At 50.2% G+C, this 66,285-nt stretch overlaps 2 protein-coding genes across 6 annotated transcripts; one reads left to right on the forward strand and one right to left on the reverse strand.

Moving 5' to 3' along the window:
* The first annotated feature begins 8,005 nt into the window (after positions 1–8,005).
* NME6 (NME/NM23 nucleoside diphosphate kinase 6) lies at positions 8,006–15,521 on the forward strand. Of its 5 annotated transcripts, none has more exons than XM_075547277.1 (6): positions 8,006–8,112; positions 10,480–10,673; positions 12,378–12,480; positions 12,843–12,882; positions 13,269–13,429; positions 13,681–15,520. In XM_075547277.1, exons 2-6 carry the CDS (start codon positions 10,584–10,586, stop codon positions 13,818–13,820), a joined length of 534 nt encoding a protein of 177 aa, XP_075403392.1. In that variant the 5' UTR covers positions 8,006–8,112; positions 10,480–10,583; the 3' UTR covers positions 13,821–15,520. The 5 variants fall into 5 exon arrangements, with proteins under 5 accessions (XP_075403392.1, XP_075403396.1, XP_075403393.1 ...); XM_075547278.1 differs by having other exon boundaries at positions 8,045–8,190; positions 13,681–15,521; XM_075547279.1 differs by having other exon boundaries at positions 8,056–8,255; positions 13,681–15,521.
* A 14,583-nt stretch (positions 15,522–30,104) lies between these two features.
* LOC142446168 (cathelicidin antimicrobial peptide-like) lies at positions 30,105–32,062 on the reverse strand. The gene is made up of 4 exons (XM_075547909.1): positions 31,862–32,062; positions 31,204–31,311; positions 30,798–30,869; positions 30,105–30,200 (listed from the first exon to the last, which is right to left on the reverse strand). The coding sequence occupies exons 1-4, from the start codon at positions 32,060–32,062 to the stop codon at positions 30,105–30,107; spliced, it is 477 nt and encodes a 158-aa protein (XP_075404024.1).
* Positions 32,063–66,285: the final 34,223 nt, after the last annotated feature.

Here is a 66,285-nt window from a genome sequence, read left to right on the forward strand (position 1 = left end):
TGAATTTTTTCAGCATGTGAAGCAAAAAACCCAGGTCGAACCCACTCCAGAACCTAACATTAACTTCCCATGTCCTTTTCCAGAAAACGAGCCAGCAAAATACACGGCCATATCTGACCTCCGGCTAGCCAAAGAAGAAAAACTACCACGAGGCAGAGGTTGAACAAGCATCTTTATGATTTGTTTCTCTAGCCCCCCACTCCCAAGGTACCATAATGTGTGCCAGCTCCAGGGAGGAAGGCAGGCCTTAGTTCTCAGCATCCTCAGGAGAAGGCATGCCCACGCAGAAGGATTACTGGCTATGATCTGACTGACAGGCTAGACTCCACCCCTTTGTAAGTTGACAGGAGAATGTGTAACTGCCACATACTCCCTGTATTATTCACTATTTTTCCCATTGAATCTTTCAATATTGCAATTTGAGGCTTGATTTTTTTCCCCCTGGGTTCTTTCAGTTTAAGATATGCTGAACGTGTTCTTCCTTTTTGGTTTTCAAATTCTAGGTCTTTACACATTTCAATATAATTGTTTACTTTGTCTTCTTGAGCTACCCTTAGAAATTTTATGTTACCCATTGTTCACTTCTCAGTAATTCCTCTCAGATATAGCTTGATTGAGTTACTGAGAACAACTACACCCTCCTCTCCATCAATTTTAGAATACTTACTATTCCCCTGTAGCCATCACCGTTGGCTCCCTGTTCACCTCCTCTCCTTCCCCTCCCATGCCCCAGGAACCACTGGACTCTCTCCTGTCTTTTTAATGACTTTTTATTTCCTTTATGTATGATGTCTTTTATGTGACCCCACAGTTCATCAAGTCTTTTGTCAGTAGTGTTCAAAGTTGCAAATACATTTTTATGTGTTCTTGACATCCAGGTGGGATAGACTCGAGGTTGTATTTTGGCTCCTGTGGACATGTTTCAATTTTCTGCAGCCTCAACCTGACCCTACTTAGGAGTAACTGAGGCTCTCTGCTACATTCCGCCACTGGCATGGTTTTAGCTGCTGATATTGAGCTTCTCTACCGTTTCTTCCCACAGATGTCAATGTGATTACGGCATATTCTAGCTGGAGAAGTCTATGTGGGTAATTGCTGTTTGTTTTGTTTGGAAAAAAAAGTATTTGCCATGAGCAAGTTGTTGGTCTTGCAAAATTCTATAATATGATCTTCCATTTTCTTTCTTTAACCAAGGCCATATTATCCAAGTACTGTTGCTTCCTCTTTATTTCCAACTTTTGCAACTGACTCCCCAATAATTATTAATGCATCTTGATTGTATGTTTGATTAATTTCAGATTAAAGATGTTGGTAAGATTCTTCAATTTCTGTGTCATTAGCTTTAGTGATTGGTGCATAAATTTGAATAACAGTTGGACTGACTGGATTTCCTTGTATGCAGATCAATATTATCCTAGCACAGAGAGAATTGTACTTCAAGATCAGTCTTGTGATGTCCTTTTTGACAATGTATGCAATGCCAGTCCTCTTGAATCTCATTCCCAGCACAGTAAACCACGTTTTCCTGATTTTAAATGGCCAATATCATTTCATGTCAGCTCATTAATGCCTAGAAAGTTGATTTTTATGTGTTTCACTTCATTTTTACAACTTCCAATTTTCCTAGAGTCATACTTGTGTTAGTCTGGGTTGACTAGATAAATAAATCCATAGACACTCATATGTGTAAAAGAAATAGCTTTATAAGGTGGAAGGGTGGGTGAGGGAGGGGAAAAAGAGGATCTGATACCAAGGGCTCAAGTAGAAAAATGTTCTGGAAATGCTGATGGCAACATATGTACAGGTGTGCTTAATACATCTGAATGATATATTGTTATAAAATTTGTAAGATCCCCCCCCAATAAAAGGATTATAAGCAGAAACTAAAGAACAAGGGGGTGGGAAATGATTTAACCACGGAAGTGTATGGAATGTGAACACTAAATCAAGAAAATTATTATATAAACGTTATACTAAAGAAAGAAAGAAATAGCTTTATATAAAAGCGTAATGGTATTTTAAGAAAACATACTAGCCCAGTCAGGATCAAGTCCATAGATCCGATATTAACCAGTAGGTCCATTACCAGTCTATAAATTTTTCTTCAGATTCACACTGCACATGCAATGACGCCGAATGCAGGAAGATCATAGGCCAGTGGATGGAGAGTCTTATGGATCCAGTGGTGGTGGAAGCAACTCAGTGCTGGCGTGGATCTCTACATGGCTCCTCCAGCTCCAGGGCTCTGGTTCCATCAGGGGTCTCCATGTGGCTTGTCAGCAGGAAGACGAAGCAGAGAGTGGAAGTATATATCTGGCCTCCAGTCAGCTATTTATCTCCATTGCACCTCCAAATGAAGTCATCAAGCTGTTACCTGATTGACAGGTTAGACCCCTGTCACAAATTGGCAGATTATGTAACTGCCACAATACTTTCACAAATTGGCAGATTATGTAACTGTCACAATACTTCATATTCCACGTTCCAAGTATTAATTGATGTTTGCAGCTATCACTTCTCATTTTGAGTTGGGCTCCATCATCAAATGATTATCCTGAAGGCTTTACCCCATTTGAATAGTTTATTGTGCCAGCCTGGCTGATAAACACAAGTAGGATTAACTGAAGGGTAGAGGGATAAATGGCTCCGTAAGTCTCGCCTTGCTTGTTCTGTGCCTCAGTTTAAAGGGGTACACTACCTGTGGGATGCCTAGCCTGTGGACTGTGTCGCTGTAAGTTGAGGTCCCTTTAAGCCCACAATTGGAATGTTCATCTCTGGAGCTGGGGACCGACAGTTGATGACAGTTGGGGACCTGCCTCGCTGTTTGCTGTCTGGATATATATAGCCCAGCTCTCTCTACAGAAGGGGACTGGCAACTGGCGGCTCTCAAGCCTTAAAGGACTGCTAGTGTCTCACTGCTTTATAATTTAACTGTTAATTTCTTGTATTATCTATCTATATAATTTAACGGTTCATTTCTTGTATTATATATCTATCTTTATAAATATATTTATATATAATTACTAGCAATCTGGTTTGTCTCTCTAGAGAACCCTGTCCAACACAGGGTGGAATCTATTTTGAGAAGGCAGCTCTTCCTCAGTAATATTTTGAGTGCCCTCTGACCTGAAGGGTTGATCTGGTACTATCTCTGACGATGTTCTGCTGTGTTCATGAGGTTTTCAGCATCTGAAAATACTTTGATGTTGCCCATAAGGTTTTCAGTGGCTAATTCCTCTGAAGTAGACAGTTTATTCTTTCTTTTTCAAAATTTGATTCGATTAAAATAAATTTTTTGAAATACTACATCATTTTATTGGGGGCTCTTATAACAATCCATAATCAATTGTATCAAGCACATTTGTATGTATGTCGCCATCAACTTTATTCCTCCTTCATCTGTCCTTAGTCTGGAAGTTCTGCTGAAGCTTGTTAACTTTGGGTGATCTTGCTGGTAATTGAAGTACCAGTGACAACTTCCAGCATCACAGCAATTCATAAGCCACTACAGAATGACAAACTGACAGATAAGTGGTAGGTGGACAGCTGTATAAGGGCCGGGAAATCATCAATACCAACATCACATGCCTCACTAAAGACAAGCATTTCCAGCCTTCGCATTAGAGGTGAGTTAATTGTCTAACCAAATATAGCAGACTAATATTTTGGAGGGGCATTTAGCTATTTACTTTTAAGTAAAAGATCATTTTATTGGGGGCTCTTACAGCCCCCAATCCATACATCAATTGTATCAAGTATATTTGTACATATGTTGCCATTAAATAGCAGACCAATTTTTAAGTTGATAGTTTTGTATGACTCAAAAGTTATGTTACAGATATTCAAATGGCCTTTGACAGAAAAACAGTACCACACCCTAGCTCTCCGCTCAACTTTGCCCTGGAGGCCCTGCCATCTCCAGGCCTTCGTTTTCCCATCTGTTTGTGGATGTAGGGATTCACCCACATGCTTCAAAGAGCACAGCTGGAGCATAACCTGGGCCTTCAAGGTTCCTGGGGTGCACCAAAAAGGAGCAGCCCCAGAGGAAGGCTGAACTAGCACTCCAGGCCCCACAAGGAGCTTGCTTCTTCCTGATGCACATCCTCAGCGAGTCAAGAGAATTGGCAGCTTGAGTAAACTCTCCCGAAGAAGAGGGGAGAAGATTGGTTCTAAAAATCAATAAAATTGTCCAGAGAATCAAGGGTTATTTTCAGAATCTTGCACCCAGGCAAGAGGAGTCCTAAAGTCTACCTGGTCAGGCTCCGGCCTCCAGACTGGAAAAGAAACTCTAACGAAAGCAACTTCTTCCAGGTTCCCATCACGCTTGTCTTGCCTCCCGTCACAAACAAGTCCTTCACTTTGAGAGGCTGAGCAACGCATGCGTGTATGTGAATGTCTATGTCTGTGCGGTATAGAGGTGCGTGGGGACAATTGTTCCCTCCAGCAGGGAGTGAAGGAGGCCTAGCCTGTATGCAGTGGTGAGGACACCAGGCAGCTGTGGCTGCTCAAATGGTGGTGACAGTGGAGCAGGGTTCAGGGCTTCTGCTACACCCCTCCAGAGACACAGGGCTCCGCTGGGGTCCTAAAGTCAGCCTGCTGGTGGCATTCCCATAAAGCCCCACTTCTGGAAAAATTCAACTCTCGAAAAGCCCACCACTCCTGGCTTTCCTTTTGGCATTGGGACACATCATTGTTGCTTCCGCTGGGCAGCAGATCAAAATGTGGGCCTGTGTTTAGGCTTCAAATGGCACAAAGGTGTGTAGCATGAAAAACAAGGATCCTGTTATTCATGAATAAGTGTCTGGGTTTAAAAAGCTTGTCTCAAAAACAAGCAGCCATCCTAGCGAGGAGTTAGCCAAGTTCACAGGAAGAAGCATGCCAATCTGTGTTATCCAATGATAGCAATTAATAAGATCCCAAACTGGGAAAGGGAACAGGCCCAGTGCCCAGATCCTAAATGCCTAGACTGTGGGAAACTCTAGATGATAGTGGTACCTTAAAAACCCATTTACAGGGTCACTTCATGGGATGAACCTCCGCTGAATCCTCAATGGCCATTGGCTAGAAATAACAAGTAGCCCAAAATTCTGAATCTGAGCTTTGTAATGACCCCATTACAACTGTACTCAGGTCAAATTGTAATGTCTTGTAATTTGATCTCCCTACAGACCCAATGGGAATTTATTCTGATCTGTTCCTATTCTCAGCTATTAGATTGAGGTCTCTGTTGGTTTCACCTAGACATTGCTAATGGACCCTTGCTTGGTGTCTGCCCTCTTCTTGTTTGGCTATCTGTATAGGGAGACTTGGCTGCAAGGAACTACACAGCAACAGGATGGATGATTACCTGGGGACACCTGGGGGGAGGGGAGATGGGGAATCAACATCAATGTGTTAAGGGCAGAAAAGTTCTAAAGCACAGCCCTTCTTGATATGATTGAGCCATTGAATTATATGATGTTAATTATAACTCAATTAACAAAACCAAAGGAAGATCCTGCTCACTAAGGCGAGATGCTCCAGCTAAGAGACAGGTAGAGCAGAGTCCCAGCTGTTTCAGATGCTCTCCCTATGCCTCACCGTTTCGTGACTACAAAGACCTGGCATATCCTGTCTTCTTTGCCTCCCATTTGAGCCAGCTGAGTTGCGTTAGTACCTCCCAGAGCCCCTCAGTGGAATTAAGCCCCTGGTGTCTACAGCAATGGTGTTACCACACCGTCTTCTGACTTCCGTTCCTCTCCTGGATAGCATCTCTACATTCCTGCTGGTACTTTCTGTAATGGCATCCCAAGTAATCCACTTCCGCTAGAATCCTTGTCTCAGGTCTGCTCCTGGGCAACCTAAGACAAAGACAACTGTCTAAGAGAAATGGTAGGCAGGGCTCACTTTAACATTCCTGTGTCATTTGTCATGCTTCCTTCTTCTGGGGAGCATGTGTGCTTGATTTCAGGCAGATCAGAGGATGTAAGATGCTTCTTATGCTACATCTGAAGCTGATTACCATTTTGCAGGTAAATCCAGGGCTTGTGTTGTGACAGTCAGAAGACATCAGCTTGCCAGAGACGGTTGTGAAATCTTCAGGAATGTTCTGTGCTGGTTATCAAAGTGTTGGTAGCTTGAAATCAGCCATAATGGGAAATGGGAGTATTTAGATCATGGAAAGTGGCAAATGCTGTAAGTCACCCTCTTCAGTACTGTTACATTTTTACTAGCACACCACTGTCCAGAGGACTCTGGAACCCTTAGGGTAGAGGAGTGGGCAGGGCAGGTAATCAGGAAGTGCCCTTGGTAGAAGGCTAAAAAACCAAACCCACTGCTACCCACTTGATTATGACTCACAGAAACTCCAAAAGAGAGCTGTTTTTTTCCTATGTTTTCTGAGACTAAATCTTTGCAGAAGCAGCTGGTGGGTTTGAACCGCCAATCTCTGGTTAGTAGTTCAAGGCCTACCCTACTGTACCACTAAGACTCCTTTTGGGTGAAGGTTGTTAGCAAGGGGAGGTAGAGAAGGCAGCCCAGGAGGAAAGGCTTGGGCAGGGACTGGAGACACGATGGTGGGCTCTCCTCTGCAGGAGTCCCAGGTAGGTTCATTAGAGGGTGCCTTTGTCGGTCCTGCACACGTCCTTCTTTGCATTTGGCGAGGCTGCAGCATCAGAAGCAGCCAGGGTTCAAGCAGCTCCGGGAGAAGCCCGTTTGGTGTTTGCCCAGCCTGGTCCCACACGTGGTCCAGGTGGCTGCAGTGGGCTGGCCTAAGCTAGAGCCCAGAGAGGGATCACTTACAAGGCTGAGGCGGGCCTGTGCTGACCACCAGCGTCCTCCAGGTGCTCCCTGGTCTGTCAGCCAAGGCCAATGGAGGGTGTGGGTCTGGGGTGTGAGTGTGTGCTGCGTGGTGGCTGGATGAGGATAGGTAGTGGAGTTATGAAAGTGGGGTGTGTATGGGTGTGTGAGAGATTGTAAACTGGTGTGTCTGGCAGTGTTTTAGCAAGTAGGTTAGAGGAAGACACTTTATGTATTCCCTTTATTCTATGAAATTATATTTACATGCATAAAAATATACTTAATGAGAGTAAACCAAAATGTTATTGGCACCATTATTCCAGCAGGAAGCGTTTGGATGACCCCAGGGGCAAGGATATTTTTTTAATGTTGTGATATTTGGGTTTTTATTTATTATTTTAATAAATCATCTTGTTGGGAGCTCTTATAACAATCCATACATCAATTTTCATTAAGCACATCCAGGAATTTGATATGAACAAAATACCAGAGGTACAAATGACAGGAATACAGTGCTTACTCCGTGTCCATCCAACCGACGGTTGATCTTTTAATTGAAAAACAAATCAAGCCACTTTGTATTTGGCAGTCATTGCAAACACCAAAAAGTTGCAAGTACCGTTACATAGTGCCATACAAGTATCCTCTAGTCAGCTATTTTAAGGTTACCCTGTATTTTTTACCCCCATTTTGAAATGTTCAAATTCCTGAGGGATATTAGAGACAGCAGCAGATGTATGTCATGCGTTATGCACACCCGGGCTCCCGCCAACGATCCTCACTCACATACTCCCACAGCAGCGACCCCCCTTTCGTGTCTGTATTGCTCCCAGCAAATACCTGCACCAGGCACTGGCCTATGCGGGACGGGCCACGTTCTCTTCGCCGGCTCCCCGGCGGGCATCGCTGCCCTCTCCCCGCCAAGCTGGCCCCCAGAACCCACACCCGGTCCCGTCGCCCAGCCACGCGGCGCGGTTGAGCGCCCGTCCTCCCGCCTCCGGGGCCAGACTCGGGGGCACGCTTCCCCCTCGCCTAAGGTCCCGGGCAAAAACGGGCTGTAAAAAGACCATGGCCGCCGGCCGAGCAGCCTCCGGACAAACCAGCCCCGCCTCGGGCCGCAGCCGCGCCGCCAGTCGGCAGACCACCGGGCTTCTCACACGGCCCGGCCCCGCCCGGCCCCGCCCCGAGTACAGCGCCCCGCGCGCGAGGACCCTGCCGAGGGCTGCCCGTCGGGGCGCCTGAAGGACCTCGCTTGGGTCTCGCAGGCTGCCCAGCGCGCTGCCTGACGCCCAGGAGCCACGAAGGAAGGACCCCGTGGATCCTGTTCCGGATCAGGTTGGGCGCGGGCTCCGGAGAGCTCGGGACTTGGCTTGGACTTGCACCCTTAGCTTGAAAGGCGACCTGGTGGCAAGAGTGGGTGCCAGTGGAGTGCGGAGGCCGGGAGGTCCCTGGTGTGGGGAGTTGAGGCGGGGCTACGGGTCGGTACCTTCGCGTGGCCGCCAGTCTCGGAGGGGTGGACGCCGTAGTCGAGGGAGACAAAAGTTCGGGCAACTTCTAAAATGTGTCGTTCCCTGAGTTGAGTACGTTTCTTGACTTGCCAACGTTGTTCCAAGCCAAGAACCAATACAACCCTAATTTCTGAAGCGCGAGCAAGGAAAGGGAAGGGGCTTTACATTCTCTCTACCGGCAGCGTGCCCTCCCGTGGAGAGTCCCCTGGCAGACTGGCTTTGGAATGGCTGCATCAGGACCACTGGCTCAATTAGCAAATACTTACTAATTAGGAGGCTTAAGAGCGCTGACGGCGAGATAGTTAAGCGTCGGGCCCCCAATCGTGAGGTCAGCAGTTCGAATCCACCAGTAGCGCCGCGGGGGTGAACAATAAGCCTTTCTACTCCTGTCAAGAATTTCAGCCTCCGAAACACACCAGTGCAGTTCTACCCTCCCGTGAGTTTGGCTTGAGTTGATTGAGAAGCAGCTGTGTAGTGTGGCGCTGAGCCAAACAGCCCCTGGTGGAAGTGCAGTGGAGACCTACAGACATTAGTTAGTCACCTGTGCCAGGAGCAGTGAGAAGGTGTCAGGAAGTGAGTGAGATGGAGGTCATCAGGAACAGCATTTTCTAGACTGCAGACAGCCCCACCACACACACACACACACACACACGCACGCACGCACGCACGCACGCCAATAACGTTAGAAAGCTTTTCAGTTCCGAAAATAAAGCTGGAGCAAAAGACAGCTAAGAGGAGAGGCCCATTTTGGGGGCCAGATCCCACACAGGGCAGTGGGCCACGGCAAGGATTTTGACTTTGATCCTCAACGCAGAGCCCACTTTAGGGTTAAGGAGAGGGATGGTAAGGATCTCAGCGTGGGCCTTTCCTGCAGGCTCCTCTGTGGAGAACAGGTCAGAGAGAGTGGCCGGAGTGAAAACTGGGAGACCAGTGAGGAGTCTGTGCAGAGCTCAGGGAGGGACAATGGTGTCCCGGATGAAGTTAGTGGCCTTTGAGAAAGAAAGAACTCTATGGATTTGAGATTTGGGGCAGGGAAAATGGCTGGGACTGAGCTGGCATCAACTACATGGTGGTGATGGTGATGGAGATAGCCTGGGTATGGGGTGTGGGAAGGCAGATGAAAGAGAGATTACACTTGCTCTGAGTGCTCAGCACCTGAGCTATTAGGGGAGCAGCGTGGCTTGGTTTGTAGTGGTTGCACGGGATTGGCTTTGTCTTTAGGGTGGAGGGTCCAAGGGAAAGATACGGGCAAGACACAAGTAGAGAGATGTTGGCATCGCTTCATCATTTGGGCCAGACCCTAGCATCACCTTCAATGTGATTGGTCGGCTCCCTGCAGGATAAGACAAAGGAGAGTGTTGCCCAGGTTCTGCCGCTGCTTGTGCTCCTAGATGGCTGATCTGTTTGTTGGGAGATTGAGGGTTCTAGCAATTCACCTGTGAAGCCTAGTCTCTGCTCCTGCAACGTGACGAGTCTCTCACGAGTAAATCGAGCCTGCAGTGGGAAGAGGCCTTAGTCTCAGGTTCCAGCTTAGAAGACACTGTTGTGTCCTTCAGTTCATTTTCACATCTATTGATTGAACTTTGACCTCCTGCTAGACACGAAGCATATGGAGAGGGGTGGAATGGAACTGCATAGGTTAATTTGGTCAGCAGAACTGATAGAGCACACCTTTACCTCAGCAGCACACATGCTAATGTCGAGTGAGTATCTTTGCCAGGCACTGTTCTAACTAGTTCAAGTATAAACTCACCTGAAAGTTGCATGTTGAGAAGCCTGCTATGTTGAGTCCCTGAGTGTTTTAAAGGACTTGATATAATCTGAGGTGATTCTGACCAGTCTTAAAAGAATCCAATGACTTTTTGGCATGCCAGTATCATCCCAATTCCTGCCCATCAATTTTCCAATTGATGAGCATTGATGAGAGGAACACTCAGATTGGGGGCAGGTGGTTCAGCAGTGGAATCTGTGATTGTACCCTGTGGTCAGCTGGCTTGGGACTGTACCTTGTACATCCTCTATAAAAACACGAAAGTGGAATTGAGTAGTGTTTAAACTTGAGTGTACCCCTCCTAGGCTTGCAGTTCAGAGCAACGTGAATGCCCTTTCCACACTCCGAGGGGCCCAAACGAGCCAGGAAAGAACAGAAAGGACCCTGTGGTATAACTGTCCAGTGCTTTGTTTTACGTGTCAGGAGTGAGGAGATGGCCGACTCACCAGAAGACCTAGCTCCAGAGTAGGCAGTGGGAGCGCAGCCCCAGCGGTTCCCGAAGGCAGCTCTCTGGTGGCAGAAGGGACATGGCCTTGCTGGGACGGAGCCCTCAGGCTCTTCAGCTCACGCTAGCCCTGATCAAGCCTGATGCAGTTGCTCACCCGCTGATCCTGGAGGTAAGAACGAATCCCATGCCTCTGATGTCTGTCCCGGAAACTGCTAGCATTTCAGGTCCACTGGTGGCTACAGACTGCAACATCCTACCCAGATCATGTGGAGGCCATGCTGGGAGCCATGGACCCTGAGCCTAAGGAGACTCAAACTCCATTGGAGAATTGGGACAAGTATGAAATAGCAAGAAGGGAACCAGTACCATGATCAAAAGAGCCAGCTCTCAAGACAGAATATGTGTATCCATTCTCTGTTGCTATTAAACATATTAGCACGAACCGTGTGTGAAACAAAATCCATATGTTCTCTAGATTTGCAGTCTCAGCAGGCTCAGGTGGGTTCTCTTTTTAGGGTCTCACAAGGCCCAAACCCAAGGTGTCGGCTGATTGCATCCATCTCCGGGGGTGCTGGGAAAGCACACACTTTCGGGTTATTAGAGGAAGTCGATTCCTTGTGGTTACAGGCCTGAGATCCATGTTCCTTTGCTGGCCACCGGACAGGGACTGTTGAGCTTCTAGAGGGCACCCACATTCTTCATTCCACGGCCCCTCCATCTCCAGCGCAGCAACATCCATCCAATCCTTATGCTTACAGTGCTCCGATCTCTTCAGTTCCCAGCTGTAGAAATTGTTTTTTGAAAGGCCCCATGTGATTCGTTAATTGCCCTGGTGATGTAGGGGGTTCCGCAAGGTCAGAGTTCAAAGGCAGTTCGAAGCCACCAGCTGCTCCAAGGGAGAAAGACTGGGGCTTTCTACTCCTATAAAGACTTGCAGTCTCGGAAACTCATGGGCAGTTCTACTCTGTCTGATAGGGCCACTATGATTCGGCATCGACTTGATGGCAGTGAGTTAGGTTTTATTTGGTGTGATTGATTCGGCGGGCCCACCTGGATCATATCCCTCTGGATCAACCCAGAGGCAACCGGTGAACAACCTGAATTGCATCCGCACAACCCCTGCTGCCATATAATTTCACACGGTTGGGGCTGGGAGCGTACCTGGAGATTGGCGTGGGAAACCTCGGAGGGGAGTTGTCGCTCTCCGATTCTGCCTACCGGAAGTCCTAGGAAGCGGCACTTTTCAGTAAGCAGCATGGATGTCTGCCGCCACCGGTGCAGAGTAACGAGGGCTGGAGGGGCCTCGACGTGCCACACGGCATGGCCACTCAGGAAGGGTGGACTTGGGGCAGGTGCGCTGGAGGAGGGTGGACGTTGCACAAAGGCAGATGCTAAGGCAAGACTGTGTGTGTGTCGGGGGTGGGGTGGGGGTGGCCACACTAGAGAATCGGAAGGGGTGCAGGGGAAGGAGAGTGCTTGAACACTGAGTGGAAGTGATGGCCCTGTACTCCACGAACAGAAGAGACCACCCCAGAGCTCCCGACCAGGGTGTGAGTTCCTCAGTTAGGGTCTTTATGCTATTATGTCCGGAGGGGTGGAGAGAGCAGGAGACACTTGAAGCGAGTCCCCGGACGTCCTCATGTTGTTCTAAGCGATGGGCACGGGCATGGAGGCATAGAGGGGCACAGACAGGCCTTGCTCATGCTTTGACTGTAGCAGGGATGTCTTCACCCCTCCCACCCTTCTGCCCCACCCACAGAACAGACCCTCAATCCTGGTTGGAAGGGATGGTGGGTGTGGGGCAGCCTGGTTCGCCTGTTCCCTCAAAAGCTCCCTTTGCCTGATTTGTATCTTTGGGATGGCTTTTATCCAGGCTGTTCATCAGCAGATTCTGAGCAACAAGTTCCTGATAGTTCGCATGCGAGAGCTCCTGTGGAGGAAGGAAGATTGCCAGAGATTTTACCAAGAGCATGAAGGTAGGGCCCGGAGTCTTCCGAGCGGGTGGCTTCCCTGTCCGTGGAGGCAGTCAAGAGATTGTACCTAGACCCCAATGACACAGGCTCTCTGACCCCCACATTGTGTACAGTGTCATTTAAAGGGCCACCCGTGCGGGGACACAGAGTGAAACCTCCCTGAGTTGGGAAGGTTCACGACTCACCCCACACTGCACAGGCTGTAAGTGGTTGAGCCTGGATTCAGACCCACCTATGTCAGACTCCAAAGGCCTTGGTTCTGTGCTGTTGTTTTTCCTAAAGAGGTTTTGGTATTCCAGAACAGGAGGTTGAAATCAAGAGAGTTTCCCCATGTTTTGACAATGATGCTCTTTCTTGCTTGGCAGGGCGTTTTTTCTATCAGCGACTGGTGGAGTTCATGGCCAGGTACTTCTAATTTTGGTTCCAGAATCTGTAGTCTCCCCAGCCCACCCCTACCTGCCAGTAGACAAGGGGGGTGTAGAGTCACGATCAGTGTCAAGTCTGAGGAAGCCTGTGGGGCTCCGCCTGCTCTTTCACTGAGCTGGTTGCCTCCTGTCCCCTGGTGCCTTCAGAAGAGGATTGTGGAATCCTGCCTACCTGGTGCCTGTGGCCTCTCTCGGACCTCCACAGAGGCCCTCCATGACCTTCTATCTGAACCAGCACTGGTGCTCACCTCGGAAGGCAAGGGCAATCTCCAGGTCGGCTCACAGTGGGCCTGCCTTCATGCCCGGCTCACAGTGGGCTTCCTCAGACCGATGGTCAGATGGCTGACATGCCCCTCACACTCACAGCGGGCCGATCCGAGCCTACGTCCTTGCTCACAAGGATGCCATCCAGCTCTGGAGGACACTGATGGGGCCCACCCGAGTGTTCCGAGCACGCCACGTGGCCCCAGATTCAATCCGCGGCAGTTTCGGCCTCACTGACACCCGAAACACCACTCACGGCTCCGGTAAGTCTGCCTTGACTCCAGTCCCAGGTAAGGGAGGGCAGCGAGCGCCCTGTGTGGCAGGGCTGACAGTCAAAGTTCCATTTGTGCGCCTGGCCTTTGTGGCCATTGGGGGGGGCGCCTATCACCCTGCTCTACACGCCTGGGGCAGGCAAGGGAAGGCCGGTTCAGCATGGCAATGGCTTCTAAAGCTAGTGGCGAACACCTCTTGCCTGCCCCTGCACTGGCGTGAGAGTGCCTTCTCTCTCTTACAGACTCTGTGATTTCAGCCAGCAGAGAGATCGCGGCCTTCTTCCCTGACTTCAGCCAGCAGCGCTGGTACGAAGAGGAGGAGCCCCGGCTGCGCCATGGGCCTGGATGCTGCCACCCAGAGGGAGGCTCGGCACCAGCCTGACGCAGGCTTGTCGGCCAGTGAAGATGCTGCCTCGCTTTTGGCTCTTAGACGTCTGGATAAAAGCACTATCCCTTGACCAAGGGAGGAAGCCCAGGAGCCTGGGCACCTCATCACTGCCACCTCCAGAATCTAGCTCTCTATCTACCTCTTCCCTGAATGGCCGCAGTTGGTTCACAAGAATGGTCGCCGGCTGAAGCTGCTCACCTGTCCGGCTCCTCCCTTCGTTGAGAACAGTCGGAACTTGCCTAATTGATTTGCCTGGGTGGCAGTGACTCTGTAGAAGCAGCATTTACCGTGTCTTCCTCAATAAAAGTCAGTGACCAGCAGAACACGAGTTGGTTGGGAGCTCACCTCTGGTAGTGGCAGCTTTCTCTTTGGCCTCAGGACACTGCCGTCTTCCCTGAGAGCAGGCTCCTGGCAAAAGCTAGAGGATCCCTAGGTGGGAGAGCATTACTCACAGCACAGTGGACGGGTCCCCACAGGGTGCACCACTGTGCATGGGGTCAGTCGGGGTCATAGCTGAAGAACCATTTCTGTAAGCGCTTCTTGAAAACCCAGCCAGTCTCTTCCCTGAGGGAGACATTGCTATACTAGTCAGTAAATAAACCTATCCTCTGATTTGGCTGAGGCACTACCTCTAATCAGGCAATCTGCCGCACGGAAGGAAGTCCTGGTGACGGCAACCGCGCAGCCACTGTCCCTGCTCACAGACGTGCAGGAATGTCAGAGAGCCATGGAGAACTGTCTCCTGGTAAAAACCACCCCTCATTTGACTCTTGAACATTCGTTCAATATGACATATTTGCATCGTTGTTGTTTTTACAAGCACTTCTTCACTTTCTAACACGAGAAGGTGTTCCAAACTCACCTTGTACTTTCCCTGCTCTCGCCCTGGAATTGGCCGTTTCTCCAAGAAACCCTGGTTACTTTAGTAGAGAAACGATACCAAGATGCGGCTGCAAGGTGTGCCCATTGCTACTGGCTTGCCAAGTTTTCTCCTTTCCCGCACTTGAACTCTCTAGCAGGAGTCTGGTGCTCCTGATCCTACCTGTCTTACACGGAACCCTCCATCTGGCCGGTCGGCCGGTCTCCCCTTATGGCCCCCTTCCCATGGGATGCTCACTTCGCCACACCTCACCTCACCTCACCTCACCTCACCTCACCTCAGGTGTCAGCATCTGATGCCAGGTTGCTGGTACAGGTCTGTCCACTCCCCCTGCCCCAAGAGCAAACAAGGCTTCACCCCAGGCTTTTGGAGGGGTGGGGGTGGGGGGGTTGGAGGGTGTGTCTACAAAGAGGAAGTGCGGAACTGAGGGTAATGGATATGTTTGTTATCTTGATAATGGTTTTGGTTTCATGGATGTATACACATCAAAAACTCATCAATCAAGTTGTACACTTTGTGTGCAGTGGACTGCATGTCAGTTCCCCCTCCATCATACTGTAAAAGGAGCCCGGGCGGTGTCAGTGGTTATGAGTCGGGCTCCGTCCGCCTGGTTGGCAGTTCAAAACCACCCACAACTCTAAGGGAGAAAGATGGGCTTTCTACTCCCATCAACCGCAACAGTCTTGGAAACCCACAGGGGGTCGCTATTAGCATTGACTTGGGGTTTGTTTGTTTTTTTGGACAATAAAAAGAAAAACCTCAAGTGTTTTATTTATTTTTCTTAGGTTGGATTCTGAAGTAGAAGAAAACACTATCAAGGTTCAAATGGTTCGCTTCCTAAACAATTTAGGCAAATTCATTGTCTAGGTTCCTATAACGAGCAGATGAAATAAATCATTTAAAAGCACATGACTGGATCAGTTATCAAGCATCAAAGAACAAAAAGTTATATCATTGTGTGCTTACCTCCCGATACGATCGCTGAAGACAAATAGGTACAGAAGCAAATATGATGAAGAAATCTGGTAGAGCCTGTCTATCAAAAGATACAGCATCTGGGGTCTTAAAGGCTTGAAGGTAAAACAAGTGGCCATCTAGCTGGGAAGCAACAAAGCCCACATGGAAGAAACACACCAGCCTGTGTGATCACAAGGTGTGAAAGGGATCAGGTATCAGGCATCAAAGAACAAAAATCATATCAATGTGAATGAGGGGGAGTGCAGAGTGGGGACCCAAAGACCATCTGTAGGCAACTGGACCCCCCCCTTACAGAAGGGTCACAGGGAGGAGAGGAGGCAGTCAGGGACAGTGTCGCAAAGATGAAACATACAACTTTCCTCTAGTTCCTAAATGCTACCTACCCCTACTCCCCCTCTACTATCCAGGGCAGATGATCCCTTCAGGACCAGTGGTGAGAGTGGCGATACCAGAAGGGTCGGGTGGAGAGGGGGAACTGATTATAGGGCTCTGCATATACCTCCTCCCTGGGGGACAGACAACAGAAAAGTGGGTGAAGGGATATGTCAGACAGTGTAAGATATGACAAAATAATTCATAAATTATGAAGGACTCAGGAGGAGGAGGGAGGGGGAAATAGGGAGATGATGCCAAGGGCTTAAGTGGAGAGCAGATGTTTTGAGAATGATGCGGGCTGTCTCTTGGTCTATGTACAGGTTCCATGTGAGCACAAGTCGGGATTCTAGAATGTCCTTCTTTACAAGGTTAACCATCATTGGTTATGATCCATATAGTTCATAAAATACAGTAAGCATCTTTATGGTAGTCTGAGCTTTCAGCCAAGGTTCAGCTGACATCAGCTTGAATTTAAAAATGACTTTTTTACCATGATAAATGCTTCTGTGTCCACTCTTTCTCTGCACTGTGCACAGAGTACACAGGGAAACTTTTCCTGGATGATCCCAAATATGATGGATGAATATAATCATTTAAAAAAACCTCTGCTTTTATTCATGTATATTATCTGGTGCAGTCCATTACCTTACTGCACCCAAACCAATCACAGTCTAAAATTTGGGTAGAAGATATTGTTGCCACATAAGCCCACCCGACGTCAGCCTTAAATGGGTGCCCTAAGACGGACTAGGAAGAAAACCTGGCCCCTCTGCTTCCCAGAATGAGCCAGTGAAGACCCAACGGGTTGAGCAACAGAGTATTGCCCACCATCGAGCTGGGCAATGAACCCCCTGGGCGGAAGGCACCAAGACTGCTCAGTGGCCGTAGCAGTGAACGGACTGGAGCACAGCAATGACGCCAAAGACGGGAGTTAGAGCCAAGTCAACAGCAACTAACCAGTGGCTTTCAAAAGCCCACTGCCGCCAAGACAAGTGGGACGCCTAGTGACCCTATAGGGCAGAACCTGCAGCCATTCCTGCGGGCTTCTGACACGGCAGCTCTATGAGGGGAGAAAGCCTTGTCTTGCTCCCTAGGAACAACTGGCCTGGAGGATTCCCTGGGCACCAACCGCTTCCCAGTAGGAGGGTAGATAAAGGCCTGAACCTGTAGCGTTGCAAAGGCTGGGGCCTTTCCCTTTCCTCTCTGTGGTAAATAAAGATGCCAACAAGTAAGCTCATGTCAACAAGTAATCTTACTGAGAGGCATCAACTAAGTCCACATGGAAGCACACCAACCTTTGTGATCCAAGGATCTCAATAACACAACAAAATCTAAGTCCAAAGGAGGGAATGGCATCAGAGCTCAAGTTGTGAGCACAGGGTTGGCAGAAGGCTATGGACAGTGGAAGCCCCAAATCCATTTACCAGGTTCTCCGTATAGATCAAGCCTCCGGTGAGTTCCCTCTGAATATAGTCCAGGGATTTAACAGCCTTGCTTTCAGACATTGTAACATCTATTGTGGCAGATTTAGTTAGGTTAACATGTAATATTTCATCTTTCTTTAGACTCATTTTAGACTTGTTTCAGTTTTGAATATTTTCTGCTTTCTCTTTGATTGAGATTTTCCTGTTTTGTCTACTGATTGTTGTCGTGTTCTTTTTGTTTGCTGGCTTCTTATGCCAAGAAATTTGGGAGACACCTACTCGGTCAACTGATTGGAAGAGATCCATATGTTCCAAGGAAAAATGATCCAATGAAATGTGGAAATTATTGAAAAATAGCTTTAACTTACATGCAAATAAAATCATGCTGGAGATAATTTTTTCAATGGTACATTGACAGGTAGTAGTCAGCAATTCAAACTGGACTCAGAAGGCCATGGGGTCACCACCACATGAGGAACTGAATGAAAGGGTCGTGGCATGAGGAAGGTTGAGAACCACTGCTCTATAGCCTTGTGAGTCAGCAGCTCAACTGAGTGTGAATGAGATACATCTGAATATGTTTAGGACTTGCCCACCTCCACAACCACAGGACTCCCTTCCTCGATGGGCCACTCAGAAGCCTTTACGCAGCAGCTCTCCTCTGCGCTGCGGTGCTGTCAGGTGGAAGTGATTCCACGGCAACAGTCTTGCGTTGTCTGGGTTGGTTGGTTTGGGTTTGTAAGGACCTGAGAAGATAAGAAGGTGCTCACGGGGTGACCGAGAGCCGGCAGCCTTCCTGGAGCTCCCGTGGGAGGCAGCCCCAAAAGGGCGGGGAAGACTTCGTAGGTCCAGACAGGAATGCAGGGTGGCAGTGACCCCAACAATAGGAGGATGAGCTGATGCAGAGGTCCACAGCTCCGTGCGGGATGCTGTGCACAGAAGAGGCCGCGCCTGAGGAAAAACTCAGGCTCACATGTGCAGCACTCCACAACGGCTCCTTAACTTGCATCTTGGCACAGGTAAGCCTGGAACACAGACCTGTGGGCCGACCCCATTCCTGCTCCCTGGACTTCCGAGTGACTGAGCCCCGCAGCTCCTCCCAGGGTGAAGGGGCTTCAATACCAAGTCCAGCCTCTCCTTCGGGAATAGGAACCAAGACTCGGTGGGTTGAGAACTGCCCAAGGAAAACCGTGGGCGAAGGCTGAAACTGCCAGACGCCGCCTTCACCAAGACCCTCCCTTCCACAAACCAGCTGGGTTCCCACTTCTGTCTGGCCATGGGCAACACCTTACATTCCTATGTTTTCTCACACCCATTAGATCCAACTGCTCGAGCAATCACCTGCTAACTCTAGAATTTCCATTCTTGCTCCACATCTGGGCCCACAAACTTCAAGCCAAAGGTTTAATCATGTCGGGATTTACCTGTTGACGCATGAAGAACATCTTGGCTGACCTCGCAAGTGACTGTGTGTCCAGAGTCCCAGAAAGGAGCTCGTTCTAAAGGTCACACACTGCAAATCCTCACCGCAGCTCTCCGGGCAGTTTGCCTGCCAACCAAGCAGTGACGGGCGAACTCTTCCCTGCAGGAGGAATGTACTCAAATACCCCTGCTTTCCTTGCAGCTCAGCTAAGGTGCCCACAGCCGCACCCTGCTCCCAGTCTGCACCGCATCCACGATTCTCCTACCCACCATGCCCGCAGCGCTTCACAGCACCGCCGGGGCTGAGGCTTGAGCTTTTGACTCTTTCTGAGTTCTCCGAAGGAAATCGTAACAGACACCGGGTTCCCCACCACCCCGAAACACATTCACCAAGTACAAAGTGTTCCTGAAAGTGCCTTAGCAAATAATATGAATGTGCCAAAAGGCTGAAGCGCCGAGAGTGAACTGAGGAAGGCCAACCTTTTCAGATCTACCCAGGTGACCCTGGGGCCAGACCATGCAGTGCAGGTCACCGTGCCCACAGCCATCAGCGGTGGCCCATGGCTGCTGGTGAGCAGCCTGCGTGACCACTTCGTTCACATTTGGAATGGTAGACTGGAGGTCAACTGGAACATTCCAACATTCCCCAGACTGTTGGAGTTGAAAACTTCCAACTTGAAGTTCATCAACTCAAGTGATACTCAAACTCTGCTGCTATGAAATGCCCCCCTGGAAGACACAGAGGTGCTATGACCAACAGATCACAGTGGACATTTTCCAGGGTCCAAGAAGAAAATGATCTGCTTTTCAAAATAGATTCTCCCCCCCGCCAATACTGATTGCCACCGACCTCCTTGGTACCCCTACCTCTTTCTAAATGGAATTGAATCTATCTGGAGCAAACCCTGCTGGTGTAGTGGGTTATATATTGGGCTACTAATCTCAAAGTCAGCAGTTCCAAACCACCAACTACTCCCTGGGGAAAAGATGAGGTTTTCTACTCCCATAAAGATGTACCGTCTTGGAAGCCCAGAGGGGCAATGCTGCGGGGCCCTATGCTATGAGTTGGAATTTGCTCAGAGAGAGAAGGTTGGTTTTGAGAGCGAACATGCCATTTTTGCGGGAGGAACATAATCAAATATCGGCAACATTGTTGCAGTTCCACTAATAGTATAAGGAAGTCACCGACAAAGCAATGAGAAACAGTTTATAGCGTTAGCCTCCCAGGAGTGGCTGGGGTAAATGTTAACTGCCAGAAGCAGTAAAAGTAGCCCCAGCCACATCCGGGATTACACTGCAGAGAAGTCCCTTAACTGCTCCCTGGTCCAGCGGTGTCTTCCTGGTCCACAGGCCTCCCTGCTCTGCATTTTGAATGGCGAATCCTCCTAGATGACAGCACACCCCAGAACACGCCCACACAGTGAAGTGGGCACCTGCTAACAGCAGCCTTCCTGCCGACTCAGTCCAGAGGGCTCTTGGTGGCCGACTTGTTTGTTGGAAGTAGATCACTGGACCTTCCTTCTAAGCCCGCCTTCGGGTGGACCTAACGGCCAACGTTCCGGTGAGCAGCCGGGTGTGTTCGCTACTCGCCACCCAGGGTATCTGACGTCATACTCCAACACTTCTGTGTCCTCCATCTGACATGCAGGCGGTGGACCGCTCTGAGCCCGGGAAGCTCATCTCTGGCTCGCTGTGCCTAGAAAGGGCTAGCAGCCAGCAGTAATCTGGCAAGGGTCAGTGGTATCCTGGATAACCAGCGGGAGCCGTTCCAGCTGCTCACACACCAGGTGGTTCCTCTGGGTGCCTAATGACCCCCTCTGGCCTGCTCAAAACCCCAAAGCCAAGGCCAGTGCCATTGGGTTGAGTCCAGCCCACAGTGTTCTGGGTGCTGGAAGCTATGCCACCGCCGGGAGCATCAAGAGGAGGTGGGAAGCATCCACAGAGTCGTGGCACCAAGAGGAACTCGTCAACAGTCAACCATCGCAGGAGGGGGCATATAAGCAAAGTCAGGGGTTCTAAAGGACAAAATGCAAGCTACGTTGACAGCATCAGTCACAAACAGGGTCACGCGGGCACTGGTGGGATACCGATTGCAATGTTTCAGCAAGCTGCGAAGCACGCACTCACGTGCCGGGAAATTTGGAAGACAGCTGCTTGGCTGACCGACTAGAAGAGATCCATGGTGCATTCATTCTAAAAGAAAAAAGGTGACCCAATAGAAGCACAAACTATAGAACAATATCACTGATATCACATGTAAGTAAAACGTTGCTGGCTCTCATCCAATGATAGTGTTAGTAGTACATTGATAGGTGTCGGTAGTACATTGATAGTGTCAGTAGTACATTGACAGGGAGCCGCCAGGCTGAATTCAGAAGAGCACATGGAATAAGGGATATCATTGCTGATGTCAGATGGATTTGACTGAGAGTTGGCAATACTAGGAAGATGTTCACTTGTGTTTCATTGACTATGCCAAAACAGTCAATGGTATGGATCATAACAAACTACGTATGGATAGCCTTGGAAGAATGGGAATTCCAGAACACTTCATGTGCTCATGTGGCACTAGTGCATGGAGCAGGAGAGAGCTGTGTGACCAGAACAAGGGATTCTGCATGTTTCGAACCCAGGAAACGTGTTCATCAGGATGTGCCCTCTCACCACACTTATTCAATCTGTGTGTTGAGAAAATGATCTGCCAAGCTGGGTTTCAGGAAGAAGACTGGGGGCAGCGGAATTGGAGGAAGGCTTATGAAGAACATTCAATATGCAAATGACACAACCTTGTTTGCTGAGAGTGAGAAAAACACCAGGAAAAGTTTCACCAAGGAAACTTTCCCATGATGCGAGGTTCTCACTCATTCTCTGAGGCCAGAGAGGGCTGTTGTTATGGGATGAGATTTCTGGGAAACAAACCCAGCGGCCCTCAGACAAATGAGAAAGAGCTTTATATCAAAAGGGAAATGTCTACCAAGGAAGCAGCGTGGTCCAGACCCTCTCTCGTCCGCAGGTCACATGCTGGGTGGAAGACACTCCGGGGCACACAGCTGCCGGCCAATGAAGCAGGAAGGTGAAGCAAGAGACTGAGAACACACCCAGCCAGGTAGGTGCAGAGGCTCGCAGATCCAAGGTCAGTAGAAACAGCAGGGCGCTAACAGCCCACAGGGATTGCAGACCACACAGCCTCCTGAGAAGACATCATCAGCTGTGACCCGATTGAGAGATTGAACTCCATCAATACCTTCCCACAGATGCAACATGTTGACATACAACCTAGCAATCACAGTTCAGCTTTGCACTTGTACACAACTCTTTAGCCCTACATAGACAAGAATACAAAGACAATAATAAAACCATACTTGCACCTAACATGCTACAATTAACATACATACAAAGGAACACGCATCAACCCCATTTAGATCTCATATGTCATAAGTGAACAAAACAAAAAGGTTTGGTGCCTAACCATGGCAATTCTGTTAACAATCACCTATACCAGTGTCCTATAATCTTATCAATTTCTACCCCATTCTATCTCCCTAGACCCATTAGAAAAGAGAAAGCTATTCAGTGGGGGATCTTCCCTTGAGCCACTTGAGACAGAAGACACCCTCAAAAGTTTATAAGCTAGTCACTGCATACCTTTTACATACACACACACGCACCCCAATTTTAGATGACTCCATTTCTAAATTGGTTATTCCTATCAACCCAGTGCTCTGAAGAGACAAGCAAATTCTTGAGTATCTCCCTCTGTAAGCAAAACCAGGTCTAGAGCAGGCCATTTATCAAGGCTGCAGCAATGTACACTAGCTCACATGGTCACACATCTTTCTCTTCATCTGGCCAGGCTTGGGTCAACTGGGTCCTAGCCATTCCAAGCTCGGTCGATGGGTACCAATAGCAAGCTCAGGAGTTCACACATCTCACTCTTCTTGAGACCATCTAGCCTCTTCACATGTTCTCATCTAGGCTAGGAAATGCCATAGGCTCAGGTTCTGCACAATTCTTTAAACATCAGACCAGCCAGTTCCTCATCTCTCCTCTGTCTCTGTGGGCCAGATCTACAGATCCCAGTGGCCAAACTCAAGCCCTCTCTTCATTGCTGCTCTCCCAACTCCCACTCAACAGGAGAATCCAGGGGGTCGCCTAGCGAGCACACCAAACATGCACAGGTTCCCTTTAACTTTCGGTCCTAGAAGGGGACTGTTCTGATAGGCACAGATTTTTCCAGCATAGGTGTGTCCATTGGCAACCACTTGCATTCATCCGTTCATAAAACTGGCGATCTTTCCCTTTTTTTTCTTCGCTCTCAGCAGTTCTGCATAGACCTGCAGTCTGCCAGAAGGCAAATGGACTCACATTCAAGTCTGTGTGTGGGGATCAGCTTTTCCTGGAATCCTTAATAAACATTCCTAAGTGACTTATTCCACAAGGAGGTAGTGGGTTGGAACTTGTCACAGCAGGCTAGGGTGTGAAAGGAAGGAGACATAGATATGACATCAGGGGCCCTTGGTCTTAGGGAAGCGGAATACCTGTCCCTGATGCCAACACATCATGTGGGAACTGGGCTCTATCACTGCTCTCTTAGTCAAAGCTAGGGTGGGGAGACCCAAGTTTGCAAAAAGGAAGCGTTCAGAATTCTTCTCTGAAGCAAGCTGCCCTCTACATAGAAGAAGAATCCAGAAAAACCGATACTCCTCTCTCCTTTGTAAAATGGAGAACCTAATTCCTGCCGACAATCTTTCTTCATTGTTTTAGAAAATCAGCTTACCGTTATTAATTACCATGAAATAGAATGCAATATAGTTACATTGAAATTCAATGCTGTATCACTCAATATAATTATACTGAAAAACATCTTTGAAAGATAATGCTTTCTCTCTCTCTCTCTCTTTTTGTAAATCATTTTATTGGGGCTCTTACAGCTCTTCTCACAATCCATCCATCCATCGTGTCAAGCACACTTGTGCACATGTTGCCAGCATCATTCTCAACACATTTTCTTTCTACTTGAGCTCATTTTCCCCACTCCCCATGCTCCCTCCCTCCCAAACCCTTGATAATTTATAAATTTATAATGCCCCCCCATGTCTTACACCGACCACTGTCTCCCTTCCCCCACTTTTCTGTTGCCCATTCCCCAGAAGGGGTTATATGTAGATCATTGTGATCAGTTCCCCCATCTCCTCCCCGCCCTTCCTCCTCCCTTCCTAGTTTCCCTACTCTCACTATTGGTCCTGAGGGGCTTATCTGTCCTGGATTCCCTGTGATGAGAGCTCTTATCTGTAGCAATCAGTGTATACACTAGAGGAAAATTATGTGTTTCATTGGTGGTATACTGACCCCTGACTGGCTCATCTCTTCCTTGTAACCCTTTGTAAGGGGATGTCCAATTGTCTACAGATGGGCTTGGGTCTACTCTGGGTCCCATCCCCCAACCCCCATTCACATTGAGAGATTTTTTTGTTCTGGGTCTTTGATGCCTGATATCTGACCCCTTGACACCGCGTGATCACACAGACTGGTGTGCTTCCATGTGGGCTTTGTTGCTTGTCAGCTAGATGTCGCTTGTTTATCTTCAAGCCTTTAAGACCCCAGATGCTATAGCTTTTGATAGCTGGGCACCATCAGCTTTCTTCACCACATTTGCTTATGCACCCACTTTGTCTTCAGTGATTGTGTCAGGAAGGTGAGCATCATAGAATGCCAGGTTATTAGAACAAAATGTTCTTGTGCTGAGGGAATACGTGAGTCGAGGCCCAATGTCTAGAAGGATATTGGATTTCAATAAGGTTCACATATTCTTGAGTCAAAGCATTCTTTTAAAATGTGTGTGTTTTAATATATATATATTTTAAAATAGCTCGTATGTGCACATATGTAAATATATTACAAGTATACATATATAGTACATATATGAGCAGCTTCAAAAAGTTTGTGAGACAATTCCATTATCTTTTAATTATGTTTCCCACAAACTTTGAAGACCCCTTGTGTATGTATCTCTATAATTAATATTAAACCACAAACCAGACATGTCAGAGAACTGTGCCCCGCAGGGCTTTCAATGGCTGGTTTTTCGGAAACAGGCTTCCAGGCCATGCTGCCGAGAGACCTCAGGACGGACTTCAGGTGAGCACTTAACCATCTGCACTACTCAGGAACTTGTAATGGATATTTTTATAAGTGTGTGAACTTAAATAATATAAAACTATACAGAGGTTGCTGTGAATCAGAGCTGGCTCAATAGCACCTAAGAGTGACCTCATACCATATTTACCCTCCCTCTGGAGTCTATATAGATTTATTGAATAGTCATCTTTGTAGAGCTGTGCAAGTGTCAACACGATCAGCATGAGAGCATTTGTGTCACCCCAACAGGAACTCTCTATCTGTGCCCATCAGGGGTCACTTCCCATTTGCTCAGCCCTGAATGCGACCACCCAGCTCTTGTCTATGTGATGTTTTCTTTTTATCTTATATTCTATTAATATGGATTATACTACTCAATTTCTATGCTAAATTAACCTTGCATTCCTGGGATAAATCTGATGAGGTCTTGTGTATGCAGGACCTTCAAAATCACCTTTATTTGTTTGTTTGTGTCTTCATTCATTCATCCACTCATCCATCTATTTACTTATTTGGAAACATGATCATTTTTAGATCCATTATAAGAGTAGGAAAGGGAGGTGGGAGAGGGGTCAAAAATGAAGTCTGCAGTGGGTGTCAGTTTTTTCAAACCATAAATGCTTACTTTGAAACATTTACATTTAAAGAGAGAGATCAACTTATACTTGGAAAAAAATCAAAAGCAGATATGTTTGGGTGAAGTAAAGCAAAGAGAGACAAACAAAACTCCTCATACACCAAAAATGTTCCTCTGGAATCGGATTTACCAGTCTCCATCTAGAAAGCTGACTAAAGAGTACAACTTGTGTTGCTCCTCAGGATGGGAGACAGCCGAAAGAAACTCTGCTCGTGGACCGTGGACCAGAGCCGCCATCCTGTGGGAAGCGGCCTCAGGCCAGGCCACTCTGGGTTGCTTGGCAAGGTGTCAGCTTGGGCTCCACCTTCCTCACCACTCCCCAGGTGGGTCTGATAGAGCCCTCCTGGGTGAACACTGAGGGCAAAGTCCACAGACCACAAAAGGAACTGAAAGGTGATGGCAGCAATGGGCCGGGACCGGGACTGGGAGTTTTACCGTGGGTCGCAAAGCCAGGGCCAGGAGCCATGAGAAAAGAGCCTGACTGAGGAGTGGACCTGGATGAGCCCCTTCACGGAGACCAAGAGAGTAATACGGCTTTTGTCCCAAAACTGGGTGAGGAGAGAAACTGTCTCCAGAGCTTTCCTAAACCGGAGGAGGGAAAGGCCAGTCTAGGCTGTAGACACAGAGAGAGAGGACATGTGCTGGGTTCGGGCAACCGGATGACTGTTGAGGGCGTCGATGCCCAGATCAGACGAGTGTTAAACATGTTTCTGAAAAGAAAAAAATATACATCTTTCAATGTGGCTCTTTTAAAAGTGGGATTAGGGGGAAAGGAGGGACTATGGAGGTGTGGTTGTGTTCATTGGAGCAGCTGGATGCTGGGGCGCACGTGTGTACTCTCTTTTTGGTAATGCCTTTGTCTAGCTTTGATATTAAGGAAATGGTGTCCTAGAGGAGACTGGGCAGAGTGCCCTGGTCTGTTTTTGGAAGGGCAGAGCTAGGACGACTAAGCTGGTCCACCACAGTGAGCAGAGTGCACCCGGCAGCACAGGACAGACCTTCAACTGAGCCACGCCTTTTACATCCATCCACTGGTACCAGATTCTTGTCCTGCATCCTGCAGAGTAGGACACCATGACAGTAAGGTTTAGTGTGCCAACTAGGCCTCCATAGGAACGTGTGGGCGGAGTTTCATCAGGTCACAGCTTGATTGGAGGACGGCTAAGATAAATGCTTTCTGAGGCTGGCATCCTGTCTCTCCATGTCTCCCTAGTAATCAGACCAGCATGCTGCTGCTCCAGCTAGTTCTTTGCCTTGAGTGTGTGCTGCACTACCTGGGGGCCGAGCCAACATGTGGACCGAGGAGCCTTGCGGTGCACCGCTAGAGCTGAGGCTCCTTCCAGACCTGCTTCTCCACAGGGCTGGTGGCTGGTGTAGCCGTGTGTGCGGGCATCACTGGTGCCAGATCACTACAGCTCAAGCAAGATCCCATCGGGCCTTGACTGTGGCTGCCACACCCTGCTGCCTGCTGCCTGAGGGCAGACTCTGCTGTCTGCCTCCTGGTCCTTGGACCAGCCAGTTCGAGTTGAAGAACCTTCAGTACATTAACTGTTCCACCAAAGTGAGTTAAACTCACTTTATGTATATTAATATATTTAGATAGTGATATATATGTATCTGCTCTATAAACCTATCCTTTTATATATATAAATGGCAGTTGAACTGAGCCCTCTGTACTGTTGTATAGACTAACTAGACGTTATAGCCCTTCTTGCTGTATAAACCCATATATCTATCTACATATGTGTATATATATATATGCATATGTATGTGTACACATATATATGCTGACCATTGAAATTTTCTATTCAGCTCTTGTGTGTCATTTCTTCCATTTGCATGAACTACTCTACATTCCAGGACAAGTTTCAGAGTCTCTTCTGATATCCACTTTGATCTTGTCTTTCTTTATGGCTAATGACTCTTTTGCTTTGTTCATATATGTCTTTGATGACCCACAGTTCATCAGGTCTTCAATGTGTCAAATCTGACTTGAGATATTCTGCAAATTCAGGTGGGATCTATTCAAGGTTATATTTTAGCTCTTAGGAACTTGCTTTACAGGGGAGCAGGGAGGGAGGGGGGAAATGAGGAGCTGATGCCAGGGGCTTAAGTGGAGAGAAAATGTTTTAAGAATGATGAGGGCAATGAATGTACAAATGTGCTTTAAACAATTGATGTATGTATGGATTGTGATAAGAGTTGTATGAGCCCCAATAAAATTTTTTAAAAGAACTTGCTTTACTTTGTGTCAATTTCAGCCTTGTAGTAGTTATATCATTTTTTAATCCTTTTTTTAAGAATCCACTTACATCCATTGTATCAAGTACATTTGTACATTTGTTGTCATCATCATTTTCGAAATATTTTCTTTCTACTTGAGCCTTTGGTATCAGCTCCTCATGTTTTTACCCCCATCATAAACCCTTGATAATTTATAAATTATTATTATTTTTTCATGTCTTACTCTGAATGATATCCTCCTGGGAGAGGGTTATATGTAGATCATTGTGATGGGTTCCCTCTTTCTACCCCCACCTTCCCCTTCCCCTCCAGTTACATAGTTTCACGTCAACTTGACAAATGGGTCTAGGGGTAGAGTCTGACCTGTCCATCATTTGAGTCGTGGCCTGATAATGCCTCCTGGTGGTGTGGCCTTCTCATGAGGATTGTGGGAACTTCCTCTCTTTCTCCCTGGAGGAGGGCCACACTCTCTCTGCTTCACCTTCCTGTTGAGGAGCCACATGCAGACCCTCGCCATCGCTGAGATGCTTCCACCAGCATTGGATCCACAAGACTTTTCACCCACCGGCCTGTGGTCTTCCTGCATCAGGCATCATTGCCTGTGATGCATGAGTCTGAAGAGGAATTTATGGACTGGTATCAGACATAAGGGCTATATCGGATGTATGGACCTGATCTGGACTGGGTTGTGATGTTTGCCAATATACTACTGCTCTGTGATATAGAACCCTCTCTGACACATATATGAGGTCTCTGGATTTATTTCTCTGTCAACCAGCCTAACCCAAGCCTGAAACAGCGGCAACCTGCTTTACTAATTAGAACATGGAGTTAGGGAGTGTGACTCTGGGAAATCTGGAAATCATCAAAAGGGAAATGGAATGCCTAAAACGGGATCTCCCAGGCTTATGAGCGATTCAAGAGGAATGGCTCCGAGTCGTCGTCCAAAGGGACATTTCAGGATCTACCTTGACCTACAACACCGTCTGTGATGAGACACTTGCTGTGGGCACTTGGTACTTGGCGTCGTTTTGACGGCTACTTTTGAGCTTCTCCCTTGTTCCTTCCCACAGATGTGGTCCTTTTCATTGCTGTGTATTCTCCCTGGTGGGGTCCCTGGGGGAGGTCACCATGAATGCTGCTCCAAAAGGTATGTGGAGTGAACGTGGCATTGGTACTGCAACGTTCTATCACACTAGCTCCAGCTTCGATCTTGTCACCAAGACCACATTTCCCAGTGACTTCTTTTTCCCCTTTGTTTCCAACTTTGGCTTTTTCTAATCGTCAAGATGCCCTTACAGGAGACACCAGCAGGGGAGCAGAGACATGAGCCCGGGCAAGGCAGGGAGAAGAGCCCATCGGTGTGGGTAACAGGGGCTCAACCCCACTGGGGTCTCTGGGAGATGCTAACACAACTCACAGCTGGCCCAACTTGGGGGCAAGGAAGCAAGGTGATGTCCCCACCAAATCCCCCCGAGCTTGGTGAAGCTCTCCCCGAGAGCTGACTCTGACACCGCCTGCGGCCCTGTGTCTCCAGAACAGAGAGTGATCATGACAGGAACTGCGGCTGAACCCCAAGAGCCACAGACTGGAACTCTGTGCTGCCCCTGCCTGTCGCTCCCCCACGCCGCTCCTGACCCTGCTGAGCAGGAGTTCTGTTCCTAACGCTCCACAGTTGGTGCCATGAGAGTCTCACCACAGGCCCACATCTTCATCTGCTGTCCAGCAGGATCGGCAGTGCCCGGTCCTAATGCCAGCGGGGAAACCAGGAGGAGGGGGTTCTCCAGAGCTGAATTTTGTCAACAAGTGAGACCTTGTGGGAAGGCCACCAGGAGGCTGGCTGTAGGACCTCAACATCCCCCTTGTCTCTGGGAGGATTCCACAGGTAACCTGGTCCTGCTGACCTCACCGCTGCACAGGCCTGCGTCAGTCCCCACTGGATGGAACAATTATCCGACCCACCGCTATGTCCCAGCAAATATACGCACTCCCACAGCACCCATGAGTTGCCCACCCAGCCGCCCAAAGTCAATGATTCACTTGTGACAAGAGAGGAGACATGAGGCTAGTGAAATGGCTGGTTCTGGGGGGAGTTGCTTTCACAAGAGTTTATTTTCTGAGTCTGGAGGCCAGGGGGAGGGCAGGGCAGGTCCTAGGATGCTTCTTCCCTGGGTGCACGATTACTGAAAAAAGTCCTTGATTCTCTGACCAATTTTCCGAATCTTCTCTATACCCTTCTGGAAGAGGTTACGCAAGAAGCCAATTCTCTTGACACGCTGAGGCTGTACAACAGGAAGAACCAGCTCTTTGAGGGACTGCCCACACAGTGGTCCCAAGACACCTTCCCACTGAGAGTCCCTAACTTGGGCCACAACCGGAGCCCCAGCTGATGCTCCAGCAGTGCTCTCTGGAGCCGGCCGCTGAGGTCCTCCTCCCAGTGAACTGAGGGGACACTGAGGCCTGGAGATGGCAGCCCCTCCAGGCTCACAGGGCCCATCCTCAGCAGAGCTGAGCTGAGAGCCCAAGTCTCTAAGGAGAGGTACTCAAACTGTAGCAGACTCAGAATTCCCGGGACGATTGGGTAGCAGGCAAATTGCTGGTCACCACCTGCAGCATCTGATCCAGGGGGACTGAGTGGGGACTGGGAATTTGCGTTTCTCCCAAGGCCACAGCTGAGCGCCACACTGGGAGAAGCACTGCTCTGTGGGATTGCTGAGCAATGAGGGGATGGGAGGCTTCAGGGTCAGGTTGAGTGGGGAGACCTGGGAGCAGGGCTTCCTCTGTCCTGGGTGAGGTCCTGATTCTGGCTTCAGAGGATGTGCCCCTCTCTGTCTGTCCCAGTCGGTCCCTGCTACCCAATACAGGCCACTCACCTGATCACAGCTGATGTCGAAGGAACCCGTGGCCTGGTCCAGAATGACGGTCCCCACACACTGTTTCTCCAGCTGGGAGGAGGGGCTCAAGGTCAGATTGAAATGCACTCCCATTTACCCCCAGCAAACCCAGGGCCTTGCTGTCACCAGAGCAGATTCCCAGGAAAGGACCCCGCCTTGAGGGACAGACTCTTTAACCCTTTAAAGAGCAGACGGTCTCATCTTTCTCCGCCAGCGAAACGGCGGGGCAGCTTGAGTGCCAACTGTGTGGTTGGCAACCTGACCGCAGACCCGTGCCACCACAGTGCTCCTCTGGCTCCCTTCAGGTCACTGGAAATGTCCCCTGGGGGCCTCTTTGCGCAGGTCTTCTAGACACCCCACCAGCACCCTCTGAACCCAGCCTCACCCCATTCTCCTTGAAGTCACAGGTCTCAACAGGCCGCTGGGTCGTCCTGGGGCACACTGTCTCCTTTACTGTGAAACTCACAGGCTTCGGGCTGTACGGGTTATCATCCTGGGAAGAGGTGGGAAGAGGGAGGACCACGTTCAGCCTCATTCTCCCTGAGCCTGGTCTCGACCTCCGTCTCCTCCCGCCCTGAGAGTAGCCTCTGCATAGCTGGGCACAGAGCTGAGGAGGACAGAGCTCAGTCTTGCCCCCCACAAGGGTCCACGGAGTGGTGGCAGAGCAGACAAGCTCTAATGAGAAGCCCCACCCCTTCTGCAGGATGTCAGGGAGATCAGTGGCCTCTCAGGACAGACACCTCACTCCACCTCAGGGCTTGGCACCCGCCTCTCTGAGTGGGATCATGGGTGACAGAGCAGGAGGCCACTCCCTCCAGATGCAATGTCACCCCTCATCCCTGGAGCTCTCAGAGCACCCTGGACCCTGCGGAGGGGAGGGGGGAACCTCTGCACACCGCAGGGAGTCTATGCTCTCAGGCTGAACCCTGCTCTAGGAAGACTGCCTGGAGGTGGTGGGGGAGTACAGCAATCAGCAGCTAGGACAGGAGACCAGGGTGACAGTGAGACCCAGTCAGGCCAGAGCAGAGGCCCCACAAACTCACTCCTTGGGGCTCCGGGCCGAGGAACAGGAGGCGGTAAAGACTGGCATCTGAAGATCGCTGGTTGAGGCCATCCACAGCCCGCAGCACAGCCTCCTGGTAGGTGTAGACCTGGGCAGCAGAGGGAGGTGCCACGCAGACCAGCTGCAGCAGCAGCAGGACTGCCCACCCCCGCAGGGAACAGCCGTCCATCTGGGTCTTCATGGTGCTCCAATCTGCTTTCCGCTAGCCTCCGGGAGCCTCCTTTATGCTCAGCCTGAGCCTGATGTAAAGGTCTAACGGGGGGGGGGGGGGGTTTCCTGCCCCCTGGCACACACACCCCTCCACACTGGCACTAGTTGCTTCCAGAGTGTGACCTGCAGATTGCTTAAGCCCACGCTGTGGCCTCACAGAACTGCTGTGCAGGAGATGGAAGCAGCCTGTGCACAAGGTGAACAGTGGTTTCTCCATCTCCTGGATGAAATCGCTCCCAGCCCCCATGGAGAAGCTCCTAGCCTGGTTGCTTAAGAGCACTGAGTTCCCCAGGAGAGGAAGGGAGCCAGGCCCCCACCTCACCCCCTCGGCCTCTGTGCTCTCCTGAGGAGTCAGGGCCACAGAGTGTGTTCCCCTCTGACTCCCCGGCTCCAGGCATTCATTGTCTCCCACACAACCGATGCTTGAGCACTGAATCAACTCCCCGGCCCATCATACCCCAGAGGATCGACCACCCAGCCAGTCCCAGGAAGATGCTGTCCTTTGGGTTCAAGGCCACATCGCCCTCTGCACCCAGCCCTCAGCATGTTCTGGAGCTCAGCATCATGGCTTCCCCTTCCTGGACCCTTCTCCCTGCCCTTCTCAGTCTCAAAATGTCCCTGGCCCCTCCCAGAGGCAGCCTGTCCCCCCTGGAGCCAGAGCAAGGGTGGGTTGTTCCCACTGACCACACTCTCTGTGTGTCTCGCTCAGGGCACAGCAGGCTGGCGCCTCCGCTGTGGCCAGAGCCTGGATGAAGCTTTGTCCTTCACAGTTTGACTGAGGTGTTGGAGGGCCCCCTACTTCTGAAACGCCCCCATATACACACACATCACATCCGCAGCCCCCCTGAAACTGTCACCAATTGTCCCTCCGGCCTTCCATGGGCTCCTTTTCCATCCCTATTATGAGTTGGATTACATCCCTGATCCTTAACTGTGTGCCAGTGGCCGGCATCCCATTGGTGGTCTGCTATTTGCATTGGTTAAGGAGGTGCTTTTCCCGTGCGTAGATCCTGAATCAATCTCGCTGAGTTTATAGAAGCATCGTGGCAGCAGAGTAGAGAGAGACAGAGTGAAACGGCTGCCAAGCCACATGAAGATGACCCAGGAGCAGAAGCTCCCAGGAGCCAGTGGAGATCGGAAGCATTCCCAGAGAACCAACACCTTCCATTCCAAATTCCACCTCTCTGAACTATGAGAAAGTAGACGTCTGTTGGTTGCAATCATATGCTTGGTGGTGTTTCTGCTCAAGCAGTATTGATAACATAGACCATCTGCTTGGAGGCCCCTCCTTTCACGTCCGGGGCTTGCACGTTGCATCCTGGGCCTCGTCTCCTCCCATTCCTCACATCCCTGGGCCACGTCACGGTGACGGTGGACAGGCACCACCTGGCCGGGGCCTCTGAGGTCAGGAGTCCCAGGAAAGCCCTGCTTCGCTTCAGCCCACAGGGCCCTGCTGTTCTTCTGGATGCGCCCTCCATGAGCCCGAGCTGGGAGACTCGACTGAGCCTCCCCGTTCCCTTTTGCCACTGCAGACACTTGCTCTGACCTCCCACCTCACTGCCCCTGTATCTGACACCCTCTTTGCTCCCCTCAACCATGGCCACCACCTCCAGTCGCCACCTTCTCTGAGCCCAGGTTCTCCCCAGACCACAGTCCACTCTCATCACCACCGTGGAAGGGCTGCTGCAAAGGGCTCATGTGTCCATTTACCCCCGCACTACAGGTACCATCACACCCCTTGGCCTGGCATCAGGTTCTGTGGCCTCATTGCTCCCTTGTCCTCATCCCCATCCCTGCACATCTAAGCTGCCAGGTTGCCGTACACACCCCAACCACTGATGCTCCTCTGAGCCTCCTGCCCGTCCTGCCACCTCTGCACCTGTCCCTCCCCCTGGCAGGCCCTTCCCTTGGTGAAGACTTTCCTGACCTCCCACTGCACACAACAACCTCCTCCTCTCTGCTCCGACGGCCTCCAAGAACTCTCCCCAGTGGACCCCAGGCACCTCCCTGTGCAGAGTTCAGCTGAGACCCCAGGCCAGGGTGGGATAGGCTGGAGAGAGTCCAGCTGGAGAAGGTCATGGCCACAGTGACAGGGGGGTGCAGTCATATGGGCGACAGGCTAATGCTGGTGCCAGCTCGCCTGTGGACAGGCCTGTGCTTTGGGACCTGGAGGACTCTCAGATGGACGCCTGGGAAGCAGTAGCCTGGTCACGTCTGCCGGTTGCGCACTCGCCCTCAGGAGGAGAAGGAAGAAGTGGGCTCTGTGCAACCTGGTTTCACACTCCAGGAGTTACCCCAGGGACCTCTTAGCCAAGGAGGGTTTGCACATCCGGCTCTGGATGACCACTGCGGGAGCCCTCCCAGGTCTCTGACCCCTCAGCCCCTTGCTAGCTGGCTAAAGAGGCCCTAAGCAGTCCAACTGGGAGATAACGGGGGGTCAGAGGCAGAGGAACCTCCCTGTCCTCAGATCCAGCACACTCAGCACCCTCTCCTTCTGGCTTCTGGGCGCTTTCCACCCTGGCCCTTCCCAGACACTGCTCCCTGGTTGGAATCAGGTGGAGACCCTGCAGCCTCCACACTGCTCAGAGCAACTTCCCTTTTCATAAAGGCTCACCCCCGGGACAGGGTGACTAGAAGAGTCTAGGTGACTCTGAATCAGAGAAGGGCTAGGATTTCCTCTGGGGTCTTCAGAGATGGACAAATGCCCCTCTCCTACAGCAGGGATCTTTTCAAAGGCCTGGGAAGCTCCTGTCCTTCAGAAAAGCTTCCCTCTGTGGCTGCCTCGCCATGGACCGCTTGTGGGGATAATAGAGGTCTGTCCACGCAGCTTCCTCGGCCTCTTGGGAAGCACCAGGCTTGGGGAGCGGGGGGATCCTGGGATGGACGATGACCATCCCCAGTCTTTGTCTCTGTGGCCCAGCTACTGCCCCTCTGGGCTACAGTCGACGCCCAGCACCCGAGGGAAGGCCAGGGCTCACCAGTCGCAGTTCAGCCTCCTGCACTAGGCTGTCTGCCTTCTCATTCCATTCGGTCCTGTGCAATCTTTTCAGCCCAACCCCTGGTGAGCTGCTCTGGGCTCAATCTCTCACCTGACAAGCAGGATCAGGGCGGTGTCTGCTGTGTACCGTGTCAGGCTCGAATGCCACGTGGTGCCTGCTCGGTGCGCAGCCGCTGTGGGGTTGTTCTGCACGTGTTCATGGCCCCACCCCGCATGAGGCCAGGGAGGAGGTGAGAGTGGAGTGACTGGCTTCGAGCTGCAGTTCCTCAGGAAGTCAGCCCTCTAAAGGAAGCTTCCCAGGGCCATCCCAAGGTGTGTTTGCATTTTTACCCGATCAGCGCACCCTGGACAGGTTCTAGTGGGGGGTAGAGGGGATGTGGACACCAACTTAGATCAGATCACCACAGAAACTCACGCTGGAGTGCTGCTTGGAGGGAGCGGATTCTCTTCTGTCCACCACCACAGGAATCTCCCCCTGACTCCCACCCCCACCCTGGGGAAGGAGACAGCAGGTCACACTCTCTTGGGAGTCCCTGCAGAGACAGGAGGGCAGCGGTGTGTGAGCAGATCCTCTTCCACATAGGTTAGTCTCTTTCCTTGGCTTGCTTACTTCACCTCCCTGCCCACACTCGGAGACAGGACTCCCAGCCCCATCTGACGGTCATATGTGGTGCCAGGTGGACATCAGGGGCTGAAGTGCCTACCCTTGTGTGTCAACATCATGGCCTCTGCCCGTGGGCCAAGAAGACCGTGTTCTTCTTGTTTTTGGTCCCGCTCCCCTGCTCTGTCCCATGGTCTCAGAGCTGCACCCTCAGGTGCCACCAAGCCCTCGGGCACGGATCTCCCATGGGTCCCCTGGTGACACTTCTTCTCTTTTTCCCCTTTTTAATTTTAAATTAGATGCTGGTTTACAAAGTAGGCGCTCCAGTTTGGCACTCAACAAATTTGGTGCTACTTTGTTTGCAGTCCCTCTAGGTGTCCCATCCTCTCTTTTACGTTCTCCCCGGTTTCCTGCTACCGTCCTCTTGCTTGTCTAGCCCTCTAGACTCAGCCCTGGCGTAGAGGCTGCCTCTCTGATCGTAAATGGTGATTGCTCAGCCACAGGGTTGAGCTCAGTTCATGACCAGAAGGGTTACCAAGATTCACGGTCTCCAGAGTCCCAGCGGTACGGGTCTCTGACACTGTGTCTGGTCTCCTGTGGCGGTGGTGACCTGGAACCATCTAGCTCTCCAGGTGTCAGGGTTGTAGAGACTGACGTTTGCACGGGCCGCTCGTCCATCGGACGGATGTTTCCACATTTCTTTCCAGTTTCTTCACTTCTTTCCTCTGGCCCAGGAGAGACCACTGTTTGCGTTTTATATAACTGCTCGTGAGCTTTTCAGGCCCTGCTCCTTGTAGGAGGATGTAGAACGTTGCCCGTTGAACTGCGTTGTGCCAGGAGATCTTTGCGCCTCTTGGAGACTAGAGTCCTGCTCCCCCACGTCTGGGGGCTCCTCTCCTCCAGAGGCTGAGTTACATCTGAGTGATATTCTCAACTTCGCCTCCTGGTCTCGTTGCCACAGAACTGGGTCTGTTTGTAGAAACTGTAACTATGCATTTGCCGACACCCCCTGTCGGATCTGTGTGTGCTCCGGGGTATATTCCCAGTCTTGCTTTCACAGCTGCTGAGTCTGTAGGTCTCTCTAGGCACCTGCTTGCCCTCGGCCTCTGGAGGATCGTGTGTACAACATTGTGGGCCTCTGTGGCTGGTGAGTCTTTCAAGTGTCCCACTGTCCTGGCTCTTCTTTCTCGAGGGCCACGGGGGTCCCTCTGTTCCTATTCCTAAGACGTCTACGCAGCGCAAGAGCAAAATTGACAGAGCCCCGAATTAGAGTTCTCTATGCCTTACTTGTGGAGAGCTGCCGGCGTAGTGGTTACGGGTCAGGCTGCGATCCACATGGCCGGCGGTTCAAAACCACCAGCAGCCCCGCAGGAGAAAGCCTGAGCTTTCTACTCCCGTCAACAGTCCCGTCTTGGAAACCCACGGGAGGTGGGGATGGTCACTGAGAGTCCACGTCGACTCAGCAACAGTGAGTGTGTGTGAGTGAAAACCTTGTGGACAAGCACCTGCCCCATCATTTTGGGGTGTGCAAAGGCACACGCCCACCGAGGGAGGGATTCCGGCTCAGCACATCCCCTCTTGGCCTGCAGCCCCGCCGGCCGCTTGGACTCCAGTCGCCTTCTCCGCAGTGAGCCTCCAGATGGAGTACCCTCAGATGTGTCCCCTCCACCGTGCCCACCAGCCCCTTGCCCAACACCAGCTCCCAAGCCCTAACTGGTCACCTGTGGGGCTGCTTCCCGGAGAAGAACTGGTAGGTCTCTCCGGTCAGAAATGCCTCGGTCCTTGGCTTGCATGAGAAAGAATTCACCTGAGGCCTGGTTTGTCATCCAGGTGGGTTTGAATGAAGGACAGAAGCCTTTTCAGGTGTTATCCTAACTGAACACAGCGCCTGCACAGCAGTGCACACCCACACATGGCGGCTGCGGGCAGGGGGCAGGGGAGACCAAGGCCAGGCCAAGTGGGACCCGAGGAGGAGCAACTGGGAAAGAGAGGGGTAGTCTCAAAGTTCTAGCCTTTGGGGAGGCTTCCGCTGGGAGGGGTGGTCAATGGTATTGGTTTATCCCATTGGCTGAACTAAGCCCACCTGGCCTAGATTGGGGCCCACCCAGGTGTCTGGCCCACCGAGTGTACCGCCCCGTCCTGGCTCCGCGGTTGAATTTGGAGCATGCTCAGTAGACACCTCTGGCCTCTGCTCTGGCTACCTAACGGAACCACCTGTCCCCTCTGATGAGTCACAGAAGCCTGAGTTGTCTACTCAGACTGGGAGGCTTCAACCCATTCCTCTGTTCAGAGGCCCTATGGCAAGGGGACTGGTCCTCCCTAGGCTAAGGGATCCTCACAGGGACCCTTGTGTCTGTTCCTCAGGGCTCCGCAGGACAAGGCTCCACCTGCCCGTCAGCGCACAGCCCCCTAGGCTAGGACTCACCTCCTTTTTCTGTGCCCTCAGCTCTCAGCACCGGCTCGGCCCTTCACAGGTCCAGAGGGCAGTAGCGCATGCTGCTGGCAGTTCCAGGGGCAAGTTCAGAGGGCATGGATCAAAAGAAGTATGTAGGGTGCCAATAGGCAATTTCTGGAAAATATGCCTTTATTTCCTGAGGTGACCCCTCGAAGGGCCTGGTTCATGGTGTCCAGGGAGGGGAGGCTCCGTCCAGCCACAGAGGGGAGAGTTGGGTCTTGCTGGGATGTGGATTCCTGAAGTAGCTGGCTCACTTGACCCCTTGGCCTGACCCTGGGGCCACACCTGCTTCCTCCTAAGAAAGCTCAAACTAGCAGGCAGCCGCACCCGCTCCCCTCCCAGGGGCACCCATCGTGGCCAGAGACCTCTTGCATAATCAAGATTTCCCAACCCCAGGATTGCTGCCGCCAAGCGAAAGAGCAGGCCTCCAGCATCCTGCCCCGGGCACCTTCTCCTGCCCGCCCGCCCGCCTGCCCTGCCCCGCCAACAACCGGGCCCTGGGCCCTGCCCCAGGAGCCTTCGACTCTGTCCAAACCCCATGCAGCTCCAGTCCTTCCAGGCCCTTGTGTGGCTGGGGACAAAGCACCAGGCTGCCCACTGCTCCCCTTCTGCCTGGTGGACCCCAGACCCAGAACACCGGACACTTTGCCTTCCTTCCTTTTTGCCTCCTTCCTGAGCCCAGCAACCAGCCTTCCTCTCCTGGCCCTGCTCAACAAACCTCACCCATTTCTGCTCTGACACAGTGGCTACCTGTGTTGACAAACGTGCTGTGGCCATGTCAATGTTAAGTAAAATGAAAATTCTGTTCTCAGTCCCATTGGCTATATTTCCAGAACTCAGTAGCCATCTGTAGACAGGGCAGATCTAGAGGTTTCTGTCACTACAGAAAGTCCCTCAGCTCAGGACTGAGGTGGACAAGGGCTGAGCAACTGGGGGAAAGAAAGCTCCTGGAATCACCTGGGCAGGTTGTCCCTATGACCCGCTGGCTCCCTCTGTTTGTGGGAGAGAATGGGGAGGGAGCACTGAGTTTGGATTAAGGACACACCACTAGGCACCTGCGAGCAGCTTTGGAAGGATCCACAGAGGGCCCTGCTCAGGTGGGTTTGGTTCACAGAAGCAGCACACTGGCTGCCCTGGAAAGGGTGCAGCCTCTGGGACCCCAACATCCCGGCTTTTTGCTTGCCTGGCAGGGACCTCAGGAGCCTGGGGTCTGAGACTGTGAGGCGCTCAAGGCCCTATTGGCCAGGCACTTCTGGGAGCTGTTTGGGGGCGCAGAGCAGGGATTCTCCAGGCAGAGGGCACAGAGGGTCTCAGGACCCCCTCCCAGGCGCTCCGTTCCTCGGTGTTCTGGCTGGGGACTCTGCGCTCTGAGCAGGAAGAGATCTGGGCTGGGGTCCCTGATGAAACCCCGCCCTTGGTGAGATTCCCCACGGGGATGCAGAGTGAACATCAGCGGCTGCCCGGTCCAGCATCTGCTTGCTCTCAGCTGTGTGGGTAGCACTGGGTGAAAGGAATGAGTTGAGGATTAGGCCAACACGCAGCACCAGAACCAGTTGGCCGCCCAAGAGGCTGGTGCCAAAGGGTGAGGCGAGCCGGACACTGGATCCCCCAGGCCTCTGCAGAAGGGCCGCAGGAGAGAGGCAGCTCGGGGAGGGGGTGGGAGTCCCCAGAAGGCCATCCGTGGGTATGTCCCCGGAACTCAGGGCCTGCGTTTTAACAGAACCCAAACTCATTGCTGTGACGTTGATTTCGACTCACAGGGACCTTTAGGAGAAAGTAGAAGTGCTGAGGCGGGGGGCGGGGGGTGGGGGTGCTGTGAATGTTATGGAAGCACTGTCTCGTCATGCTCCCAAGGAGCAGACTGTGGGTTCAAACCCCCAGAAAGGGCCAAGGCTCTGACCACTGGGCCTCCAGGGGCACTTGGTTTTGCCAAGGGAGGCAGAATTAGGGCTGTGGAGGAGGGGTGGGAAGGCCAAAGGGGGCTAAAGGCTGCAGCTGGACCAACTCTACACACACACACACCACACACCACACCACACCCCCGCCCCCCACCACCCCACCCCAGACATTAAGTTATAACATGAGGAGTGGAGGTTTCTGTCCCTGGCACTGCCCCAGCTTCTGGCTCTGAGCTGGGCTGGGCAAGGCAGCCAGGCTGAGGAAGCACACTGGGCCTGCCCAGGGCAAAGCCTTTTGCATGGGCGAGCCCTCTGAAGCGGGTGTGGTTTACTGGAGTATGTGTTGTGCATGGTCAGTAGTTCAGATACACTGGGGAGAGAGAGGAGCCTATCTTCTCCCACAAAGACCCCCAGGCTCAAAAACACTAGGGAGCAGTTCTACTCTGCCCTGTAGGGTCACTGTGAGTCAGAATTGACTCAAAGACCAATTTGCTTTGGTATTCCCTAGGTAGGCCACAGGAAGCGGAAGGTGCCAACCACTGACCAACTTCCTGCTCCCATCCTTCCCCTCGCAGCCACTGGGGAGCCCCCTGAGCATCATGATAACAGGGCAGCCATCTGCCCTTCCCCAAGACCACAGAGGCTTCTCTTTTCCCACGGGCACGGCCCAGGGCTCAGCCCGGCTGGAGTACCTGAGGGTCAGCTCTTGACCCTCAGCACACAGGTGCCCTGGTCAATTCATGTCATAAAAAATAGCTTTACTTATTCACAAATAGTCAAAAGGTAAAAACGCCTCAATGCCCAACAGCAGATGAATGGCTAAACAAGATGTGTTAGAAGTATATATATGGATGGGGCTTGGAGACATTATGTTAAGTGAAATAAATCAACCACAAAAGGACAAATATTGCCCGCATGTGTACAAAAAGACAAGAAAAGGCAAATGTAATGAGACCAAAGTTTGTTGTTTTTAATCATTTTATCGGAGGCTCATACAACTCATCACAATCCATACATCCATCCATTGTATCAAGCACACTTGTACATTTGTTGCCATCATCATTTTCAAAACATTTTCTTTCTACTTGAGCCCTTGATATCAGCTTCTCATTTCTCCCCTCCTTCCCTCATGATAATTTATAATTATTATTTTTCCATGCCTTGCACTGTCCAATGTCTCCCTTTACCCCCTTACCTGTTGTCCATTCCCCAGGGAGGGGGTTATATGAAGAGCATTTTTCCCCCTACCCTTCCCTCCCCCTCCTGGTATGGCTACTCCGAATATTGGTCCTGGAGAGTTTATCTGTCCTGGATTCCCTGTGTTTCCAGCTCTTATCTGTACCCGTGTACATGCTCTAGTCTAGCCAGATTTGTCAGGTAGAATTGGGGTCATGATAGTGGGGGGAGGAAACATGAAAGAACTAGAGGAAAGTTGTATGTTTCATGGGTGCTACCCTGCGCCCTGACTGGCTCGTCTCTTCCTTGTGACCCTTCTGCAAGGGGATGTCCAGTTGCCTACAGATGGGCTTTGGGTCCCCACTCTGTTTTCTAGTGGCTGCCACGTGAGGGGGGAGGCGAGAAAGGAGGAGTTCGGGCTTCTAAAGGGCTGCGTTCCAGTTTACAATCAGGGAAATACCACGTTGATGAAGTTGCACACCTGTAAAAAGTTAAATTACCAAAAGCTGTGTGATATATTTACACCATAACCAAGAAGGGAGTGGCAGGGGGCGCGGGGGTGGGGGCGGGGGGAGGTGTGGCACGGTGATGGTGGTTGGAGAAGAGACTCATGCCAAGCCAAACACCCAATGGAATTTGGCTTCTTGGTCTGGAGGTTGGTGGTTCATTCTTGCTCATTAGAGGGTGGATGAATGCCTGAAAGGATTGCCCTGACAGCATTTTAGAACCTAAGACCTAAAACATGCCCTAAAGTAAATGAACTAGTAAAACAGGTCTGCCTTGAGCTCTTTAAAAAGCCATCTATGTAAGCTCAAAAGGACAACTGCAAAGATTAGATAGGGCTTATGTTAATCAAGGAGGAACAGCTCCAGAAGGATGTGCAAGCTTATCCGTCCATGGATGAGATGAATGGAATCGGAGGTGTTTCCATGAACGCTGACAGAATTTGGAGGCTGGCAGGGCGGGGCGGGGAAGCCTGCTTCTATTGGGAGCCCTGCTCTTGTCTGCAGCTGATCAGTTTGGGCTGAACCCATCTCAACTGCGTTGGCTATCGCCTCTAATCTACAAGTAAATGGTGGCTCTCATCGATTATGTTTTCCTTGTAAATCGATGTGGATGATCTGCTGCTTCGGGCTTCCTCTTCAACTTGTCTTAAAACAAGTTATATATTTGTAAATTGCTGACTTTGGGTGGGGGTATGTGTAGAAATGTCTCCATAAACTTTTCATAAAGCATCAATGATTCCCCCATTCTTCCATGCAAGGTTCACCATAAATGTGGTATCTTTTTCTTGCTTCAAGATTTCATGTTGAAAAAAAAAAAAAGATTTCATGTTGCTCTGGTAGGGCCTATTTTCAAACTGATGTCCTTTTAAAAATATTATGTTTTTATTGGGATATACATCACAAATTACACACTTTAATCATTCAATTACATTTTTAAAATGTGTGCCATCAATTTTGGAATATTATCTTCTCCTTGCCACTAGCTCCCCATTTCCCCCCTATCCTCTCCTGAGATACCCCTAGATGATTACCAATCCAGTGACTGTCTCTGTAGACCCACCTGCCTGGGAAAATCATATGAGATGCAAACAGGAAGCAAGTAAACAAAGTAATAACTAGCCAAACATAGAAAAACCTATTTCAAAAAGAAAGTGGAAAATAGTAACTGAAACAACTTTGAAATGGGTCAGAAAGGAAATCAAATGATATTTCATTTTAATCTAACTATGTCTGCCAGTTGACTTTACAGTGCTATAGCAAAGTGTAATGAAGAAATCTGGTTTCTTCTGTAGTGCCCATCTATTGAAAAAATAACTTCTGGGGCCTTAGGGCTTGTCTTAAAACAAGCAGCCATCTAAATGAAGTATCATCCAAATCCATAAGGAGGAAACACACCAGCCTGTGTGATCCAAGGATTGTATATCATAAAATCCAAATCCAAAAGAGGGAATAGTTTCATTTGCAGAAACTCAAAATTCATTTACAGATTCTTCACACGGATGAAGCCTCTGGAATCCCCTCTGACCACAGACCAGGGGTGTGAATAGCCTGTATCAGAGAGTATTGTGAAGCCACACTGATGTCTTATCCTTCTTAGTGCCTCCAAAGAGATCCTCATTCAACCTGCTAACAAGTTAGTATGAGTTTATTTTGTACAGAAATAATTTGAAATGTATGCATAGCTTTGTCCTAATAGGCATTTTCCAGGGCTGAGCTCCATCCGAACCTTTGCGCTGGTCTTCTTCAGCCTCAATGAGGAATCCTCTAAGGGGAACTTCTTGCTCCCCTAAGTGAAGTCTGGGGCTGAGGAGTAAGTTAGATGGGTAGGGATGGAGGCTGTGTTGAAAGATGCCCAAGCTGGGGCGGGTCCCAATCCCAACTATGTGGACAACCCCCATTCCCCCCAAGAAGAATTCACATCAGAGGACAGCACTGAAGCCACAACTCAGGGAGAGGAACATGTCTGACTAGAGCACACAGAAGCAAACAAAGGGGGAGGAAGAGAGAGTGGAGTACATCCTGGCCCACCAAGCCCTGAGGACTATATTCCTGCTCTGAGCAGCCAGTGCACAGAGAGGACCATAGGATCGGCCCCACTATGAGACATGAATTTTTTTCCCAAAATTTAACACCTGTATCCCTTTTGATCCATTTAATTTTTTTTCTAATTTTTATGATCTTCTGTTATTTTTTCTTTTTTTTCATTTTCAGATGAGTATAATTATACCACAACAAACTGTTCATAACCTTCTGTTCTTTTCATGAGTCATCACTAGATGGATTTTCCCAGTTGGGTCACACCTCAATTTTGAATTGTCCTGCCAATAAATCAATTTCGTAAAGCACACCGTGCTCTCCTATTTTTGCAAAATTGTCGTTTATGTTTAGAACTCTTTTTTTTCCCATGAGGTGTTCTATAAGAGGTCTTGTGATGGAGTCTTAGAATTTAGAAAAATCCCTCAAGGTTTTGCTTCGTTTATGTCCCTTTGACATCTGTAAGGGGTCAGGGCTGTTTGTGAGATGAAGGGTTGCTTCCTTTTACAGGGACAGAAGGTTTCATGATCCATTTTAATTTCACTTTCCTAGCATTCCCTTCTTAGTCACGGAAAACCTACACGTTTCCTTTGGCTGGTGATAGATTATCACCATTTGTAAAATGTCTACTTCGTACTAGGCATTGATATAGGTGTTTGTTTGTTTGTTTTTGGGTTTTTTTACATTTTATTAGGGGCTCATACAACTCTTATCACAATCCATACATATACATATATCAATTGTATAAAGCACATCTGTACATTCTTTGCCCTCTTCATTTTCGAAGCATTTGCTCTCCACTTAAGCCCTTGGCATCAGGTCCTCTTTTTTTCCCCCTCCCTCCCCTCTCCCCCCTCCCTTCTGTTATCTTTTCAACAGAGATTTTTCTGTTTTATTTTGTGGTTGTCATTGGCTTTTTTGTTGTTCTGCTTTTGTATGTTCTTCTCTGTGTGAAATCCAGGTTCAGTGACTCTGTAGCAACAGTAACTGGATTAGTGGTTTCTTGGGGTACAGCAAAGGCAGTGAGGAGAAATGGGGAGCTAATAATATTGAGTATAAGGAAGAAGATATTCAGAAATTGGTTGTGGCAATTATAGCACAACTCTTTAATATTATTGAACTACTGAATTGTCTGATACGTAAATTCTATGATAATTAAACTGTTAAAAAAGTTTAAATATCACAACCTTGGAAACTCTGGGGCAGTTCTACTCTGTGCTACAGGGCTGAGTGGGAATTGATCCAACAGCAGTGAGTCTGGTCTTGGCTTACATATACATATCTTATATTGCAATTAAAAAATTTAAGTAGAAAATATGTCTTTCCCCGGGTGCTGCTCTGGAAAGGTACCAGATATAGCATGAAGGGAAAGGACAAACCGCAGAGTGACACATACAGAATGATTTCATGTATGTGAAACATCAATCACCATAAAACAAGACTCCATATTTCTTTTTTTCTTTTTTTTTAAGTCATTTTATTGGGGGCTCATACAACTCTCATCACAATCCATCCATCCATCTACTGGACACCATGTTTCTTTATGTTCATAAATATACATAAATGCCTGGGAAAGATCAGGACAGACACTCACCTAGTGGGTGAACAGGGTTATAACTGATGAGGAGACTGAGCTAGGTCGGAAGGGCATGTAACTGGCCCAGACATTAGTGTATCTATATTGTTTTCACTTTGATCATAAGAATATACTCCTTCTTCTGAATAATTAAAATAAATAATTGAAAAGCAAGTCCATGGTGAGGAAAGGCAAGACGTGCCTGTGGGGGGAAAGGTAGGACAGCGTAGAGAATCCAGCAAGTTTCTAGAAGGGTCATCCAGGGCCCCTGGGTGGAAGAGCTTGGGTAGAGACGGGGGAACGTGTCCAGTCAGCGAGTCTGGGAGCAAACGCAGTGGACAGTCCTCTCTGGGTCCTAAGAGAAGCACCGTTCCTGTTGCACTGAAACCCTTACTTCCGCCCTGAGTCAGAATGCTCAGGAGTCCCAGCAAAAGACCCAAGCTATAAGGAGAAACATTCAATAAAAAGTGAGTCTAGGCCTGTGGCAGTTACCTCATCTCCTGTCAACTTGTGAAGGGGTGGAGTCTAGCCTGTCAATCAGGTCACAGCCTGATGACCTCATTTGGAGGGGCAAAGGAGACACGTAGCTCCCTGGAGGCCAGATACACTCCCTGCAAGACATTCCTGTGGACAAGCCGCAGGGAGCTGTGCTGATGGCAGCCAGAGCCTTGGAGCTGGGAGATCCATATGGAGACCCACGCCAGTGCTGAGATGCTTCCACCACCACTGGGTCCACAAGACTTTCCACCCACTGGCCTGTGATCTTCCTGCATTCTGCGTCATTGCATGTGTTGCGTGAGTCTGATGAGGAACTTATAGAGTGGTATCGGCTTTCAGGCCGAATTATGAACTTGATCTGGACTGGGCTGTTTTCTTAATATACAACTACTCCTTGATATAAAGCTTTTTCATATACACATGTGTCTATGAATTTGTTTCTCTAATCCACCCGGACTAACACAAGGCCCAAACCCTCATGGCCACTCCCCAAAGAAAATCATTATCAAACTGTCCTAGTGCTTCTAACCTGTCTCCATCCCTTTTGGTGGGAAGCCCTGTGTCTTGTGTCCCATGGGGGCCAAGAAGGCCACTCAGAGGTGCTTTCTATTCCAGAAAACCCCCTGCCCAGCAGGGGAGACAGGCCAAGATGCCCACATTGCCCACAAGCTGTGGCGGGTGAGAGGAGGAAATGGGATTGGGGAAGGACGCATACAAGCTGCCTTGTTATTTTGTGGGTGAAAACAGGCCTGGTGGGGAAGCAAGGTGAGCCAAGGAGTGACTGGGCGGTGTCACAGTGGCACGAGAGTGACACACTCGATGTAAAGAATGCACCGTTTGTGTCGGCAGGAAACAGGCTGGTCAATTGGAGCCTGGAAGCCGTGCCAGCACACAGAGCACACCTGGCGTCCCTTGGGCCTGCTCTGGTATGAAGACTTTCAGAGACACGCCATTCTCTGCCTGCATCTGGGGGCAGGGTCTCTGCCCAAACGAAGGCCCTCCTTCTCAGAATTGCACCCCCTCTTGAGACGAAGGTGCTCCTCGTGTAAGGAACCGGAGGGAGGAACCTTAAACTGCTGTGACTTGCCTTTTCTGAAAATTAACCAAGGTAGAGAGGAAAGTGAATTGACCGTATCATTTCAGTTGACTTATCCAAAGCCTAGAAGTTATTTTCTCAGAAACAGAATGATGCCAATCAACTATCTGGACTGGAAAGATAACATCTGAACTCCAGGGCCTGTGATCAGCATAAAGAACAAGCACCAAGATCTGCAAGTTCTAGGGTGGGGACCAGCCTGACTTCTTCCCCACACAAAAGATGACCTCTGCCCTTCCTCATGCTCACCCCTTCTCGTCCTTCCCAGTCCCAGTCTGAGTTGACTCATGGCAGGGAGCCTGCTTTGGGCGTTAGTCCCTCCCCATGCTGTAAAATCTGCACCTTGAGGTGAGCTGTTCAGGTGGTAAACTCAGGTTAATGTACCCGCCACCGTCTCAGATTACCGGCATCCCAACAAAGTGCTTCGGAAATGGTCCCATCCCTGTCTCCGCTCTTTACTCAGGAGTGGCAGACAGCACACTGTCGCTTCATTCTCATCTCAATTTAGCCAAGGCCACCTAGCAGCCCCACCCCAAATTTGGTTAATTTCTCTTAAGTCTGTTTTGTGTTCTTTCATTTCTTTGAACAACAAGGAATTTCAGAGGTGCAAATTGCTCGACTTGCGTGTTTATATATAACAAAAAGTGCTCCCTTCTCCCCGCGCCCCCCCTCCCGGGGTCTGCTTCCTCCCCAGACGTCCCTACTCCTACTTCCACAAACATGGTCTCACTGGTGTTTTTGCCATCGTTCTTTTGCTTTCGCCACACATCCTGCCCTGAATCTTGCTGGGTTTCCTTAGCAATCTGTCCTCAAGATTCATCATCTCGCAGCTACTTTTAGAGTTTCCCCATTGCCGTCTTATGATCATACAGTACTCCCCTGCGTGGTAATACCGTATTAAATAGAACCTTGAACCTTGCCATCCTCATGGTATTTCCCCCCGCCAGTGGATGCCTATCTCAACCTTGGCTAGGGCTCCATCACTTTACATCTGGTAGGAAACAGTTGGTGTATTAATGTCTTACTCCCCAGAAATACCCTCAGGCAATCTGGCAACCCTCGTCCCTCCATATCAAGCAGAAAGGTTTACGGATCAGTAGTTGGCAGCGGGGGTGGTGGTGGTGGTTGGGTGGGAGGGGGAGGGGGGGTCATAAGTTTCCACCTCATCTCCCAGCTATGGGCAGGTGCTTGGATTCTGGTCCATGTTGGTAAGGGGAGTGCAGTGGAGTCAGCCTCCAGGGAGTCTGATGGACCATGGAATGACACTCTGCCCAGGCCCGCTCCGGCCTCCTGATGCTTAGGCTCGAGCCCACTGTTGGAGTCACTGTCCTAATCCATCACCTGGAGTTCTCCCGCTTTTCCACTTGCTTTCCACCTGCCCCACCACGATGCCTCTTTCCTGGCACTGGTCTCTCCTGATAACAGGATGTGAAGTCTGGCTGGCTAGTCTTCTTCCGAGACAGACGTGTTTGTTTGGGTGCTGCGCCTGCTCTTTTGCAGCCCAGCACCCGTCACCAGCACCGCCGTCATGCAAACGCATCAATCACCTTCCAGGTGTCCTTATTCTATCAATGTTCAACTGTCACATGAATGGGAGGGAGGTGACCGAAAATACCGTGGCTTGAGCCAGGTGCCCCTTTGTCCTCATCGTGCTCCACAGGCAACAAGAAAGACTCAAAGTCACCTTCGAAAGATGTTGGTAATAAGTGAAGGCAGAAGAGCCTCATCTGTATGTGTGGTGGGTGGATTCAAAGGTGCCAAGCTCAATGCAGGTGGGAGGATGCTAGGAGATTCTGGTGGAAGCTCAGAGGTTTTTGAGGTTCTGGTCCAGGACAGCGGCTGTAGGGGGAGGGGTGCGGGGCAGAGGAGATGAGGGATGGCGTCTGTGACAAATGCTTCCTGAACAGTCTGTCTCCCAGAACCTGGTCCCTAGGGAGAATGGCAAATGCTAAGGGAGACTGGGGTGGCTACCATTTCAATCCCGTGATACTGTGTGGACGAGGCCTCTTTGTGGCTTGGCCATGGTCATAGGTCCTGCTACCCAGCCCTCCAGAACTCCCTGACTGGCAGTCTTCCAAATCTGGCTCTGAGTCTCCTTCCTGCCCAATTTTATAGCCCCCCTGGAACCTTCCAATCACGGATCTTGTTGCTTCAGATAACACACTAATGGGTTCTTCGTAAGCAAACACCTGATCGATATAGAACTTGAAACAAGCAAGTTGCCCGTTGTGTCAATGAACCCAGGACCCAGAGGCAGAGGTGCAGCAGAAGGCAGGACAGTGCCCTGAGCATGCTGGGAGAGTTACCCAGAAGATGGGGTCACCTGGCACGGGAGACTTGTTGAGGGCTGTCCCGGGAGGGATCCCTCCTGGCACTGCTAGACAGAGGAAAGCACGTGGGGGCCTCTAGAGCTCAGGCACACAACGAAACCCGGGAGAGGTTCTGGCTGTGGAGACGCATGAGCTGACCTGGCTCCTTTTTTACGTTCAGACCAATTCTCACCGGGCTCCCCTCACTGATTCCCGTGTCAAAGGCAAGCACGCACAAATAGTTTGCTTCGCACCACAGTCCCCTTCTTTCAGCTGACAGAACCTCCATCTTTCAGTCAGTCACCAAAACAAATGGACTCGTGTGGGCGTCTGTCAAGCAGCCAGCAGCAGCCGGTACAGGAGGCTGTAACTCAAGCAGCATGGCAGGAAACCCCAGGAGCGCTGATGTCTGCTGAGGGCTAGGGAAGGAGAAAGGCTGAGCAGGGCCAGCATGGTATCTCCTCCCCACTGAGTACACTCTGTGGGGCACAGGAGAGATTTCTGCTTCCAGATGCAGGGTCCCGGAACTGAAGACTCAGTCCTGGGGGTGGAGGTCCCCCCTGCTCCAGAGACCACTCGTGCCCCCTGTTGCCCCAGGGACCCCCACTCCAGGCCTGGCGCCTCTGGCCTGACCTGGGGCCTCTAGCTGCTGGGCCCGGGCTGGGCGCCCACTCACAGCAGTGCACGTGAGTGCAGTGTCACCCGCTCGGTGATGTGACTTCAGCACAGGACCAGGGCAGAGGACAGGGAGGATCCGTGTTGCAGGCTCAAATAAATGACAGCCACTATCATGTCTTGAACATTTAGAAGAGTTCTCATCAGCGAGCTGGGCTCAGGAGAAACTAGAAGCGTTTCCCTGGGCTGCAGCCCCGAGCAAGATTACCAGGAGGCTTATAAAGGTCATTTGGCCCATTGATCAGGGACTTTCCTATGAAGTGAAATTAATGTGAACATTCTTGAGAGCAAGTGCGCATTGCAGGGCACATCTGTTAAACCACAACCGCAGGATTGATGACAACATTCTGGCTCACAGAAGGAGACTAGAAGATTAAGTATCACATCCTGGTGACATAAAAAGGAACAATATTAAATAATAACCGGATTAATTACAGTGTCCTGATTCCGGGCACACACGAGTACATTCTGAAATCAGTCACCAGCAGGGCTTTCCCAGAAGGGAGGGGGAAGCAGGCAGGGTCCCCTAGCAGCCAACAAAATGGGGTTACTTTGGTCCGTTTGCCTCATCAGCAATCCCTTGCCTTTCTTCCATGCACTTGATTTCCAACGTCTGAAAGGCATAGCTCCTGCGAATGCCTGTGTGGCTGACCACCAAGAGCCTGCTCTCCCCATGGGTAAAACCTAGACCCACAAGTGGCCAAGAGGTGTCCACACAAGACAAAGCATCTGCGAGACCAATACTGCAGGTGTGGGCTCCTAATCCTGAGCGAGTCCCCACCTACAAAAGCCTCCCGCAACAAATCCCCGGGGAAGAAGGTGCATTTGGTTTCCCACACGTGTGCACTGTTACAGCCCCAGGCTCCCTACAGCCCCGCCCCGCTAACACCGGCTTCCTCCATCTGGCCTTCCCCAACAATTTATCTTGGAAACGAGTGCCCTCTGGTGGTCATCATCAGTGTTACCCAAATGCTCCCCAAACCAAAACCAAGCCCAACGTTTCTGAGACCCTTTTAAAAACTGTATTTAACTTTTCATTGTGAATTGGATGAAGGTTTACAGAGAAGATCCTTTGGTTTATCCATTATTTTCATAGAGCTTTGCTTTTTAATAGCTCTATTGGCATATATTTCACACATCATACAATGTAATCATTCTATCCTATAAGATTTGTGCAACCATCACAGACAATTTCAGAACAGTTTTCGACTCAGACTTGTTGCTACGACCCCATTTTCCTGCATCCTACCATACCATGCCCCTGGTCAATTATCAATCCAATTACCATCTCTATAGATCTACCTGCGCTGGGTAGTATACAATTCAGAAAACCATACAAAAGAACAAACAGGAAACAAAAAAAATTAATAACAACCATAACTAGCCAAAACATAGAGAGCCTCGGCCCAAAATAAACCAGAAATATTAAAAACAAACAACTTTAAAATGGGCCAAAGGGGAGATCAAATGAGAAGGTCTTACATCTTAGCCTAACTACGTGGACCATAATCAATACTACAATACTCTGTCTGATAGCAAATCTATTCACATACCTCTACTATGGTCGGAGGAGATTCGCTGCGGGGACCCTGCAAATGGATTTTGGGCTTCATCTGTCAGCTATAGCCTTCTGCAAACCAGATGTTCAGAGGTTAAGCTCTGATACCATTCCCTCCTTCTGATTTGGATTTCATTATTTACCATCCTTGGATCACACTGGCAGGTGTACTTCATCCATGTGGATTTATTGATGCCTCGCCTAAAAGGCTGCTTGTTTGAAGACAAGCCTTTAGCCAGGCACCCCCTGGTTTCTGCACCGCATTTTGCAATAGCACCTATATCTTCAGCGCCCTCTTCATGAGAGCTACCATCCAGCAAGGCTATGTCCCAAGGACTAACTGACCTTAAATTGAACCCCAAATCCATTCATGTACCTACAGTTTATCTATGCCTCTGGTTGACTTTAGAAACATCATTATCGTTTTATAACAGAGAACATTATAAATCATCTCCATGGGACAGCTTCATTAAATTAGCCAATGGTACTGAATTTAAAACACTGTTGAGAAAAGGAAATTATTCATGTATAGGCCAGCCTCACGTAGCAGTACGTCCGTTGTTGACTTGTACAGATTAAACTCTTAAGCAACTAGACACTATTTACACCAACAATGGGGTGGTCATCGGGTCAAACTTTTAAAAATCCTCATTCACCAAGGCAGAACCATGCTCACCAGATTAATGCCTGTCATAATCAAGCACGAGGGGCGTGCACATAGTAAAAGGATGGTTGGCCCAGGCACCCATTCGTGGTGAGCACCCACTGGGAGACAGTTCTGACTTCTGGTGGCCCGACAGGACGGAGCCAATCAGTCAGCAGCTGGAAGCCACCGGCTGCTCTGATGGAGAGAAACAGGCTTTCGACTCAAATAAAGCACTGTTATCTTGTTGTTATAAGCTGTCATCGAGTGCGTTCAGACTTACAGCAGCCTTATGCACAACCGAAGGAAACACTGCCCGGGCCTTCGCCAGCCTCACCACTGTCCCTGTGCCTGAGCCCCTGGCTGCGGCCACGGTGTCTGCCCATCGCCAGCAGGGCCTTCCTCTTTCCCCTCTACTTGACCAAACATGCTGTCCTGCTCCAGGGACTGGTCTCTCTCGACAACATGTCCAAAGGAAGTGAAACGAAGTCTATCCTGCGTCTAAGGAGCCCTCTGGCCTTGCTTCTTCCGAGACAGATCCGTTTGAACTGTTAGCCCTCAGTGGTATTTCAGTATTCTTCTGCCAGCACCCCAATTCAAATGCATGGAGTCTTCTTTGGTCCTTCTTTATGTCATGTCCAGCTTCCACATGCATGTGAGGCCATTGAAAATGTCATGTGTTGGGTCAGGTACACTTCAGTCTTCAAAGTTGCCAATCGGCCCTGTTCAATAGGGTACCTATGGATTCCAATCAACTTGATGGCCGTGAGAGCAGGATAGGCTTTGGCAAAGAGCCCAGGTGGCTCATGAGCCACGTGCTTTGTTGACCTGCTTCTAGAGCAGCGGTTCTCCACCTGTGGCTCATAACCCCTTTGGGGATTGAATGACCCTTTCACAGGCCCTACCCGATTCATCACAGGAACAAAATGGCCGTGATGAAGTAGCCAGGAAAATCATGTTATGGTTGGGGGTCAGCACCGCCTGAGGAGCTGTGGGAAAGGGTCGCAGCAGGAGGAAGGTTGGGAACCACTGGCCTAGAGCCTCAGGAATTTTGTTGGTTTCTGCTTTCAAAGCCTATCGTTGAGAGAAGTTCATTAAGATTCTACGTGGATAGCTCTCTTCCTCCATGAAATTCTTTTGAGTGCTTGCCTTGTATCATTTGAGCTAAACTCATGCGTTGCAAGGGTGTGGCTTCTGGATTGGGGTTGCCTCCGCTCTTGCTTCACAAGCTGAAAGAATCCCCGCAGCAGACCCACTTTTGTAGTCCAAGCGGCTTTTAGGAGGGGAAGGAAGAGAAGGTTTCAGGTGTTGGTCTCACAAGGGCCCACGCTGTTTCTGGAAAGCGTGCCAGGACACGCAAAAGTGCGCTGGGGTTGGCAACTGGGCGCCAAACATCACGTGGAAACAATACAGGAACAGGGAGCCCCACACGTGGAACTGGGGCTGGGGAACCCCCAGAGGCCAAGGGGGGAGTGTGGGCCCGCAGGTACTGTGCGCACCTGCACGTAGGAGGCACTCCCACCTTCCGATTATCGCATGCACCTGAGCAAAAGCCAAGTAGGAGAGGCTGGTGGCGTGCCAAGAGAGTGTGCCAGGCTGCATGCCTGGCTCTTACTCTCTCCCGCCCACCTGGCTGGGGGAGGCATGGTTGAGGGCACTGGCCGATCTTACTGGCTGCATTTAAGCATACCTGTGTGATGTCATAGTCTTTGTGCCCAGGTGGACCTCCCACCTGGGCCCAGCGGGCTTGTGTCTGAGAATGCTCAGTTTGTATCTTCCCCATAGGTGTCTAATTAGTGTGCCTGATTTCGTTCCCACACTGTGTTGTGGCATGGGCAGCTAATGTTTGTTTAGCCACAGGCATGAGGGAAGACAACCCCTTTGTCCCTAATCTAGTGACCTAATACGAATACAAAATCTGCATTTTTGATGACTGATACTTTTATGTGATGACTCTCTTAGGGTTTCCCGGTTTTCATTTTTCATATCTAAATAGTCTGATATTAACATAGATGTATGAACGTTCTTTTGAATGACATGTTGGTTGGTTGTTTCCAGTTTGGGCTCTTTTCATTGCCTGGGATCAATACTCAGGAGTGTGAGTGGCAGGTTATATGATAATAAACATATGGAGTACATGGGTTGTATTTTAAGAAACTGCCAAACCCTTTTCTACAGTAACAGCGACAATCTACAGCAGTGGTTCTCACCCTTCCTCAGGTTGACGCCCCTTTCACACAGGTCCTCAGGTGGTGGTGACCTCCAACCATAACATTATTTTCATTGCTACTTCATCACTGTCATTTTGCTACTGTGATGAATTGGGCGACCTCTGGGAAAGGGTCATTCAACCACCAAAGGGGTCACAACCCACAGATTGAGAATCGCTGCTCCAGAGTCTCACCTGTTTCTCTCTACCCTCCAATATTTCTGTATTGTCACCAACAAAGACGGACGGACAGCCAGGACGGAGAGACTCCACCTCCTGTGCCTTGGACATGATGTCAGAAGAGACTCATTCCCGGTAAAGCCGAGGGGCAGCAGAAAACCGTCCACAAATGGACTGACCCAGGGGCCGCAGCAACAGACCCGGCGTCACAGGGCCGGGCAGTGCTGCCTTCTGCTGCAACAGGGCCCCGACTGGGACCCACTGGATGCCCCTGCCAGCAAGCCTAGGTGCAGAGGGACCCGTCAGCACTTCCTAATGGCTAGTGGCGGTGAGCACGAGTTTCTTTGCCAAGTCACAGCCCCTTCGATGAAGAGTCTATTCGTGGGGTTTTTTGGGTCGATTTTCTATTTCCTCCTTCTTCTTTGCTCGGGACAGAGAGAAATCCATCCAGACCTCAGATGGCTGCTCAGCTGCTAAGATCCGGGTCACGACTCCCAAAGTCGGTGTAGAGCGCTGCCTGTTACACCAGTTGAGGAGGCTCCTTCCTCCCAAAGGGACAGCAGGTGACTCAATCCCAAAACCCTGCCTCAGCTTCCCCAGATCACTCACTCTGCCACCTATTGTGCGCCAGGTCCCCTGATGGGGCGTTTCATTTGGAGGAAGTTTTATTTTGTGCTTTCATCGTTTCATCGGGAGCCCTTACAGATACCGTAACGTTCCACAGTTCCTTCGCACCGAGCAGTACGGTACAGGGGCTACCACAGTCTGTGGCAAAACATGTTCTTGCTCCTTGAACTCCTTGAGATCAGCTCCCCTTCATCCCCTCCCTCCGCCACCCTTCCCCAGGAGGAAATGTACTAGGGAGTGCTTTCACATCTGTGTGTGTGTGTGTGTGTGTGTGTGTGTGTGTGTGTGTGTGTTTGAGAGGAGGAAAGAAAGCAGGATGGGGCAAACAGAGAAGCTGTGCTCTGGTGCTCTCTGCTTCTCAGGGAGCTCGAAGCCGAGTTAGCCAAGGGGGGATCAGGGTCGGGATTTAAACACTTGTGTCAACTAGTCCCTGGACATAGGGTGCACCTAGGGAAGGGAGTAGCCGATTGGCCATTATTTCATTCTCAGTGCCAACGATGGTGTGCTTCTCGAGCATCATCACTCTTTCCCGGGTTGTGTGCTGCACCCCTGACTTCTGTGTTCACACAAGTCACCGGGGCCAGCCACGTCGCCTGTCGGTGCACAAGTCTCCCCGCTAGGTGGCAAGTTCCTCATTCTCTGACACTTTATTTGTTTTCTCCACAGAACCTGGTCCCAGCCCCGTGAAGGCGCTCCTACTGCACGTCAGCTACCGCCACGGGGATGCTGAGCCCATCCGTGAGCTCTCGGGCTTTACAAAGCTCAGGCTCCTGCGCTCATTAGCTGTGTGGTCGGAAGAAGTGGCACCTTCTCTATAAAGTGAGTGGACTCCCACAGGTGATCCCTAGGGCCCAAGGCCCCTCCCTCCCTTCATGCACCCAAACCAAACGTGGATTGCGACTCAGATGGACTCTGGAGGGTTACACAGCCTCCCCTTTCTCCTTTGGAAAGGTTGGTGGGTTTGAACTGCTGACCTTGTGGTTAGCAGCCCAACCCTGAAACCACAACAATACCAGGGCCCCTTTCTCCTGCACCAGCACACCTAAAATTCTGGCTCTCAGCCCAGTGTGCACACGCCCCCACACGGAGATGCCGATGTCATGACAGATGTCAGAAGTGCCCTGTTCTTTTCTGTTATGATGATGATTTGGGTCTACCCTATACTTTTTGCTTGAATGTTTCTTGTTTGGGTTAGGTTGCCGGATAGGGGTTGTTTCTCTCCACGCCTAGGGGCCCCTACAGGAGGTTGGAAGCCGATAAAGGCTAAAGGGCATGCTCCAAGTCAGGCCCCAAGCCTGGTTGGGCCCCAAACTAGGTCAGATGGGCTTAAGTCAGCCAATGGGGTCGACCAGTACCGCCCACCATGCCTCCTAAACTCCGGAACTTGGAGACCACAGCCCTCTTTTCCGGCTGCTCCTCCACCTTCGCAGCGTGTCTCGTCTCTGTCTCTCTGTCTCCGCCGCCACCCCCCTCAGGCTGCCACGTGTGGGTGTGCAGTGCCCGTTTACTGTAACGCCTGAAACTTGTTCTATCCTTTATGAAAAACCCACTTGGATCACAAACCAACCTACGATGTGAATTCTTTCTTGTGCAAATCCAAGGACCGAGGTATTTCTCACCGGAGAAATCTAATCTATTCAACCTTTCATATTTAAATCTGTGCTTCACTGCAAATTATGTTTGATGAATGTCCAGCTGACACAGCACCCCAGCTGGACACAGCCATGCTTCCCTCAGTGAAATGCCACCGGCATCTCCGTCAGAAACCAGGCGGTCTACAGACGTCTGGATGCTCTGCGATGTTCCACTGACCTATGTACATAATAAACGTGTCCACTGTGTGACGTACATCCAGGCAGAGAGAAGCTGATCTTAATCAGATAAGGGACCAAAATGACCAGAGGCAGATGGCGAGTGTTTTGAAGGTTCCACCTACTTCTGGGTCCCCTGTGTGTTACTTCCGGGGCCACCTAGAGATACCCCAACCCAAAACTTAGTGGGTGGGCAGGGGGTGGTCCCTCTACTTTGAAATTCAAAATTGTCCTCTCCAGCACTGTCTTTCAGAGGCTTCTCCCAGCGTGCCCCAGCATCCAGCAGGACCAAGGTTAGGGGTCATGACCTTTCACTTCTTGTCCTCCAAACCCTGGCGCTCTTGCCATTCACAGTCGGTCATTTTACCATTCCATTTTGCTCCCCTCTGTGTCCTGGCTGCTGCAGTGCTGCCCAGACCCCTAGCCTGGATTTGCAGACTCCCATCCGATGCTATTAGTGACCAGACGCCCTTAGGAAAAAAAAATTAATGACAAGATGAAGGATTTGGGCTCACTATTCCGGATCACTTCCCTCTAACATCTGCCCGCTCCGATCTAGTTGCCTGGGCAGCGCTCTGATGATGTCAAACAGATTGCTTTTTCTTCTCTCCTCTTCCTTCGTGTCTGTTCTTCGTGGGCACGCGCATCTTCCGCAGACCGCTCCGTCTTCGTTAGAAAAGGAAGTCCGGTTCCTGGCTCTGAAGGGGTGCTGCAACGAATGACAGTCGTATTAACGAACCCTCCTCTGACTTTGTAGCCTGCGGCCTCTCTGCCACCTGTACTTTGGTGTGGAAGAGGCAGCTCCAACTTGCAAAGCAGAACTCTTTTACTGTCCCGCATGCGTGCGTTTCCCTGTTTCCACTCTTAGTAAATGTCTCCGACATCCACTTGCTCAGGCCCCACATGGGGAAAGTTCTCTCAAGCTCTCTTTGCGTGCGATAAGCTACTTCCCGCCCTGGCCCCTGCAGCCCTCCAGCACTTTCCTCCTGTCTCTGCTCACGCATTTTCCCTGCAACTGGCTTCCCAGCAGAGTTGGCCTCTTGTGTTTGTCCTCATGACCCCTAACTGTAGCTGTATTTACATTATAAATTCATTTATTTATGTTTCTTGTCTATTTTCCCTTATGAAATATAATTCCTCTGATGAAGGGCCTCTGTTTCTCTCATTCAGTTCTTAGTCAACATAGTCCAGACTTGTTTCTGGCATAGAAGATTTAATTATAAGCGGATCAGTGAAAGAAGGAATGAATAAATTCTAAGTTGATGGGAATTACCACGAATCCGCTAAACACCCAGGTTACTAACAACCGCTGCTAGCCCAGAAGCCAGAGACAGGGGAATGACTTCTCTTGGGGCATCTCAGATTTGAGACATGTCCTACACATGGGCATTTGTCCCAGGAGCACCATGCTAACGGGACAGACACGCATGAGTCATAGTCAACATCATGAAGATGAAATAATGAGCTGCATGAGTTCGAAGGGAGGTATTTCATTTTCCTATATTTACATGAGGAAACATATTGAATTAATTTGGGGTCGCTAGAATACATGATGCTATCCAAAAATATCCATGCAATCCCAACTGCTTCTTGCTAAACAGATAATTTTCCAAGTAAATAGCTGAAGTTATGGCTAAAACCTCGGTGGAGATTTCTCAAGTGATTATCAACAGTTAATGAACCACTCCGTCAACAGATTAGGCCTTAGCTCGGATGGGTGAATATATGCAAATGAATAAAGAGCTTAATTATTGTGTGGCTGTTAAGTGCCATCAAGTCGGTTCTGCCTCAGAGGATGAAACACGGCCCGGCCGGTGCCATGCGTACATTTGATCTTACGTTTGCGCCCGTGGTTGTAAACACTGCGTCATCTTGTCCAGGGCAATCCTCTTTTTCGCTGCCTCTGTCCTCGATAAGTATGATATCCTTCCACAAAGACTGCTCTCTCCTGACATCGTGTCCAATGTACTTGAGACCAAGTCTTGTCACCCTTGCCTATCGGGAGCATTCTGGCTGAACTTCTTCCAAGACAGATTTGTTCTTTTGGCAGTCTGTGGTACTTCCAATATTATATATATATATATATATATATATATATATATATATATATATATATATATATATATATATATATATATATATATATATAATATTTTATTGACATTTCTTTCTCATTCCAGTGTATCCATTCACATACAATTCTGTTATTCAATCCCATCGAGTGGGGTTATACAATCATCAGTGTTATCAGCCCCCCTTTCCCCCCCTCACTCCCTTTCAAGATTCTTCACCAGCACCAGGATTCAGATATATCAGTTCTTCTTCATGCCTCCTGATAATGATAGACAACTGATAGACATCGGAATGCACACGGGTCGTTGTCTCTGTAGAAAAATCTCTCCACCTGTGGTAGGTTGCAAAGACAGGCAGAATTATCCAGGCCTGCTTGTAAGGATATCCCTTCACCAAGAGATTCTGTAAGCTCCTCCCATCATGAGGAGGTCTCTTCTCTACCCTTGGAGTCAGGTCTAGCCTTGTGGCTTTCTTGGGCTGACAGAAAGGACCGAGAGACACTGTGCCCTCCCAGAGTCTATGCCTCAGTAGGACACTGGCTTTCCATCCTCTTCCTGCTGGAAACTAGCCGACCCCCAGCCTCACCTGCTGGATAGAAACACATAGCCTCTTACTGTCATCACGTGAGATGTCATCACGTGACAGCAGTCTGTCCTTCAGAAATATGAGTAAGCAGCATCCAAATGACTGAGTCCAGCCAGAATGGACATGAGCCATAAAAAAATTAGGAAAAGGGCCCAGCTCAGCCAAGCCCAAATTGCCAACCCACAAAAGCGTGAAATAGGTAAGTGGTTATTTGGGGTGCCTTGAATGCAGCAGTATCTAAAGGTGAGTTTAAAACCTCTAAGCAGGGTGGTTGGAGAGATTTCGTGAAAGGCGGACCTTCTGGCCACTTTATGTGAGAAGACCTCTCCTTCACAGTGAGACCTCCCACTGTGCTTGCAATTAAAAGCATCTCCATTCATCTTCCTTCTTTAAATTCACTCTGTGTGCTTACATACCCAGTGAGGCAAGCCGCCCTGAAAGCCACGCCCCTCCGAGCACCTTGCACAGAGGGTGAGTGAAGACACCTTCGTTACTCTGGACTGGCAGCGGTGGTTATGGACGGGGTAAAAGCCTTGGTCATCCGTCAGGTTGGGTGGCCAAGGACCTTCCCTGCGGTGACGTTTTGGAAGGGAACTGAACACTGGCCACACCGTAGCTGCCAGCCCGGCTGTTAGACAAGATGTGATGACTGAGACTGTCAGATTCCTCTGGTGGGGCTTCACGAAGCCTGGCTTGTGATCCAAGTGGGTTTTTATAAAGGACAGAAAAGTTTCAGGTTTTACACAGGCCCCCTCAGGGCACGTCACACCCATATGTGAAGATCTGAGGCAGAGAAACCGCAGCATAGCCAGGGAGCAGCTGGAAAAGGGGGTGGTGGGCTCCCCATTCTGGCTTTTTAGGGTCCTACCTCCACTGGGAAGCGGTGATCAACAATACTGCTTGACCCCATTGGCTGAATTAAGCCCACCTGGCCTAGATTGGGGCCACCAGGTGTACTTCCTGGCTTCCTGGCTCAAGGGCCTGAATTTGGGCATGCCCTCGGCTAGCCTTGATCGGCTTCCAGCGTCCTGTAAGGGGAGGGAGGCCTGGGTATGTAGAGGGACAACCCCTGGTTTCTGCCTCTAGCTGCCTCACAAAATCGTCTCAGATTCAGTGCGAGTTATGGTCTTTGGTGTTCTTATGTTGTTGTTAGGCCAGAGATCTTAGGTTTGGATCCACTCTGCATAAACTAGCTGGCCTGTGAGACAGAAAAAGGAGAGAAAACAAGAAGCAGCAGCAGCAGTAGCGATGGAGGAAGCCCCGTGGCGATCTGCAGGGAACCGGACACAGAAGCTGAAGCTGGGATTCACTGTCCTCCATCCCATTGCAAGTCACAGCAGCTGCAGGAAGGCGGAGAATGGACCCTGGCCGGGGTAGGGGGTGCGGGGGAGACTTTAAATCTTTGGGGGGCTAGAAAGCCTCCTCTTTCTCCCTCAGAACAGCTGGTGAGTTCGAATTGCTGACTTTGTGGCCTCCGGCACTCCTTCCCCTGGATCAGGTTCACTGAGTTCAAACGTTTGTTGCTGTTAAAACCACTACTCATCCCCTGGGGCATTTCCGTTAAAGCACGCGATGCTAGGCATGCTCAGAGAAGGCAGAGGCTGCTCAGGCTGAGGCCTCCTTGGGATGGGCAGGTAGCAGCCCCAGCTGGCTCTGCCTGTCCCTGTCCCTTGGATTCACAACCTGGGTCAGGGAAGAAAGGCTCGGTGACACAGGGGGCCTTCCCACAGGAGGCATGGGTGCTGACACCCAGAGGGTGCCGAGGACTTCTGGCTCCAGTCTGTGCCACCTGCATGGGCTCACTGTCCCCTGCCTCAGGAGAGGCCTGGACAAGGCATGTGCTCGGTCGCTGTGTCCTCTTCTCTCCTGTCTCCCTTCAACACTGCCTCCTCGGCTCCCCAGGTGAACCCTGCCAGGTGCAGGAAGCAGATGTGGGGAGCAGAGGATGGGAAGAGAGTGTATGCGGGTGAATCCTTTCACCCCATCTATTAAGGAGCCTGGCAGGCTGGGTTTCTGGAGTGGAAGGAGGCCTTCACCCTTGTGAGTTGGAGGTGAGTCCCAATCACACTCATCATTAATGTTGTTCCCCAGTACATCCTCCCATCACAGTGCTGCCTTAAGGTCACCTCTGACAAGCACCTGGCTGATGGCTGGGTGGCCACCAGCTTTAACTATAGGAACAGACTCGTGCTATTGCTCCCTAGGCTCTGAAGGCAGCCCTCCCCCTTTACCTGCGTCGTCACTGGTGTTAGGTTACTCCTCCAATATACTCAGGGACCTTTAGGGTTAGGGTACAGCCCCCTTGGTTACAGTGTGAGGTTCCCTGTAATTAGGGGGCCGTGCACACCCGAGTGTGTATAAACCTTGGTTGGAAATATATTCTGTCTACACGGACATCGCTGCTGCAGTCATGGTGGTCCCGGAGGTGAGCAAACGCATGCTGTATCTTGTCTGATGACTCTCTGATTTACCCCTCAATGACACAACCGCCCCTTGGACCCATTTGACTGTGGGGGCTGGTACCCCACTGCGGGAAGGATGCTCCTCAGCTCTCAGCTCCCGCCCCGAGGCCAGGCCAGGGAGTGCAGAGGCAGCTCTTGCTTTGAAAGAAGCTCTGAGGAAGGCCAAGGAGAGCTTTCTCGGTACCCCCTAGCCCCCTTCTTAAAACCCAACTCAAACAAACCCACTGCTCAGAGTGACCCCTTACAGTGTGAACAAGCTTGTAACTTTTTCTTTTTTTGCTGTTATTTAAATTTTATTGGGGCTCTTATCACAATACATGCATAGATCCATTTTGTCAAACATCTGTACATATGTTGTCATCATCTTTTACAAAATAATTTTCTTTCTACTTGAGCCCCTGACATCAGCTTCATTTCCCACCCCCTTCCTCTCCCATGATAATTTACATTTTTTTATTTTTGTCTTACACTGACTGCTGTCTCATTTCACCCACTTTTCTGCTGTCCATCCCCCTGGGATGGGGGCCATACATAGACCATTGGGATTGGTTCCCCCTTACTCCCCCTGCCCCCTTACACCCCTAGTATTGCTGTTCCCCTTATTGGTCCTGAGAGACTTATCTGTCCTGGATTCCCTATGTTGTGAGCTCTTATCTGTACCAGTGTACATGTTCTGGTCTAGCCAGGTTTGTAAGATAGAATTGGGGTCATGGTAGTGGGGGTGGGGCAAGTAAGCTTTAAAGAACTAGAGGAAGGTTGTGTGTTTAATCAGTGCTATACCGCACCCTAACTAACTCTTCTCTTCCTTGTGGCCTTTCTGACAGGGGGGATCCAATTGACTACTGATGGGCTTTGGGTCTGCACTCTGCCCTCCCCCTCATTCCCATTGATATGCTTTTTGTTTGTTTGTTTTGGGTCTTTGATGCCTGATACCTGATCCCTTTGAAACCTCATGATCACACAGGCTGGTGTGCTTCTTCCATGTGGGCTTTGTTACTTCTCATTAGATGGCCACTTGTTTATCTTCAAGCCTTTAAGACCCCAGACACTATATCTTTTGATAGCCGGGCACCATCAGCTTTCTTCACATTTGCTTATGCACCCACTTAATCTTCAGCAATCATGTCAGGGAAGGTGAACATCACAGAGTGCCGTGTCAGAAGAACAAATGGTTCTTGCATTGAAGGAGTACTAGAGTGGAGGCCCAGTGTCCATCTGCTACCGTAATACTTCATAAATATAAGTCCATAGATCTATTCCCATCATTGTATATAAATGTATTTACATAGATACATGCCTGTAGACTTCTATAAATGTTTTTCCTCCCCAATTCTTTTCTCTATTTCCTTTTACTTTCAAGCTTGTAATTATTGATGGTAGGTAACCTCATCTTTCTCCTTCGGAACAACTGGTGAGTTGGAACCACTGCCCGGGTGAACCTTTTAGACCAATATCCCCTTTTCTCTGACTCCCGTGTGGTTCTCTGTGGCCCATCCTTCTATTACCTCCATCTTCTAGCAACCAGCCTTGCATCCTGTGGTGCTTACATCATCTCATGTCAACTTGAAGATATGTAAAAGTGTAGGGGTGGCATTCAACCTGCCAACCAGGCTGAAGCCTGATGGTGCCTCCTTATGGGCATGGCCTTCTCATGAGGAGAATCCTGGGAACCTCCCTTCTCTCTCTGCCTTCACCTTGCTGCTGGCTGACTCTGAGAGCTGCCAGAGCGCTGCCTTGATGAACGGCACCACTGGATCCACATGACCTTGCACCCACCAGCCTGTGATCTTCCTACATTCCGCATCATAGCATGTGGCTGCGTGAGTCTGAAGAGGCACTTATGGACTCGTATCAGACTTCTGGATTTGAGCTGGACTGGGCTGGGCTGTTTGCTTGATATAGAATTACTTCTTAACATAAAGCTCTCGCTTACACATGTATGAGCGTCTCTGGCTATGTCTCTAGTCAATCCCAAGACCCTTCTTCAAAGAATGGCTTCAGCTCTTCCCAGATCAGACTAGGTCCTACATCAGTGTCTTCCAACTCACCCTCGACCCAAGAATCGCCGGAGGGAACACATTGTTCTTCTGGAGCCTCCTCCAGCAGAGGCCCATCCGAAGAACACCGGCCAGAGCATGACTCCCAGCCTGACTTCCGTGTGTGCAGAGGTGGGCGGGAAGAAGTCAGAATCTTAGACATTTAAGGGGATGAGACCCAGGTGCCCCTCAATTCAAGGAGCACGGCATGTCTTGGTCTTGAGACCCCTCACTGCTCTTTGTGCAGACACCAGAATCCTTCCTGTTTCTCTCGCACAGTGTCCACTAGATTTCAACTGGCTAGTCAAACAGGACGAGGACCCGCGGAGTGGCCAACACCACCTGCTGTTAGCAGCCCGGCATCTAGTACACAAGGCTCCCAGGGCCCTCTAAAGTGAAGTTCGTGAGCAATGTTGAGACCCCGACACCGAATTGGTTCCTCTTGGTAACTGGCGGATCAGGGGAAACCCCCAACCTGCATGCCTCACAGCCCCTCTGCAAGCATTTTATCCCCAAGTTCGCAAGCCCCCTCACCATCATTGGCTGAGTACCAGAGATCCCACCACCTCCACTGTCTTAATCTGCCTGCTTTCCACATTCCATACCCCAGGTGCCTGCTAGCCAGTGATTATTCTCAATTGGTGCCCTGCGTTGTTTTTTTTTTACTAACCACCTGACTCTTGGCTTTGTTTGTTTGCTGAAGATGGGCCAGCTCGGTGACTTATTCCTTATAGTGTCTATAAGCCTGCATCTTCTAAAAGCACTAGCCCACAACACTGTCTCGAGGTGGCCAGTGACAGGGCCCAGGACACAGTGCAATCCTCAAGCTCCAAGTCCGGGGCTTTCCACCGGGCATCCTTCCTCAGTCCACAGCCTCTGCCCTCCCCCCCCCCACACACACACAGACACACTGAGCACATAGACACACACGCAGGCATGTGCACACTCTGTGCCTGTATCCGTGATGAGAAGACACCTCTGGGCACTGGCATAGCAATGCCCACATACATTTCAGTTCAGTGGGAAATACAGATATACCGCCCACCCTTCCCCTCCTTCTGCCCTAAGGTGCCAGGCCTTTCACTGTCTGCAGCTCCTCATATTCTGTGGGTCCTACCCATACACCCTGCATCCCACCCAGAGAGGGTAAGGAGACCAAATTAGTTCTCAAAAGAGTCAGGAGGGAGAAGGGACCCCAAATTCAAAAATACTTTATAGACACTCCCTTATCAAGTCTGTAACAGGACAAAGCCTAGGTTATCTGGATGACAGTACGTGAGGCCCTAAGAGTGTCTGAAGGTTTCGAAGCCAGGAGGCTAAATTATAAAGCACAGGACACAAAGGACGCTGCCACCAAATAGTGATTGGCCGCAGATCCATTTACACCTTGGGGCACGTGCACTGACGGGTTTGAAAAGGTCGCAGGTTGGTTCTGTGGCTCACCACCCACCTGGGCCTCCGGCCTGAAGGCCATGCGACCCATGTACCTGGGCTGCCCCTGCCTGGGTGGCCAGGGAAGTCTAAGCAATCCACTTTCAAACACTACCTGAGGGGAGGAAGGCTTTTTACATTGTCAATAGTCCAGAAAGAACTCAAAGCAGCTCAACTTATATGGAGAGGCAAGGTGGACTTGGTGATCCCACTGTAAACTGCAGCTTTGTGCACACACCTCATGCTCAGAATTGAAGCCTTAACATAGACACCGGGGTTCTGAGGTCCCTCAAGTGCCCGCAACACCTGCCAAGGAGCATCAGGACCTGGGCTGTGGGAACATGCACCTGAGAACCACCCACCTGCCATGTGCAAAGGACAGTAGGGAGCTCCTGCTGGCTGTGCCTTCCGGCCTGCTGGGTCCGGAGCTGACCCCTGGTCTGCACCAGCCAGGCCCCCTGCCCTGCAAAGTTCTGAAGAGCTGACAGAGAAGTGCAAACACTGCGCCTCTCCCCCAGCCTCCCTGCTACCATGATCCTCCTCCTAAGGTCTCCTTCCAGCACAGCGACTGTCCCAGCCCCTTGAGGCCAAAGGCTGTGGCAGCCGGCCTTCTCCACGCCTGGTTACCTTCCCAGATGCCCGGCTCTGTAAGAAGCCACCTCATTAAACTCTCAGCTCTCTGTTTCCTTCCAGGACCTGGGCCAATCTAACATCTAATGAGCATTTCATTTCCTCATTAAAGCCTGCCAGGTGCCAG

This window comes from Tenrec ecaudatus, chromosome 4, assembly GCF_050624435.1.
Source record: "Tenrec ecaudatus isolate mTenEca1 chromosome 4, mTenEca1.hap1, whole genome shotgun sequence".
Lineage (NCBI taxonomy): Eukaryota > Metazoa > Chordata > Mammalia > Afrosoricida > Tenrecidae > Tenrec > Tenrec ecaudatus.

What these genes read in the sequence shown, in the direction of transcription:
- NME6 (XM_075547277.1), top strand. Translation starts at nt 10,584, where the DNA reads ATGGCCTTGCTGGGACGGAGCCCTCAGGCTCTTCAGCTCACGCTAGCC. An exon ending in ATTTTACCAAGAGCATGAAG is followed by an intron (nt 12,481 to 12,842) that starts GTAGGGCCCGGA and finishes CTTGCTTGGCAG; the next exon opens with GGCGTTTTTTCTATCAGCGA. An exon ending in CTGGTGGAGTTCATGGCCAG is followed by an intron (nt 12,883 to 13,268) that starts GTACTTCTAATT and finishes TCACACTCACAG; the next exon opens with CGGGCCGATCCGAGCCTACG.
- LOC142446168 (XM_075547909.1), bottom strand. Translation starts at nt 32,062, where the DNA reads ATGAAGACCCAGATGGACGGCTGTTCCCTGCGGGGGTGGGCAGTCCTG. An exon ending in TCGGCCCGGAGCCCCAAGGA is followed by an intron (nt 31,312 to 31,861) that starts GTGAGTTTGTGG and finishes ACCTCTTCCCAG; the next exon opens with GATGATAACCCGTACAGCCC. An exon ending in TCGACATCAGCTGTGATCAG is followed by an intron (nt 30,201 to 30,797) that starts GTGAGTGGCCTG and finishes GTACAGCCTCAG; the next exon opens with CGTGTCAAGAGAATTGGCTT.